Raw genomic sequence first — 72,089 nt, 5'->3', positions numbered from 1 at the left:
TATTAAACATATATAATGTGCTAATGTAGATAGTAAAAGTAGGGGCGTCTGGGTAGCGTAGCAGTCTAGTTCGTTGCCTACTAACACGGGGATCGCCGGTTCGAATCTCCGTGTTACCTCCAGCTGGATTTGGCATCCCTACAGACACAATTGGCCGTGTCTGCGGGTGAGAAGCCGGGTGTGGGTATGTGTCCTGGTCGTTACACTAGCGCCTCCTATGGTTGGTTGGCTTGTCTGTTCGGGGGGGAGGGGGAACTGGGGGGAATAGCATGATCCTCCCACGCCCTACGTCCTCCTGGTGAAACTCCTCACTGTCAGATGAAAAGAAACGGAGGAGACATGGTAGTCTGCAGCCCTCCCTGGATTGACAGAGGGGGTGGAGCAGTGATCAGAATGACTCAGAAGAGTGGGGTAATTGGCCAAATACAATTAGGGAGAAAAAAAGGTGGGGGTCGATCGTAAAAATATCCTTATTTTCAAATAAATCAGTAGCGAATGCACAATTAAATCAGTTTTTCTAAACATTTTATTTTATATCTTGACCTATGAATTCAGTGTCAACACATTTACTGTTTAGATCAAAGGCAACATTTCATGGAAAAGTTTGAAATATTTGATTAGTCACAAAAACCTTTTTATAAATACATTTTTAAACAGTTTTCATAAAGCTTTAATTTTCCTTTTTTTTAGGTTTAACATGTCAAGTGATTGAGTGACAAATTATATAAGGGTTGGACTATTTTTAAAGTGTTAAAAATATACCAAAATTGTACTGTATTACAATAAGACAGCAGCTGCAAGCTCCTTTGTCAGTAACATGAGTATTGTATATCATCAGTAATATCAACTGTACTTAATATACACTTAAGTACTCTCCATGGGGCCATTATAGAGGCAGAATCATCTGCATTTTCATTTATGCCTTTCAAACCAGTAAACACATATATTTGGTCTGCAATGAACTTAAAGCTACCATAGAGAGGAGTTGGGATGAGAAAGGAGTTTTGTGCCAAGCTAGAAGTAATCAAACTGCATAGGCTGATTAATCTCAAATATTTCACATTGTGTTGGCCACACTGGACTAACTCTGTGAGTAAGACTGTTTGTGTGCCCATGCAATTAAGTAAAAGTAAGTAAGTATGCATGCATACAGTGCATCCGGAAAGTATTCACACACCCTCACTTTCCCCACATTTTGTTATGTTATAGCCTTATTCCAAAATGGATTAAATTCCTTTTTCTCTCATCAATCTACACACAACACCCCATAATGACAAAGCGAAAAAGGTTTTGTAGAAATTTTTGCAAATTTATTAAAAATGAAAAATGAAATATTGCATGTACATAAGTATTCACACCCTTTACTCAGTACTTGGTTGAGGCACCCTTGGCAGCGATTACAGCCTCAAGTCTTCTTGGGTATGAAGCTACAAGCTCGGCACACCTATATTTGGGGTATTTCTCCCATTCTTCTCTGCAGATCCTCTCGAGCTCTGTAAGGTTAGATGGGGAGCATCGCTGCACAGCTATTTTCAGGTCTTTCCAGAGATGTTCAATGGGGTTCAAGTCTGGGCTCTGGCTGGGCCACTCAAGGACATTCACAGACTTGCCCCGAAGCCACTCCTTCGTTGTCTTGGCTGTGTGCTTAGGGTCGTTGTCGTGTTGAAAGGTAAACCTTCGCCCCAGTCTGAAGTCCTGAGCGCTCTGGAGCAGGTTTTCATCAAGGATCTCTCTGTACTTTGCTCCATTCATTTTTCCCTCGATCCTGACTAGTCTCCCAGTTCCTGCCGCTGAAGAACATCCCCACAGCATGATGCTGCCACCACCATGCTTCAATGTAGGGATGGTATTAGCAAGGTGATGAGAGGTGCCTGGTTTCCCCCAGACGTGACGTTTGGCATCCGGGCCAAAGAGTTCAATCTTGGTTTCATCAGACCAGAGCATCTTGTTTCTCATGGTCTGAGAGTCCTTTAGGTGCTTTCTGGCAAACTCCAAGCGGGCTGTCATGTGCTTTTTACTGAGCAGAGGCTTCCGTCTGGCCACTCTACCATAAAGGCCTGATTGGTGGAGTGCTGCAGAGATGGTTGTCCTTCTGGAAGGTTCTCCCATCTCCACAGAGGAATGCTGGATCTCTGTCAGAGTGACCATCGGGTTCTTGGTCACCTCCCTGACCAAGGCCCTTCTCCCCCGATTGCTCAGTTTGGCTGGGTGGCCAGCTCTAGGAAGAGTCCTGGTGGATCCAAACTCCTTCCATTTACGAGTGATGGAGACCACTGTGCTCTTCGGGACCTTCAAAACTGTAGAAATTTTTTTGTACCCTTCCCCAGATCTGTGCCTCAATACAATCCTGTCTCGGAGGTCCACAGACAATTCCTTTGACTTCATGGCTTGGTTTCTGCTCTGACATGCACTGTCAACAGTGGGACCTTATATAGACAGGTGTGTGCCTTTCCAAATCACGTCCAATCCATTGAATTTACTACAGGTGGACTCCAATCAAGATGTAGAAACATCTCAAGGATGATCAGTGGAAACAGGATGAACCTGAGCTCAATTTTGAGTGTCATAGCAAAGGGTGTGAATACTTATGTACATGCAATATTCCAGTTTTTTATTTTTAATAAATTTGCAAACATTTCTACAAAACCTTTTTCACTTCGTCATTATGGGGTATTGTATGTAGATTGATGAGAAAAAAAAGGAATTTAATCCATTTTGGAATAAGGCTGTAACATAACAAAATGTAGGGAAAGTGAAGGGGTGTAAATACTTTCCAGATGCACTGTACATACATACATGCACACATGCACGCATGCATGAATGTATGTATGCATATGTTTGAGTTTGCATGTGCCAGAGTGCAAGTCTGACTGTGGGTGGAAAGTTGAGTGAGTTGGTAATAATATTAGTTTGATATGTACTGCACCCATATATTAGCTATTCTCTTTGCAGTAAGACCAGTTAAATAAACTAAAAACACCATAATTGGAATCTTAGCTATTACATTTGACTAAAAAGTTATTGCATGGATGCTATTATTGTTGTTGTTCAACCACCCCCCCCGCCTTTTTTTTTTTTGGCTAACATGATTCATTGATTTAAAAATATAATATCACCAAAAGAGATTTAGAGCTATTCCATCACATTCCTGCGGGCCATGTGATAAAAAGTGAAACATTTCATATTAAAATAACTGCCACTGTCCCTGGCATCAAGGTTATGACATTGTATTATAAGCATTCAGCAGTAAACAGTGGTGTCGTAGTGGGGGGGGGACCTACCAGGGCCCAGAAAGGGGGGGGGCTCAGGGAGCCTGGAATTAAAAGTTTGTTTTGGTTTGCAAATATTTATTTCTACTAATTAGTGTCATAACCTGGCACCCTGTCCTGTGTGTCTCCCTGCCTGCCGCCCAATGAGTGCTGGGATAGGTTGCCGCATCCCCGCGACCCTGACAGCAGGATAAGAGGTTTGGATAATGGATGGATTGATGGATGGGTGGATAGTGTCATAACCAGTTAAAATTGGCTCCATACATCAGTTGAGGGACTTAAAGAAAATAGTGGATTCTTTCTGAGGCCCCTTTCACCCCTCTCTGAGGCCCCTCTCACCTCTTACAAAATATGCAAAATAGTTTAGTTCGCCCCTCACAAGCGTCTCTCAATGCAGCTCATCTAGTCCTGTCATGAGTGACTGCTGATACAAGCACAAGCACAGAGTCATGTCTTTCCCAAAGAAAGCAAAGTCTGGATTCCAGAAAAGAAAAGAATAAAAGGAAAGGGAGAGAAGGCAAAATGAGGGAAACAACTGTTGAATAACTTATTCCAAAAGAAAGGTGAGCTAGGACCTTTTAAAAGAAAGGTGGCTAGGTATCTAGCTAAAGAGGAAATCTATGATAGCTAACTAGTGAAAGAGGAAAGGGGCCCACAGAGATAGCTTATGTATAGGGCCCAGAATTTTGTGCTACATCCCTGGCAGTAAATAAAAATTTTCTATATCACACTGGTAATTACGGCGGCTCTGAAGGACATGGGGAACAGGGGAACATTTTGAGTTTTTTTTTTTTTTGGAGGGGTTAACTTATTTCAAAGACTTACTTTATCATTTGAACAACCAAGTACAGGGGTCGGCAACCTATGGCATGCCCACGGTGACATGTGAGGCCATTAACACGAGCACACAAAACAACTCAATAGAAAAAACATTTTTTAATATACTTTTTTATTTTTTATATAAAATATAGCCTAATATTGAACTAAATGAACAACTCAATTTAAAATTATACTGGAAAAATTAATTAGTCCCAAAATACACCATTGCTTTTGGCAGCAAGAGAGCACACATACTTAACGTGGTCTATCATGCCCCTCCTCCCCCTCCCTCTGATCTGCCCACTAGCGCAGCATGGCAGCAGTAGTGAAAACGTAGGATAACTAGCTAGCTTTCTGTTGTTGCGGAAACCCACTGGATCAAAGCAGTGACCTGCAATGTGGACACACTGCTCGGAGAAAGCAACATTGCGGTGTCAATCCAACCTCTGTCTATGGGAGATATCAAAGCTGCTCAAAACTCAGACCCAGTAATAGGCAGAGTGTCGATCTTGAGGAAATATTACAATTGCCTAAGACACAAAAACAAGCTGAACGAAACAATATCTGTGAGACAGACTCTGAGAGAGTGGCCTCACCTGCACATACATAAATGAAGATGGAATTGTATGGAGAACAACAGTGTCCAGAACCCAGCTGATGATTCCTGAGTCACTCAAACCTTGTATCTATAAGCACTTGCATGAGAGATAGGACACTTAGGAGCTGACAGAATGGTTGCCCTAGCCAGGCAACTTTTTTTCTGGCCCAAGATGAGGGAGGAAATTGGACATCATATAACTAAGGTGTGTCACTGTGTTTAAAAAACAAACAAACAAAAAAAACAAAAAAACCCAGACTAATCAGGACACCTATCCAGAGTATTGAGACTCCTGCGCCATTTGAAATGATCTCCATTGACTACCTGCACCTGGAGAAAAGTAGAGGTGGTGAAGAGTATATACTTGTTGTTGTCGACCACTTCACAAAGTATGCCCAGGCATATGCAACCAAGAAAAAAATCTGGTAAAACAGCACCAAGGAAGATCTTCGAAGATTTTATCAGGCACTTTGGTTTCCCATCAAAGGTACACCATGACCATGGAAAAGAGTTTGAGAACAACCTCTTTCACAAGCTGCAGAACTAAAGTGGGATCAAGCACTCACGTACATCCCGTACCACCCTCAAGCAAATCTAGCAGAACACTTTGATAGAACGCTGCTGAATATGTTGCGGACACTTACATAAACTGAAAAGTAAAACTGGAAAGAACACCTTAATAAAGTGGTCCACGCTTATAATTCAACTGTGCATGAGTCGACGGGTTTTTGCCATTTTTCCTCCTGTTTGGATGTGAGCCAACCCTACCAATTGACCTGAAGAAAGAAGTGAAAGGGAAACAGTCACATGCTGGATTTGTGGAGAAATGGAGAGAAACCATGCAAGAAGCTTACGCCATTAGCAATGAAAAACCTGAAAAAGGCAGCAGCTAGAGGGCAGAGGAACTACAACCAGTGAGTATGGAGCTCTGTCCTCAAGCGTGACGATCACATCCTGATACGGAACCTGACACCGAGAGGGGGACCAGGAAAGTTGTGCAGTTATTGGGAAGACCAGAAATATATGGTTAAAGAAAGAAGGGGGCCAGACAGCCCAGTGTATGTGGTTGAACCACTAGAAGGAAAGGGGAAGACACGTGTGATACACTGGAATCTCCTTCTACCTTCTCTGTATATGTTTGATAAGCCAAAGACCAGTGATCCACATCTGAAAACAAAGAAAAGAAGCAAAAATAAAGACAAAACACCAACAGAACTAATACAGGATACTGGCCTGAATGATACAGACAGTTCTGATGAGAAATACAGTATGTGGATGGAAAGAAAGGCCAGGACCTTGGCTTAATGCAGAAGCAGAGGTATTCCATCCTAGGACAGAAATACAAAGGAAGGAACCTGGACATGCACCTGTATCTGATGAGTAACATGAGGAGGAGCAGGAGCATTGGGGACATAACACAGAGGACTCACAGGAGGAACATTCTGCAGCATCAGGATTTGAAGATGAGCAGATAGAAGCTGGGATGCAGAGGGAGAGACCAGCAAGGGTTGGACGGCCAATATGTATCTACACTTACAACCAACTAGGTCAGCTGACCTACCAAATGAGGAGAACCTGCTGAGTGGACACTGGAGACGTAGTGTTGTGAGGACCTCCAGTGAACAGCAATGATCCTGTTGTCACATCTTCACTTTTGTTTCCTTTCAACCATAATGTGCAGTAGGAATATTTGGTAAAGAACTAAAGTGAAGTAATGAGAGTGACTTGAACTTAGAAACAGTTGTGACTTATTCACCTGTCTTCATCCTTCCATGTGTTCCAGAGGCTACGTTAAATGTATGGTTATTGAAAGAAAAAAATGGTAACACTCTTTTGCTTTATGTCAAGAACAACTGACGATGGCAGAAAAAAAAAGAAAAAGTAGGTTGAACTCAACTCTGATGCTCCTGGCCTTATTCCCCTTCCACCTGGTCTCTAGCACACACAATAGATCTACCTTCCTTCTCTCCATCATATCAGCCAGCTGTCTACCTTTACCAGTCATAGTGCCAACATTCAAAGTTCCGACTCTCACCTCCACACTCCTACCCTTCCTCCTCTCCCGCTGCCTCTGGACATGCCTTCCTCCTCTCATTCTTCTTCATCCACAGTAGCATAGTTTGCACCAGCACACTGCTGGCCAACAGTACCAATGGTGGTCGTTGGTAACCCTGGCTTCGACCAATCCGGTTTGGAAATATGATTTATGATCTGCATATTTGATCTGGCAAATATTTTATGCTGGATGCCCTTCCTGACGCAACCCTCCCATATATCTGGGCTTGGGACCAGCACTAAGAATGCACTGGCTTGTGCATCCTAGTGGTTGGGATAAATTGTGTTCATATCCACATGAAACCGGCTATCATCAATCGCCAGTTTCGGACGATGACTACCACCAGCCAAAGAAGCTTTTTCACCCGCGTCTGCCTGGTTCAAATAAGAGAGTACGTCGCTCAATCAAGATAATCCCTCAAAAAAAAAAATCCTCCTCAATTTCGAATGATGGGATGAATAAGCTGTGCTTAAAGGACCCCGTCAAGCCTGAGTGGTAAACAGCAAATTAACAACACCGAATGATATCAAAACTTGGAAGCTTTTGAATTTAGCTCCTCTGAAGGCTTAAGTAATGTCACTTCTTCATCATGATGTTATTTAGAGTAACAACTCTTGAGTTTTACAGAGAGCTTTTATTTTGAACTGATATATCCTGTGAATAGCTAAATTGAAATACTTCAGAGCACAGCAAAGGTTTGATATTAATAAAACTTTTATGTAGTAATGTTTCAGAGCCCATGTCCACAATTGTTTCTGTAGGTATGTACAAATGCACAGCAGAAAAGATATCTTGAAAACATATGATTAATTAGAAATAACATTGTCTTATATATTATGTTAACAATTAACTTTGATTTAATGACTTTCAGCTTGTATGACATATGTTGACAAATCATGGTGTCTGATACAACTCACCAAATGCTGTGAACCCAAAGGGTACTCCTTTCATGGATTGACTTAAAACCAGCGACTAGAACCACGACTGATTTGGATTTGTATCTTCTCAATAGTTTGCTTAAAATCTGCTCAAAATTTGATTGGAAACATGGCAGATGCCCCTTTGCAATGTTTAAATTGTTGCATTCTCTCTCTTGCTCTCTCTCTCTCTCTCTCTTTTCTCAGACACCTTTTTTTTTTAATACTATTTTTGGCACAGCGCAATGTTCGCATAAGTGCCATTCCCTAAAGTTTCCATAGTGCCATCTGCAATTTTTGGCTTGTACCTTTGACAGAGGAGAGAGTTAATGGTCCTTTGGTGACAGTGTTCTACCTTGTAAATTATTAAATTTGGAGAAAAAAAATGAATATAGACAATGGCACCACTCCCATATACGGTAGTAAAGTTTCACTCTGCTGTAATAAGCAAGTCACAAGATGACTGTGGATCTGTTTTCTACAGGACTGGCATAACTCTCTTCCCCCCCCCCCAAAAAAAAATCCTGATCATGGTGCTGGCTCCACATTCTCTCATCCTCTGTATGATTGCCAAGTAAACATTTGACTTTGCAGTCATCAGTGTCCACATCTGATTTAGTATAAAACTTACTGGAAGCATGGCTAGGTGTGCAGTACTTCCATGTAGGTTTTTATTTGTTTATTTGTCCGAATTGTTTTGCTTCGTTTTGTTTTAAAGACAGTTCTTTTTGATTTAGTTGAATTTATTCAGAATCACTTTTGAAAAAGGAAATACTGACAATGGTTTCATCGTAACTATTGCTTTGTCAGATGCCTCAGAAAACATAATAAAGCTGATACTATAATGGAAACAACAACACACGGGTTAATAATCACAACAAATACATAGCAATGATGAAGTTAAAAAACAAAAAACAAATCTGGGGTGTCCAGGTGGCGTGGTGGTCCATTCCATTGCCAACCAACACGGGGATCGCCGGATCGAATCCCCGTGTTACCCCCGGCTTGGTCTGGCGTCCCTACAGACACAATTTGCCGTGTCTGCAGGTGGGAAACCGGATGTGGGTATGTGTCCTGGTCGCTACACTAGCGCCCCTTCTAGTCGGTCAGGGAGCCTGTTCGGGGGTGGGTGAGCGGGAGGGAGGGGAATAGCTTGATCCTCCCACGCGCTACGTCCCCCTGGCGAAACTCCTCACTGTCAGGTGAAAACAGGCGGCTGGTGACTCCACATGTATGGAGGAGGCATGTGGTAGTCTGCAGCCCTCTCCGGATCGGCAGAGGGGGGTGGAGCAGTGACCGGGACGGCATGGAAGGGTGAGGTAATTGCCTGGATACAATTGGGGATAAAAAAAACGGGGGGGGGACTCATGTCAACAGGAAATGGTCAAGTCTCTTCTCCATCTCAACAGGCATAGTAACCGCATCGCTTGTTTTCCCATCGTCAATGCTGATGGCAAATTTTGACTTAGATCCAAAGTGCATTAGAGATATCACACCTACGGGTCTTTTTTATGTTGTTTTTTATGTGAAACGAAGTTAACACATTCTTTCCTTTTTTCTGTAAGTAGGAATAGTGCGCAGCAGAACTAGATATCAAAAGTGCCAAGTAAAAAAAAAACTGCAGGGTGAAAAAGAAGTATTTGATGGATATAAACTAAGCGCTGGAACAGATGGTCGCTGAGATTTGAATGGTTGGGCCAAACTAAACTGTTGCACATTGGTTGGTTGAGTCGCAGGGTTGTAATCAGTGTTATGTAAACTGAAGACCTAGAGTGCTAACGCTGCTGGGCTGTCTGCCTCCGCTTCATGGCCCTACTTGCCTGTATGCCCAGTATACGGTACTTGTGTGCGTGCGTGTGTGTGTGTGTGCGTGCGTGTGTGTGTGCGTGCGTGCGATTCACTAATATATATATATATATATATATATATATATATATATATATATATATATATATATACAGTGCATCCAGAAAGTATTCCCACCCCTTCACTTTCCCCACATTTTATGTTACAGCCTTATTCCAAAATGGATTAAATTCCTTTTTTTTCTCATCAATCTACACACAATACCCCATAAAGACAAAGTGAAAAAGATTTTGTAGAATTTTTTGCAAATTTATTAAAAATAAAAAACTGAAATATTGCATGTATACATAAGTATTCACACCCTTTGCTATGACATTCAAAATTGATCTCAAGTTCATCCTGTTTCCACTGATCATCCTTCAGAAGTTTCTACATCTTGATTGGAGTCCACCTCTAGTAAATTCAATTGATCGGACATGATTTGGAAAGGCACACACCTGTCTATATAAGGTCCCACTGTTGACAGTGCATGTCAGAGCAGAAACCAAGCCATGAAGTCAAAGGAATTGTCTGTGGACCTCCGAGACAGGATTGTATCGAGGCACAGATCTGGGGAAGGGTACAAAAAAATTTCTACAGTTTTGAAGGTCCCGAAGAGCACAGTGGTCTCCATCATTTGTAAATGGAAGAAGTTTGGATCCACCAGGACTCTTCCTAGAGTTGGCCGCCCAGTCAAACTGAGCAATCGGGGGAGAAGGGCCCTCGTGAGGGAGGTGACCAAGAACCCGATGGTCACTCTGACAGAGCTCCAGCATTCCTCTGTGGAGATGGGAGAACCTTCCAGAAGGACAACCATCTCTGCAGCACTCCACCAATCAGGCCTTTATGGTAGAGTGGCCATACGGAAGCCTCTGCTCAGTAAAAAGCACATGACAGCCCGCTTGGAGTTTGCCAGAAAGCACCTAAAGGACTCTCAGACCATGAGAAACAAGATTCTCTGGTCTGATGAAACCAAGATTGAACTCTTTGGCCTGAATGCCAAACGTCACGTCTGGAGGAAACCATGCACCTCTCATCACCTTGCTAATACCATCCCTACAGTGAAGCATGGTGGTGGCAGCATCATGCTGTGGGGATGTTCTTCAGCGGCAGGAACTGGGAGACTAGTCAGGATCGAGTGAAAGAGAAATGGAGCAAAGTACAGAGAGATCCTTGATGAAAACCTTCTCCAGAGCGCTCAGGACCTCAGACTGGGGTGAAGGTTTACCTTTCAACACGACAACGACCCTAAGCACACAGCCAAGACAACGAAGGAGTGGCTTCGGGACAAGTCTGTGAATGTCCCTGAGTGACCCAGCCAGAGCCCAGATTTGAACCCCATTGAACATCTCTGGAAAGACCTGAAAATAACTGTGCAGCAACGCTCCCCATCTAATCTTACAGAGCTCGAGAGGATCTGCAGAGAAGAATGGAGAAATACCCCAAATATAGGTGTGCCAAGCTTGTAGCTTTGTACTCAAGAAGACTTGAGGCTGTGATCGCTGCCAAGGGTGCCTCAACCAAGTACTGAGTAAAGGCTGTGAATACTTATGTACATGCAATATTTCAGTTTTTTATTTTTAATAAATTTGCAAAAATTTCTACAAAACCTTTTTCGCTTTGTCATTATGAGGTATTGTGTGTAGATTGATGAGAAAAAAAGGGAATTTAATCCATTTTTGAATAAGACTGTAACATAACAAAATGTGGGGAAAGTGAAGAGGTGTGAATACTTTCCGGATGCATTGTATATATATTGGTGAGTGTGGGGTTAATGGACGCAGGGAGAGAGGAGAGAGAGAACGCAAGTGTCTGATCGTACGCGTGTTCCTAAATGGGCTTGCTCGAGTTTGCGTCGTGCAGACGCAAGTATGTGCGTGTGTGGACTAGCGGACGCATGATTGAGTGTTTGATAGAGTGTGAAAGAGCCAGAGAGAGAGAGAGAGAGAGAGAGATTGTTTGCGCGCGCGCGCGCGCGTGTGTGTGTGTGTGTGTGTGTGTGTGTGTGTGTGTGTGTGTGTGTGTGTGTGTGTGTGTGAGATGGACAAAAGGCAGAAGCCGAGAGAGGGAGCAAGAGAGAGATTGTGGGATCACAGCAGTGAAAGACATTGAGAGAGTACCTTCTGACCGTGCTTAGCAACATCCGTTTTCCTGAATCACCCACTCAGACCAGATTGTGTGGGAGCTGAGGTGCGACACAAAAGAGCAAGGAAAGAATCAGAAGAAAAGAAGTAATTCTGTGCCAGAAATAATACAATTTCTGTTTGAAAACAAGAAAAGTAAAACGGTAAAACTTCTCTCCTTGAAGGCATTGCATCTATTAGTGGCCTCCTACACGTTACATATGCACTTCATGTTTGGGTGTAGGAGTAGCATCATAATTGAAGCACGGCATCACCACCGCTAGAGGTCGAGGTTCAAATCCCACTGAGATGCATGCACTCATCAAGCAGTCACATTCACATGTGGCTATATCGGATATGTATAGGAAAAGAAAACACATTGAAAAAGGGAAGGAGAACAGCAGTTCCCCATTGCAATTGATTGGCAGTTGTCTTGTCTGCTAAAAAGATCTGAAAGGCATGAAAATAAGGGTGTCGAGGTTTTGGCTTGCATGCCTGATGAATTTGTTCTTCTTTACTGGGCTAAGATGATTTATTTAGGTTATTTCAGGTGAAAACACTCTGATATCAGCCTTTTTAAAATGAGACTGGGGTTGACTAGTTATGCATCAGTGATTTAAAACGTAGGTACTTAACTGGAACATTTTACTGCATTAGATTTATTCAACAGTAAGACACAGAAAGAGGGCGGGCTGAAAGTAAGAGAGGGAAATGCAGAATAAAATCCCAGAAGATGCAAAAAACACGCAATTGTATGTCGGGGCTTACACACACAGTGATGCACAGAAACACAGACACGTCCAAAACGCACCTCAAGACACAGTTTCACAAGTACACACAAACAGAAGCATGCACAAGTGCCCTCACACAGATGCTCACGCACACACTCAGTCAGACAGGGAAGCATATTGACTGCCTTGCTATCAGTGGTAACTGTACTTAATAGCCACAAGGCAAGGAACCATTGGCCTGACCCTTAACTCTTTATGTCTATAGCAGGGCAGTAAGCCTCTATGCCTTGAGTTAATATGTTGTGTTTTTTAAACATGCACAGTATAGCACTGCACTTCTTTTTGGTTTGTACTCACACAATTGATGGCAGTGCAAACTATAATGAGTATTTGACCATGAAAGGATCAGTTGGTTTCAGAGTTCCATGGGTTGCCGATATTTTCAGCCCTTGCTTTACCTTTACCTCCTTATTTTGCATTGTTTCCCAACTTGTACTGTGTGTGTATGTGTGTGTGTGTGAACATCTATGACAGGGTTCCCCAAATAGTTGTCCCCAAGGGCCACATTATGTCATGCATGCCAAGCCAAGGGCCAAAATGTCTCGTTTTTTTTTCATTGCACCAATGAAGGTTGTTTTATGTGCGCATGTTGTTGTTGCTGCTATTACGATTATTATTATTATTATTGTTGTTGTTGTTGTTATTATTATCACTTTCATGTTTCCTGTTTTACATCCTGTAGAGCCGGGGCCAAACTATGGAGCTGAGGAACTATAGGGCAGAAGTCACTTGATTGACAGTACTCGTCGTAATATGTGGGCTGTTCCAAGTAGGGCGATCTTCTGGACTGCACTGATGCTGATGTTTCCTGAGATACGGTTGGTGAACTTTTCTATTCCCTTCTTCATTAGGCCTAGAGCTCCGATGACCATTGGTGTTGTTTCAGTCTTCATTCCCCACATCCTGTTGATTTCAATCTCCAGGTCTTTGCACTTGGTCAGCTTCTCTGTGACTTTCACTGAGGTGTTTTTTTCGGCTGGTCTTGCCATGTCAATGAGCATACATCTCTTTTGCTTCCTGTCCTTAATAACGATGTCGGGCTTGTTGGCTTTTAACGCTCTGTCAGTGTGGATGGGCATGTCCTAGAGGATGGTGACATCATTGTTTTCAGTGACCATTTTTTAGTTGATGTTCGTACCACTTCTCAGTTGTCTTCATCTTGTAACTCCTGGAGATCTTCCAGTGCAGGTATGCTGCTGCCTTGTTGTGCCTGTATATGCACTCGGTCTTTGCCAGTTCCGGGCAGCCTGAGACATTGTGGTCGATGGTTTCTTCGTGCATCCCACAGATTCTGCATTTTGGGTCTTTTCCATCTTTGATGATGCGATGGTGATAGGATCTGGTTGCCAGGCTCTGGTGTCGTGCAGCGATTATCAAGCCCTCTGTTTCTGCTTTCAGTCCGGTGCTCGTCAGCCACTGGTGTGTCTTTTGTTGGTCCACGTCTGCATCTTTCATTCTTTTTGGGTACTTCCCGTGCATTGCTTTGTCCTCCCAGGTTTTTTGCAGTCGCTGCTAACCATGGTGTTTTGCCTTCTGCTTCACTCATTTGGTGTAGATGGTAGTTGCCTCATTTTCTGTTGGTGGGGTTTCTGGGATACCAGGCTCTTTCTTGAATTGTGCAGCTTCTTTATTGATGGAGTAGATCTGATGTTTTACTATTTGGAGCAGTGGGTCATCTATTTTTGTCAGGTATGTATCCAGCCCGATAGTGGTAGTCTTGAAGGTCAGTTTGAGTTGGACTAGGCCTCGTCCTCCTGAAGCTCTTGGTAGGTACAGCCTGTCGACATCTGCTTTCGGGTGGTGCACCTTCTCCATGGTCAGCATCTTTCTTGTCTTAGTGTCTAGTCTCTTGATGTCGTTCAGTTTCCAATTGATGATGTTGAAGCTGTATGTCAGTACAGGTATCGCTAGGGTGTTGATAGCTTCAATTCTGTTAGCTGCATTGAGTTCGCTCTTCAGTACCATATGCACTCTCCTGTGGTACTCTTTCCGGATCTTCTCCTTCATGGTTGAGTGTTGTATGCCGTCTCCTTTATTCACTCCTAGGTACTGGTATGTGCTGTATTGGTCTAGCTCTTTGATTACGGTGTCAGTGTCATGGTGTACATCTGCAGTCTTGGTAAGTCTTCCTTTCTTGAAAGTGGCTTTGGCACACTTGTCGATTCCGAATTCCATCTTGATGTCATCGCTGAAGGTCTTGATGATGGTGAGTAGACCCTTCTGCTGATTGTGATCCTTGCTAAACATCTTGAGGTCATCAATGTAGAACAGGTGGGTCAGTTTGCCATTCTGTGATTTGTACCATAGCTGCTGTTGTTCAGTAGATAGCTTGAGTGGTGCTAGTGCAAGGCAAAAGAGCAGTGGTGATAGTGAGTCCCCTTGGAAGATTCTGCTTCTGATGTTGATCAGTCTCGATGTCGGTGACCCGTCTGCATGATGGAGGTTCAGGGTGGTCTTCTAGGTCTTCATGCTCTCCGTGATGAATTTGACAGTTGTTGGGCAGACTCTAGATCTTGAGGCTCTTCTCTATCGAGGAGTGTGGCATGCTGTCAGATGCCTTCCTGTAGTCAATCCATGCTGTTGACAAGTTCTTTTTCTTCGATTTGACCTCTTGCAATATGGCTTTATTGATGAGTAGCTGGTCCTTGCATCCATAGCTACCTTTCTTACATCCCTTCTGTTCTGCTGGTAACAAGTTGTTTTTGTCGAGGAAGCTATAGGTCCTCTCTGTAATGATGGAGGTGATGATCTTGTACATTGTTGGTAGGCAGGTGATGGGTCTGTAATTCTTGATGGGTCATGTGGTTCCCCATGTGAGCCATTTGGGACATTTCTTTGGATTCTTGATGATATCATTGTAAGCCCATGCGAGGTCTTCGTGGATGCTAGGCAGGTTCTTGATCCAGAAGTTGACAATTCTGTTAATCCCTGGTGCCTTCCAGTTGTTGGTCTTGTTGATGGCAGCAGTGATCTCAGTGGTGTTGATGTCTGACCATTCTTGGTGCTGTATATATTTGCATTGATCCTCTTGTTGCTGGATCCACGTAGATCCCTCATTGTGTCTTTTGTTGTTCTCCCAGATCTTACTCCAGAACTCCTCGACTTCTTTGATTGTAGGTGATTCGTTGATGTCTATCTTCTTCTTGCTCAGCTCACGATAGAATTTTTTTGGCATCTTCTTTGAAGATCTTGTTTTCCCAAAAGAACTTGCTCCTCTTATTGAATCTCCTCAGTCTCTGTGCCTTTGCTTGAATCTGTTGTTTTAGCAACTCTTTGACTATTTGTATATCATTCTTCTGTTTGATGTTGAGCTTTCATTCCAGTTGTGTCCTTATTCTATCTTTGATGTTGAAGATTTTCTCGACTTCACTCAGGAGTGATAGTTGTCTCCGCAGTTTCCTAATTTCTTTCTCAATTTCCCCCTTCCAAACTGGTTGTTTTCTCTTCTGTTTCTGTTGTTGTCTTGGTCTTTTTCCTACTGTGTCTGCTATGGCTGAAGCTGCCGCATATATGAGCTGGTTGATTTCTGCTATAAATTTATTTCTGATTTTTCCCTTTTTTCTCCCAATTTAGTGGCCAATCGATCCCTATTTTAATTCAAACACCCACCCTCGTACTGCATGCGTTCGCCAACTGCATCTCTCCGGCCGGCAGTCTCGAAGGAAACCGCCTCCCCACTTTCATGACAAGGCGACTCCAGGCCGAACCACTGTTTTTTCTGACACGCACGGAGACGCATTCACGTGACGAATACAAGCCGACTCCGCCCCCCTCCCGAAGACAGCGTTGCCAATGACTGCTGCTTCATTGAGTCCGGCCATAGTCGGATCTGACGAGACCGGGGCGCGAACCCCAGTACCCAGTGGGCAACTGCATCGACACAAAGCCGATGCTTAGACCGCTACACCACCGCGGACTGAGCTGGTTGATTTCTGTTAGGTTCAACGGTCTTGTCATCTCGCCCTTGATGTTTTGGATGGCTTCCTTGGTGAGTCTGATGGCTTCTTTGGAGTGGTGGTCTTTCTTGATCTTTGGGATTATTAGTCATTCTTCGATAGGCATTTCTTTTAGGGTTTCCCATCTCTGCCGGATACTTACCGTCATCTCTGCTTCTTTCTCATTGTATTTTTCCTGGACTGCCTCTACTTGGTGTTGTACTTCTAGGGGGTCCGTGATGGTGGTTTCTGCTTGTTTTTCTTCCTCTTCACCAGTTGCTGCTGTCTCGTCTGGTTTGTTGATATTTCGCTCCTCGATGCTCGTGTTGGAGATGCTCTCTCTGATCTTTTCTCATATGCTTTCGAGTTCCAGGTCTGTTAGTCTTTGGTTTTTAATGATGTCACGCCTGACATTGGAGAGTTTGTTGGTACCCAGATTCAATCTGTCCGTGGGGTGTTTTTCTCGCCAGATGTTGTAGGCAGCTTTGGATGTTGACGTTACTGTTGGTTTTAGTGAAGCAGTGTAGAAGGCTTCTATGACATCTTTATACACTTCCCTAAACCATTTCTGTCTTGCTCTTTTTGTTGGGTTTTTAGTTGTTGTACATAGAAGGCCACTGTGAGGAGTGTCCTCGGTGTGGTGTTCCTCTAGTATTTGGTGGGTAGGGTTTGTTACAGTAGCAGACTTTTCAATCCCAGCCTGGTTCCTCGCTGGGGATCGCGGTCCTTGTTGACCCGCGCGATGACCGATGCAGTATGGTGATTTAGTTAGTCGTAATTGCATCATTGTGTTTAATTGTCAGAGCCCCTTTGGCTGCTTGTATTGCTGGCTTGCCATAATTTCGTTGCCCGGTCCGTGCCACGTGGAGGAGGGGTTGAACTACGGACCTTATTATTATTATTATTATTAAATATCATCATTATTATTATTATTATTATCAACATTGGTATTATTATCATCATCATTATTATTATTATTATTAGTAGTAGTAGTAGTAGTAGTAGTAGTAATAGTAATAATTTAGGCCTGGGATTCTCAAAGCTTGTGTTGAGGGTCACACAAGAAAAACAAATGCACTCTTGAAACAAAAGTCCTAACCAATCATTTCATTATGGACAAATGGACAAAAATAAATTGATGTTCATTTACCAAACAGTGAGAAAAGTGAGAGCGACGGGGTTAGGCAATCCTTCTGATGTCGGACCTGTTTTCTGTTGTGGCAGTCCTGAGGCACTGACCAAGATGTGCATTGAAGAGTCTGTTTCTTTCCTGGTTCTTGATTGAGTTCATTGAAGAAAACGATGACTCACATGTGTATTTGGAGGGGACAATTGTGAGAAGGAGCATTGCAAAAGCTGTCATGTTTTTGAATCAAGCTTGGGGAACCACGTCGATCCAGAAGTCACTCACCCCAACATACTTGTGTTGTGCTTTAAGCAAATCAGATGTTCTCATCTCCAAGACCTCCATCTGAAGAATTGCCTCATCTATGGAAGATACCAGCCTTTTGGTCTCTGCAGTCCATTGACCGTCACCCAAAATGGAGAATGGCTGTCTCAGGAAGAGAAGGCTGTCAACTGAGAGTGTAGGGGAACTTTAAATCATCCCTTGAAGTTTTCTGCCAGGCTTGTCACAAAATCCTTCATCGCTGGATCCTCCCACATTTCATTCTTCTCATAACGCTCCCGCAGACATGGAAAGTGCAACTTTTTCCTATGGAGGTCTCTCTCCAATAGGTTCAGCTTTGACCGGAAAGCTTCAACCGCCTCATACATGTCTGCAACGGTATGGTTCTTGCCTTAATTACAGATTAAAGTGATTTAGATGAGACATGATATCGCGACAAAGTGAGACTTGGGTCCGCATTCTCAGCACAAAGTCAAACATGTTTTCGGTGGGTGTCGGACTCTGTCAATGTTGCCCCTTGTCTCCGATTCTATTTGTGATATTCATGGACAGGATCTCAAGGCGCAGCCAAGGTGAGGAGTGTGTCAATTTTGGGAACCTCAGAATTGCATCTCTGCACTTCGCAGATGATGTGGCTTTGTTGGCTTCATCAGAACGCAACATCCAGCACACACTGGGGCGGTTTGCAGCTGAGTGTGAAATGGCTGGGATGAGAGTCAGCACCTCCATGTCTGAGGCCATGGTTCTCTACCGGAAAATGGTGGATTGCTCCCTCTGGGTTAGGGATAAGTTGTTGCCTCAAGTGAAGGAGTTCAAGTATCTCGGGGTCTTATTCACGAGTGAGGGTAGGATGGAGCAGGAGATTAACAGCGGATTGGTGCAGCATCAGCAGTAATTGCGGATGTTGTACCGGACCGTTGTGATTAAGAAGGAGCTGAGCCGGAAGGCAAAGCTCTCAATTTACCAGTCAATCGTCATTCCAAGCCTCACCTATGGTCATGAGCTTTGGGTAGTGACCGAAAGGGTGAGATCGCGAGTACAAGTGGCTGAAATGAGTTTCCTCCATCTGGGCTCAGCCTTAGAGATAGGGTGAGGAGCTCGGACATCCGGAGGGAGCTCAGAGTAGAGCCGCTGCTCCTTCGCGTCGAAAGAAGCCAGTTGAGGTGGTTCGGGTATCTGATTAGGATGCCTCCTGGGGGCCTTCCTTTGGAGGATTTCTGGGCACGGCAACTAGGAGGAGACCCCGGGGTAGACCCAGAACTTGCTAGAGGGACTACATGTCCATCTGGCCTGGAAATGCCTTGGGATCCCTCAGGAGGAGCTGGAGGGTGTTGCTGGTGAGAGGGACGTCTGGAGTGCCCTACTTAGCTTGCTGCCACCGCGACCTGACCCCAGAGAAGGGGCTGAAGATGAATGAATGAACAAATGATGTCACACAAAAAAAAAACATATGCCATCACCTTATTATCATTTAAAAACCTAATATTCTTGGGCTTTTTGGCTCCGCAGTCTGGATAAAAATGACACAAGCTCATCGCACAGGTTTACACGCCCTTTCCAACGCATGGCCTTTGCTCAGCCAGTGAACGTCATTATGCAGCAAAAGATTATTTTGTTCCACTAACATTTCCTCCAGCAATCCTCTGAAAAGGCGATGTTGCAGACTAGAACTCTCACGAACAAAATTTCCCAGTCTCGTCACAGTATCCATCGCCTCTTTCATTTCCCCAACCAGTTTAGCACACAACACTGATTTGTGAATAATGCAAAGAAATGCTGAGAGTGCTGGATTAACAGCGGCAAGCCGGCTTCCCAAGCCCTTGCGTTGTCCCACCGTTGATGGAGTCCCATCGGTGACAACATATTGCTCACATCCAAGCCATTCTTCTCAAAGAACTGTGTTAATTTATTAAAGATGATTTCCCTAGTTGTGTGCCCAGGCAAACAAAGTAACTCTTCCCGAAAGGTCTTCCCATCAAAACATCTTGTGAACACAAATACTTGATCTTTTTCAGTTCAGTCACAGGACGAGTCTATGGCCAGTGATACAGCTTCTGCTTTTTTTAAATCGGTGAGTAGATTGAAAAAACCTCTGCTAAAAGTTCTACTCTTTTTGTTGCCATGTTAGCCGACAGTGGCACCGGCTTTAATATCTCCACAACTGTTTTATTGTTTTTCTCGTCATGATTTAAAACTTTGCCAACCATATCATTTGCACACGTTTTATCAACTCAGCATCAGTGAATGGCTTCTTAGCTTTAGTTAAATTCTATGAAACATGCAATGATGCAGCTGTTGCACTCTATGATGCCGATGTTGATTTATAGAAATTGAGTGATTGTATTATATTATCATATTTGCTATTTTTTGTTTGCGGTGGTCTGCTTTTGTTGGGTAGTTGGCATTAAAACTGGCAGCATGCATAGTGTTGAAGTGCCGCTTGAGATTATCTACTTTTCAGACAGCCACGGTCTGCATACATATCAACTATTGTCGGTTTAACATTGGCGGGATCTGGTAAAATAAAACAAAACATCAGTCCAGTCAGATTTTAACTGGCAGTTTTCCTTGTTATCTTTCCACTTTTTCACGCAGGCCTTGTTCTCGGTTCAGGACAGTTATTGATTATCTGTAACTTGGCTGGTGAGTGGCTCTGTCTAGTCAAGGACCGTAGCGAGTGCGGAGTACGTCTTATGTCTACTCGTGCCCTACTGTATAGGTCAAGTGTATGGTGTGGGGTGAGGTCAAAATAAAGTAGAGCAGCATGCACTTTATTTCACATGTTGCACACTTTATTTCACATGTTATGGCAGGTGCATTAATGCCAATGGGTCAGCGCAGGCCAGACTTCTGGCTCTTGCGGCCTGGACTTGGCCCGCGGGCCACTTATGGGCGTTCAGGGATCTATGACCTTTTGCATGCACAAACTTTAGTGTGCAGAGAAAGTATATCACAGCATGGTATAATACTATGAATTTATGTGGTTACATGTGCAGTTGATTCTAGGGTTACAATTTAGGATGTGTGTTAAATGTGGTGATCAGCAGGGCGTGAGGGAGCTTGAGTGGTTATGAGTCTTGAGTCTGTGAGTGTTGGTATTATATCTATGTGTGTTTTGTGTGTGTGTGTGTGTGTGTGTGTGTGTGTGTGTGTGTATGTATTTGTGTGTGTTTTTTTATATTTAGTAGATGCTTATATGTATTGGCATGTTAATGTGCATTTTTTAACTATTTGGTCAAGTGTGTGGTTTTGTGTGTGGTTATCTGTGCATGCATATGGTAAGGGTCAAATTGTGATGGCTAGACAACTGGGTCAGAGCATCTCCAAAACGGCAGGTCTTGTGGGGTGTTTCCGGTATGCAGTGGTTAATACCTACCAAACGTGGTCCAAGGAAGGACTGATGTGCACACACGTGTGTGTGTGTGTGCGTGTGTGTGTGTGTCTGTGGACTTTTGCCTGGAAAAGTGAGTCAGAGGGGTTACCATCACATTTCTGATTGCAGAGAACAAGTTCACAGTTAGGGACTCCCCCCCCCCCCACCCACCTATTATCGTCAAAAAGCCTGATTTTGTTCCTCAGGATGACTGACTGCTAAAGTGGTGCCGAGTGGGTGCTACAAGCTACAGCTAATATGGCTGATTACTAACCAAAACTATGCTTCAAACAATGTTAAAGCCCACCTAATATTAAAAACCGCACAAAAGCCAAACAAACATACTCATAAGAAAATAATAATGTACTTTACGTACACACTTTTTTGATAAATTAACTATGGGTGACTGAAGAAATGTGCAGTACATATAGATCTAAAGGAAAACTCCATGACCTATGCGTGTTGAACTGTGTGCTCATGTGTGCATTGTAGCTCATGAGCAAACATATGCACACAAACATACACAAGAATGCAGTCATGTGCAGACATGCACTACATTGCTACATTTACACATTAACATATACACTAACACACACACACACACAAATACACGCATGCACACACACGTATGCAGACTAATGGGCATACTACATCTAATACATCTAATACTTAACTGTTGTGAAATGCAATTATACATTATTGGAACATTTAATGCTTGTATACTTAAAAGTGATACAATAGTGATGTCCCAACCGTGACCTATATAATTTTAAATGTCATTTTACTGGAGATTAGCGCAGTGGTTCTTAACCTTTTCGAGTTGTGACCCCCCAGAATAATCAGGTTTGTTTTCGAGATGACATTGATTTATATTTATGTTTGATTTCTGTTGCATTCAATGCCTGCAATGTTTTGTTTTTTTCATTCTGATTCTGATATGAAGAATGATGATGATGATAATGATGATGATGATGATTATTACTTCTTTTGTGTTTCCTGTTTTACATCCTGTAGAGCCGGGTCCGAACTATGGACCTGAGGCACTATAGGGCAGATGTCACTTGATTGACGGTCGTCGTTGTAATATGTGGGCTGCTCCGAGTAGGGCAATCTTCTGGACTGCATGGATGTTGATGTTGCCTGGTTTACGGTTGGTGAACGTTTCCGTTCCCTTTTTCATGAGTCCTAGAGCTCCGATGACCACTGGTGTTGTTTCGGTATTCATTCCCTGTAGATAACCTTGTAGCGTTATGTTTGTAATGACCTGCATTCCGTACTTACATAGTCGTCATGTGATCATGCAGCCTAGTGGCGGCATTATACAAACAGCTACATGCCTGTACACTGTACCTGAGTTCCCCTGCAATGATTATTAAATGTTAAGCCTAGACGCTAACACTGCCTCCATGCGAGTCATTCTACATGGTGTCAGAAGTGAAACCTGATACTTTCCCGACTCGAAAGGTACATAGTTAGATCCGACGCCTTGTTCGGCGAAGTGAGTTTAGTTAGCGGCACTGGCTAACTAACGTAGCCGTTCCCTCTGCACGTAAGGAACTCCACAAAGACGAAAGAGGAAAGAGCTAGCTAGAAGGACGACAATGGCAGACGGATTTCGGAGACCAGACCCTCTTACCTTCGATGGTAATGTAGCAGAGAATTGGCGCGTATTCGAGCAGGAATATGACATATTCATTGCCGCAGCGCACAGTGACAACCCTGCCAAAACGCAAGCATACATACTGCTAAATTTAGCAGGAGCAGAGGCGATCGAACGTGAACGCTCATTCAGGTATTTACCAGCGGTGCTAGCAGAAGATGGGGTCGTCATAAGGTGGGCAGAGACACGAGAAGACCTGGAATGTTTGAAAAGAAAATTCAGGGAAATTTGCAACCCTTAGACAAACATCACCACGGAGAGGCATTCCTTCAACACGAGAAACCAGAAACCTGGGGAAACAGTGGAAGCATATGTGAGTACACTCAGGATCAAATCTGAAAGCTGTAATTTCGGAGTTCTCCATGAGGAGCTGATCAGAGACCATTTAGTGTGTGGCATTACCAGTGATCGTGTCAGAAAAGCACTACTCAAGGAAAGTGAGCTAACTCTAGCTAAGTCTATTCGTATGTGTCAAATAAGTGAACTAGCTGAGCAGCACAGCAAAACTCTGACCACTCCAATGCATGCCCCAGTCAGAGTGGATGCTGTCCAATATCCAAAAGCCTTTAGAAAAAAGCAGAAGGGAGTCAGATTAACGTCGCAGAATGAAAAAACTTCAACAACAGGGATCACCAACTGCAGAAATTGCGGTGGAAATCACCCACCAAGGGAGTGTCCGGCATACGGGCAGCAGTGCCACAACTGCAATAAATATAACCATTTCAAAAGGTACTGCAGGTCTGCTAGACAAGCCCGTGCATACAAACCTGTCAATCATCTGGTCACAACAGAGGACTCAGACAGCAGCGATGGGTCATTTCGTGTAGATGGACTATCACTAGACACTAGAGAAATCAGCACAATCAACCTGGAGAACATAAAGAACAAAAAGGAGATCTATTGCTCCATCACATGGAATGGCAACCCATTGAAACTAAAAGTAGACACTGGGGCCAAGTGTAATGTCATCTCCTCAGACACTTACAACTTCGTGAAACAGGCAGAGAAAATCGACAAGACACAGACAGTCAAACTAGTTGCATACGGCGGAACCGTGATCCACACAGAAGGCACTGCGCTGCTAAACTGTCAAATGAGGAGGCAGACACACAACTGCAGACTCTTCAATGCAAGCTCTCTGTCGCACTATAAAGCAAGGATGGCCCGACCGAGCAAGCAGTACTGCAGCCCCTGCAAGACCATTCTTTGCATTCCGGGATGAGCTCACCATCGACAACGACATTGTAATGAAAGGAACAAGAGTGGTCATTCCCCAAGCACTACAGTCTGAGTACCTGACCATTCTACACAAAGGACATCCTGGGGCCGAAGCAACAAAATGCAGAGCACGTGATGCTGCATTCTGGCCATCCATGGCAAAGGATGTTGAGAACATGATCCAAGCCTGCAGTATGTGCAACAGTCTAAAAGGACATCAACAGAAAGAGCCACTGCAACCCAACCCAATCCCAGAATTGCCCTGGTCCACCGTCGCCACAGACATCTTTGAGTGGAACAGTCACCACCACCTGGTCTTGGTCGACTCATAATCAGGGTGGTTTGAAATCGATCCACTTAAAAACCTCTCTTCACGAAGTGTGGTCAACAAGCTAAAGTGACACTTCTCAGTCCATGGCGCCCCTGACACTGTCTTTTCAGACAATGGCACCCAGTTCGCCAGTCAGACTTTTCGTGAGTTTGCCACAACCTGGGGTTTCCACCACGCCACTAGCGGTCCTGAATACCCACAAGCAAACGACCTGGCAGAATGGGCAGTTCGAAGCGCAAAGAGGCTGCTTGAAACTTCAAAGAGAGATGGGACAGAGCTACTTCTGAATCTTCTGAACATTCGGAACGTGCCACGAGATACAACCCTGGGCTCTCCCGCTCAGCGTCTCCTATCTAGGAGAACATATGCCACCCTACATGCCAGCCAGCAGCTGTTGGCGCTGTCGTCAAAGGGCATTGTAACGGTCCAGGATCAGCTATCAAAGAAACGGGGAATGGAGAAAGCTCACTATGACAAGTCAAGCAGACCACTGTCTGCACAGGAACCATCCTAAATGGTTCGTCTTCAGACTACAAAGGGACATGACAAGATCGGAGTGATCAAAAGGAAGTGCAACGAACCTAGATCTTACATCGTTGAATCAGAAGGAAAGGAATACAGGAGAAACCGATGGCACATTCTGTGAGTATCCGAACCTCAACATATCCTCGACCAAAATGAACACATTCCATCAGTACTTACCAGAGAGCAAGACAAGGATGGCACTCAAGTGGAACGCATTCCATCAGTACTCACTAGAGAGCCAGACCATGGCACTCAAGCGACCACTGATGAGCCACCACCAGTCGTGGAGCCACCTGGACAATATCAATCCCCCTATATCACAAGATCTAGGAGGATTTCAAAGCCCAACCCAAAATACACTGAATGAAGAGTGCATGGACACAAGAACTGACTGGCCTTGTTGGTTGAAATGTTAAATGGTAAATTCTACCTACCGTCATAAGTATACTTCTGTTGTTGTTGAAATGTTGTTGAAATGTTTAATGTTACATTAAGACAGATTTGCTTCCTTTGCAGATTTACATGTCAGGCATAGTTGGCTTGTTGGCTTTTATCGCTCTGTCAGTGTGGATGGGCATGTCCCAGAGGATGGCGACGTCATTGTTCTCAGTGACCGTTTTTGGCTGATGTTCGTACCACTTCTCAGTCGTCTTGATCTTGTAACTCCAGCCGTTAATAGATGTTAATAATAATAGATAATGAGATGTTTAGTACAGTATTGCTCTCCCAAATAAGTCTTGAAATAGTATACTGAGGGCCGGCGCAGAGCGCACTACCGCCTTTTATGCACAGCAATTAAAGAGACAGTACACCTATTTTTCGCATCAGGTGTGCCATGGGTCTGGACGGTTTCGTGCTTGCTTTCTCCACATCCATCTGGTGACCCCCGGAAATTATCTCACGGCCCCCTTGGGGGTCCTGACCTCTAGGTTGAGAACCAATGGATTCGCGCACTGGGCCATGTTCGGTGCACAAACAGAAAAGAGAGAAGCTCGTCTGGCCTGTCAATAAACCCAGGCAGCGCACCACCCAAAAAAAAAAAGACGCCACCTGCTTTTAAGATTCGACATCACACTTAAAAGTCAGTGATTATTTCACCATAACCCGCACATCCGTCATCCAAATTACCGTCATCCATCTCGCTCCGTTTAGTTCTACACACCCTTCCCCAAATTACCTCAGCTCACTATTCATCTCTATCACCGGCCCGGGGACGGCGCCGTGAGGAGGGGAGACGTCTTTGTTTGAGCGCCATGATTTGAAACGAACTTGATTGATTTTTTTTTTTTTTGGTGGTGGTGGTGGTGGTGGTTGGGAGGGGGGGGGCTGTTTCTTTGCACTACCGAAAAAAAACGGAAGACATGCAGCATGTTCGGCCGCGGTATTATTAAAACGTCAGAGGAGACGTGAGGCGTGTTCGTCATGAATGTCTCGCTAGCGCGCAGGCAAGTCACGCCACAGCGCCGGCGCGCTCCCGTCTTAGCGGGCGGCCGCCCGGCCGGCCAGGGAGAAGACCGTGCCCTGAAATGTATTGCATATGTATTGAAAACGGCATTAAGTTCCTCTGGGGTGCAGCTCTGAACAGCGCCGTGTGGCATTTCGGTGAAATGCCATATGCACCTGCAGCATCCAGTTAAGGACGAGGCATAGACAGACGCACGACCTGCTGTGTTTGGCAGAGCGCGGAAAGAGCAAGGGCGAGGGAGGGAGAGACAGTGAAAATGACTGACAGAGGGAGAGAGAGAGACAGAGACAGAGAGGGAGGGGGAGAGAGAGAGAGCTCAGTGAATATGTAAGACTATGACGTGTCTCATAACTAATCACGCACATGCACTATTTTAACCCGTGCGTAAGGAGGCAACACACACACACACACGGAGTGGATGTTGCAGTGCAGAACAGACCGATGCGACTGTACCTCCAGCGAAATGTCTGCTGTCTGATGAACAGCCCTAATGTTCGGTCAGTAAAGCATCGAATAAACGAGACGTCCCCAATTAAACTGTTCTCATATTCAACAAATGCACGAGACGGTTTGAGTTGAACAAAAATCATAAATCACAGTGATATTGAGAAACTGCCCGTGAATAATAATAATAATAATAATAATAAACCAGAATGCCCCCGTTCTAGGCCACTCCGCGGTCTTTCGCGGTGAAAATGTCCTCTGATTTGTAGTTTCACGTGAAATACGCAGATGACTACAAAAATATACGCTCGGTATCATCAAGCGGTTTTTTTTTTTTTGCAGATGCACACAGCTCAGCGCACTGCTCCTGCTGCTCACAGCTCTGCTCAGTCTGGAGCGGCACGGCTCGGCTCGGCTCGGCCAGCAGAATATCGCCTGTAAACACTGGGAACGGTGCTGTTGTCTCCATGCTAAACGTGGGCTTTTAAGAGACGGTGAGTGTTTCAAAGGCATCGTCTTTTCTGTGCGTGCGTGCGTGTGCGCGCGCGTGTGTAAAAGCTCGTCTCGTCGGTACGAATTTCTTTACATTCGGCGGCGTCTCTTCGTGCGTGTGCGTGCGTGCGAGCCGAGCACCCGTTCTCATGACACATTTCCTCATCGTAAGTACAAACTATTTGTTCTCTTCCTTTCGTTTTAGATGCGGGCAATGAGATGTGCTCCTGACGTGACCGTTGAGACGTTTTTCTTTAGCCTATTTGGGTCGTTATGATATTAAACGCTGTCATATCGCTGGAAATCATCATGTAGTAGTCGGGGAGAAAGAGAGAGAGAGAGAGAGCGCGCAAGAGAGGGGGAGAAAAAAAACAAGGGATTCTGTTGAAAATGTAAGAGGATTTAATTTTGCAGCCGCTGAAAAAAGAGATTAGGGCGACAGCGGTGGAAGTTAAATTGTGCTGCATGTAAAATGGGCGGGTTGGTCTTCAGAGGAGCTCGGTGCCACCTTCCATTCTCAAATATAACGTCGGCTTGCCTTCGAGTCGCGCGCGGTGCCCCCCTTCACGTAGCCAGGACCCCTGCCCGGCTAAAACATAGCCTCCATTACAGGCGGGGGGGTTTAGGATCGTGCTTTGATTTTTTTTCCTCTTTTTTTTCCCGTAGTTTGTCGGAACAATGTTGTTGGCGACAGCCTGAGTTCAACTCGCCGCACCGCCGCCAATGAGCGGCGCGCAGGACCTGCGCATACTCAGCACCATCAGCAGCCGCTTCTCAAAGCCTCCAGCTCAAATTCGTCAGATCTGAGATCACACAGGATTTTCTCTTTTTTTCTCTCTCTCCTTCAGCCCGTCCAGACAAAAACATATTCACAGAAAAGAAAAGGGGGGGAAAAAGTTTAGGAATATAGTGCTGGGGACACTGAATCACCTGGCTCGTCTGCTTGTAAGTGTTTTTCCTTCGTTTATTTTCTTGCCTCTATGTATTTCTGGTGAGCACCAGAGACGGAGAGAGGGGAGTAGCAGCTGAATGGAGAGAGGCAGACTGGTAGAATGGGAGAGTTTTAACCCGGAGAGGAGGGCAGTTGTACGGTGGTGTTTTGTTGTTTTCCTCAATACAAGTTTAAGCGGAGGTGTTATGTGAAACGAGAGACATGCTCGACATAATGTATCCTCTTCGCGTGAGCCGGATAGGCAGACGGGTACCCGGTTCCAGCAGCGCGGCAGGCTGTAGATGGCTGTAGAGGATGTAGACCATCCTCAGCCTCGCACTTACCACTTAATGACTCCGCCACGCGCACGAGCTGGAGCGCCGCGCGTGCTTTCAGACCAGCCTTGTGAAAAAAGGATGCCGGCTGAATGCCTAATTTCTCTCCGGACTCGCAATATTCATATTATGCGGGTGGGGGAATCGCCTCGCCACGGAATAACTTAGAAAGTGTGACTGTGCGGGATACCCCCCCTCCCCTCTCTCTCTCTCTCTCTCTCTCTCTCTCTCTCTCTCTCTCTCTCTCTCTCTCTCTCTCTCGCTCTCTCTCTCCCTCTCTCTCGTTAATCTGCATCATCCCCGCTTTATAAAATCCTTGTCAACTAGCAGCGTTTCTATAAGGGAGTAGTGAATGTCCTTCTACTCCTTTAGGCTATTCCGGTGCACCTTGGAGGAGCAGACGCCGACAGCCGTCCCGCTTTCCGTCATGCACGCTGCGTGTTGTAGGCTTTTGTCGGCGCGGCTGTTGTAACAGCGCTGGTTTAGCCCCTTTTAGCGTGCGATCTAATTGGCCCACTCTGGGAGACGTCGATTCTGTCTACAAAACAAAAAAAAAGGATCGCGATATGGGTAAACAATTGTTTTGCACTGTGCAATAGCACAGCTATACCGTATCGTTATGGTGATGTGGACAGCATTTGCTAATGATCCCGGGGAAATGTTTTGTATTGGTCTTGTTTTTTTCTTTTTGTTTGGATTGAGGGTTTAGTTGGATGGTTGCGGTACCGCCGTGTGCAGGCTGTGAGTGGAGGCGATGGTGTACAGGTGCTACAGGCTTACGTCCGATGCTATGTGGTCGATGATGTCTTCTCTTGCTATTTGATCTGATTCATTATGCAGCTATGGTGTATTGCATCCCACAGTGCATGCATGCATTTTGGGTGTGCGCTTACCAGACATAGTTATCTCCTCTTTTTTTTTTTAAAGCATTAGATAGTCTACGCTTGCTCAGTTCTCCTCCATTTAATTCCGGTCCTCCTCTCAGTCAGGGTGTAGGCTACTCTCCTGTCAGTTTGACAGATAATTCAAAATGAGGCGTGATACGAACGGTTTAACGCCTGCATGTGTATGTGTCAAGCCAGTATGCGATAGCCTAATGCATGCGGCAGCACCATTTGGTTTGATTCATTTGCCATGAGCGAATCTTTGAGAGCTTTGTTGTTAGGTCTAATCCATCATAGCCAACACATCTGTACTAAACCCCAACATACATGTGTAATATGTACTAGAATTTGATGTGATCAACTAGGACGTACTGGTGGGAAGTTGGTTCACATGTTCCATCGCCTCCACCTCTATCACCACCTCACCTCTATGTGTTCCATCATCTAATCATATTGATTGTCTCTCCTCCAGCTGTGAAAGGTCCTCATATTGCAACCATGTGTGGACGGAGCAGGACAGCCTTGCTGTGTCTGTCGGCCTGCTTACTTACCGCCAAGATTGTGCTGGGTGGGAAAAGGTAAGACTAATATGTCTTTAACAAATACTGTACTGCATATGACACAGGCTTGACCATGAAAATAATGATTGTGCGGGGATGAAAAAAAAATCAGTTGGTGCCCCAATTGAATAGGCTGTCTCTAGAAATATGGGCAATCCAAACACCAAAGTAAATCTTCTTTTGCTTGACCATGCAAACCCAGGCTACCTGCTGTCATTTCAAGTGCTTGCCCCCATATAGCTGTCATGTAGTAATGGAGATGTGAGAGCGTAACAAATCCTTTACAGTGCAATATAGGTCTAAATATGGCCTACAGTATATTTCGCCGAGGCACAAGGTGGAAACTCTCTGTCATTGAAGACAGTTATGCGTTCTGTGGTGTAGCTACAGAGGAGTCACCAAAATTAATCTCTCAAGAGCTCACGACAAGGCGCAGAATTAGAATAGATTTCGTTGAGAAGCACAATTATCTTCTCATGCTGTGACCCATCCCTTATCGCCAGGCAGCTAGCAAGCTAGTCCAACAAAGAGGCAGGCAGACAGTCAGGAACAAGTCAGCCAATGAGTTGATTAGCTGGCCAAAGGAGGAAGCTAGTTACACCCCCACTCAGCTGGTCAATAACCTAATCCATACAGGTGTTAATAGGTGATTGAGAGGAGTGGTTTTACATTTGTAATGATTTCCTTTTTTGGACCAGACAGCTATGTTTCTCTGCATATTGCTTGGGTGATGGTGGTCTTGCCACTGGCAGTAATTTGGGGATGCCCAAAGGAAACATTCATGCCATATGATTTTGTAGAGATAACAGGAGTTGCAAACTCAGAGGAGGAGGTGAGAACGTTTTAGAAACCAAAATAGCAATCATCCATGCTATCACTTCACTTAGGTTCAGCAGCCTTGCGGGACACCTGACCAAATTACCTTCTTCAGAACTGTCAGTGTTAAACTGTGTGGCTGCTTTGTGTAACACCCTGTCATTTTGGCACAGATGAGATCTACATGTGTTTTTTTTTCTTCTTTTTTTTTTTCTGGTGGCACATTTCACAATGGCCGCAAGGATGATATGGCCAATGTACAGACACAGTTTTCAATGTCAGCAGTGGGGGTGCTGGATATAACCCCAACAGAGAGACAAACAGAGAGAGGGGGGGGGAAGGTTGGGGTTAGGGAGGTTTGAAGTAGTTAGGAGGTGAGATGTCTGTGAATGTTTTCATTCATCCAGGTCATGGCTATCCAAAAGAGTTGAATCAAGTGCAACTGGACTTGGTATCTATCCGTGAAGACATTTCGCCTCTCATCCGAGAGGCTTCCTCAGTTCGTGCCTTTCTGACTAGATGAAGCTAGTCTGAGGGGGTGAGGGAGAAGGTTTTGGGGGAGTGAGAATATTAAGAGGTAGAAAGGGGGAGACAGAGAGAGAGAGAGAGAGCAAACGAGAGAGAGAGAGGAGAAGTTTGGGGTTAGAGAGGTTTGAAGTAGTTAGGGGGTGAGGGAGAAGGTTTGGGGGGGAGTGAGAATATTAAGAGGTAGAAAGGGGGAGACAGAGAGAGAGAGAGAGATGAAAGAGAGAGGGAGCAAAAGAGAGAGAGGAAGCGGTACAAGGTTGGGGGTAGAGAGAAGTGAGTAAAAGAGAGGGACTGGATGAGAGATGACAGCAATATGACCCACTGTCACGTGACTGCTACGGCACTAATCTCCACATGATTCAAACCGCAGGCAGTCATGTGCAGGACACCTCCAAACATCATTAATCCAACTCCCCTTCCCAGGATTAACATGGATCACAGCTGCACCCAAATATGCATGTAGCACAAGTCGAGCATTCAACATGTGCAAATGGTCACCACGACAATACCTGAGCTAAAATGCAGCATCTGCTGCCAAGGCACTGAGATCAAGTGGACCTCTTGTCCCATGGTGGCTCTTGTGAATCCTGGGGAGATTGGAGCGATCTGGCTCTTCTGCAGGGCTGAATAATTCAGTGGACCTGTCAGAGGTGGTCACTGGAGTTGACTCGAATCGTGATGCATTGAAGTGGTTAGGCTTGCTTTCCTCTCAGTGACAACCACTACACCACCAACACACGGCACTGCATGCAGTACATGATCCAGTTTACATACCCCAGCGGCATGCGCTTGCACGAGTAATGCAGACGGCACGTTTCCGGTTTCACTTGTGGAGCATGACATGCATCACTGTGGGAAATGCATATGGGCTTAATTGATTTGACTGATGAATCAGTATTGTTGCTAGTGATTTTAGTCATGCGGCATACTATTGGTCTGATTTACTGGGTTTGATGCACTGTACTTTGAGCAGCCTGCTTAGAGGAAATTACACATCCAGCCAAAAGTCACTTTACTGAAGAACGGACGCCATAAAGTCCAGAGCAATTATCACATCGAGATTTACTGTATACTCCTTCCACTTGAAGTCAAATGCTAAAGTCCACACACACACACACACACACACACACACACACACACAGACACACACACACACCTTGGGGGATTTCAGAGAGACACAGTAATCAGCACGACACAGCACTGTGCTACTGTATGTTGATAAAGAAAGAAATGGCTTCATGATTTGTTATCCAGAGCAGGGATATAGAGACCCACAGACATAAATACATGGAGTAAGAGGAAGAGGGACTGACACAGAGAAAGAGAGAGCGAGTGCGAGAGCGAGACAGACAGACAGAAAGAGGAGGGACAAGAGAGATGGATAGAGAAAGCTGAGCGAGTGCTGTGAACAGATATGTTGCTGTCCGGATGACCTGTAGATGGTGATGGTGTACAGTGTTTTAAGAGGAAGTGGCCACTGGTTGATAAACATGTGCATTCCCTACTGAAATATCCTCCTTCCCCTCCTCCTTTTCCCAGCCCTGCATGCCCCCTCCTCCCCATTCTCCACTTTGCAAATATTCCCCTCTGCCACGTTCTTTCTAATTAACGGTGAAGTTGAAGGCACTGAGGGGCATCCTTAGTTGTTTGCTGTCGGTGGAGGATATGGAGGATCCAGTATGGATGTTGTAACTCTGGGGGTTGCACACACACTAAACATTAGCATGTCCCATCTACTCAGACTATTTGGAAGATAAGTAGAGGACAAAAGCAAGAGAGCCATTTTGTTCTCTTTAAGCCTCAGACGATCTTTTTTTTTTTTTTTTTGCATACACCATTTGTTTCCTGTGCTGATGTTTAATTGGCTGATCACACCTGAGCAAGACAGATTAATTATTGTTTTTTGGAGAATGGCACATCAATTACCTTCAAATAACACTGTCATGTTGTTATATCAAAATGGCTGATCCCAGCTGCTAGCGTTGAAAAGCTTGTTTCAGTTCTTTGAAAGGTTTTTTTTGGGGGGGTTTTTTGGTGTTGGTGGGGCGGGGGCAGATTTGATTGAATTGCAGATAGTTGGTGGTATTAACCTTACAAATCCATGTGTGATGCAAGAAGCATATCCTGATTTGGACAGCAAAATGTAGCAGCTCACATTTAAAGCTGTGTGATCTGCCTCATTCCCCACTCCCCATCTCACCCTCTCGCTCTCTCTCTCTCTCTCTCTCTCTCTCTCTCTCTCTCTCTCTCTCTCTCTCTCTCTCTCTCTCTCTCTCTCTCTCTCTCTCTCTCTCTCTCTCTTTCTCTCTCTCGCGCTCTCTATTTCTCTCTCTCGCTCTCTATCTGTCTCCACCCCATCTAAGACTATACCCTCACTGATCACCGCTCCCCTTTCACTTGCCAGTGTCTCCAATGTCGCTCACCCTCACTCTCCCCTCTGTTTGTTCATAGGCTCTTTTATCTACCCATCCTCTATCTCCATCATCTCCATCTCTAGTTTTTTTTTCCTTTTCTTTGTCTTCCCTTTGAAGCCCTCTCCGCATTTTTTTTTCTTCTTCCAGACTTCTTTTAGCCTCTTAGTACCCAACCCCACCCCTCTTTTTTCTCTGTCGCAGGTCCCCACTAACTAATCTTGATGACCTCCCCCTCTCCTTGGAGCTGTTCAGCTTGGGAAGCTTGTTTCCAAACACTTGGCAGTGTTTATTTAGCATGCAATCGAACCAGGGAGGGCTGCCATTGGCAGAAAGAAGGGGAGAGGATGGAAAGGAAATGCTTTGGGGCACACAATTATTTATGAGAGAGACTTTCATGTGATTATTCTCATGCACAAAAACAGCTGCATGAATGTGTCCCAGCACACATACATGCATAAGTGCATTGTTTCATGTGGATAAAACAGACACGTGCATGCACCCGAATGCATGTGCATGTGCACACGCGCGCACACAGACACACACACACACACACACACACACACACTCACACTCACACTTTAACAGCCTCCAACCGCTTACAAATCCTGCTGTTGAGACATACGTTTACACACTGTTATTAAAATCCCTATTGCAGATAAAGGGGATATTGGAATATTTATGAGTAGATATGGTGCAAAGTCTATTCACACAATTACTGACTTGGGGTGTTTTCAGCATGGATTGAAGCTTTTGTTCCATACTGTTCAAAAAGCCCAGTCACAGGCCTTTGCTATTTAAAAGACAATATTTATGTATAAATGATACATTATAATGTTTTTTCTCAGTTTGAGAGATTGTGTCTGCATGTGTGTGTCTGCATATGCTCTGCAGCTCTGCAGCTTTGCATGGAGCTTTGCGTCCCACCGATGAAAATACATATCACATTCAGGATATAAAATCTAAAAATTCAGGATTTGCTTTTAGAGGGAGTCTATTTGTTATGGATTGAAATCATTTGCACACACCCACCATGTGTACCCTCCAGTCCAGCAGTGTACACTTATATACACAGTTATTTATATCGCATCAACAAGATTTAAATCCTCCATGTTTACATAACACATTTATAATCAGCATTAACAAATATATATCTTCCCCCCCCCTCTCTCCCTCTCTCTCTCTCTCTCTCTCTCTCTCTCTCTCTCTCTCTCTCTCTCTCTCTCTCTCTCTCTCTCTCTCTCTCTCTCTCTCTCTCTCTCTCTCTCTCTGTCCAGTTGAATAACACGTCAAATAATCATGCAGTTGTAAAATAGCTGACATGACGCAACACATTGTTTTTGTCTCATTGTGCTTTATGAGTCGTCCATTGCATTGAAGAGCAAGTCAAAATCCCTCTAGCTTCAGAGACCTCCTCATCTGGGCTCTTATTTATGACTCTTATGTGTGTGGGGATTAGACAGGTTATTTTGACTGTGTTTGTGAGTGCGATTTTGACTTTGGGCTTTCTTCCTCCTTGATTTTCCAGTTCTGGGCAGAACGGTATGACAGACGAACAGAAAGATAACACCACCGTGTTCACCAAGATCTTAGATAGCCTTTTGGATGGCTACGACAATCGTCTCAGACCAGGACTGGGAGGTAAGTGAGCCCAGTTCACTGGTTATTTGATTACTGAGGTCTTTATGCATGCTCAATAATCCAGGTAAGAAAATCAAAGAAGGTCGAATCAGTTCATCTGGATACGTTTATTGACAGATACGTTTCATCACCCAACTAAGTGACATCTTCAGTCTAAACTGACTGCAGGTATCCCCACCCCTTATAAACAATACAGTGCAATACAGTGCCTCACGACCGAAACCAACGACCAGTTTCACATGCAAATATAGATGTGACCATTGATCATAGGTACTATTCACAGAAGATTAGGGACTGTTGCAATCACAGCATTGTAAAATGGTGACAGGTGTATAAAAGCCAAAACCAATGACCAGTTTCATGATCAGATATGGGTGTGCCCATTAACTAGAGTTTCGATGGCCATTGCAAACTATTCCCCAACCCTATGTGAACAGTACACATGGCCATTGAAACTCTAGTTAATGGGCACACCCGTATCTGATCATGAAACTGGTTGTTGGTTTCAGTCATTATACATCTGTCGCCATCTTACTATGCTGTGATTGCAACAATCCCTAATCCTCTGTGAATAGTACACACGGTCAAGGTCACACCCATATTTGCATATGAAACTGGTCATTGGGTTTGGTCGTGAGGCACCGTATTGCACTGTATTGTTTATAAGGGTGGGAATACCTGCAGTCAGTTTAGACTGCAGATGTCACTTAGTTGGGTGATGAAACGTATCTGTCAATAAACGTATCCACATAAACTCATTCAACCGTCTTTGATTGATAACTGAGGGTTTATTTTGTCGTACATGGTGACAATGCATCAGCACCAACAGCTTCTAACAAACGTACCTAAATTAGCCCTGAAAACTTCCAAAGTGTCCACTTTTAGTCTCTCTTTTCCACTGACACGATGCTCCTTTTGAATCATCTTGAGATGAATTTACCCTTAGTATCAGATTGGAAGAGAGAAGATTAATGTTTCACCTGCCCCAACAGCTAAGACAACAGACACTCTCATTAGAGCCAGCCTTTGTTATATAATACTGTAAATGTCACTTTATTGTGTGGTCTCCTGCTTCACCCTATTACCAACTGTCCATAATTGGAAAGAGAAAACACAGGCAAGGTGAGAGAGAGAGAGAGAGAGAGAGAGAGAGAGAGAGAGAGAGAGAGAGAGAGAGAGAGAGAGAGAGAGAGAGAGAGAGAGGGAGGAAGGGAGGGAGAGGGATACATAGAGAGAGACGGAGAGGGATACATAGAGAGAGAGAGAGCGACTAAGAGGCAGGGAGAGATAGTCTGAGTGTTGGTGTGTGAAGGACATTGAGGATCTCTCAGTGCAATGCAGCAAGCGTACAAACTGACGAGGGAATGGCACCAGCGCTCTATAGAGTTTCAGCGGCTGGGGGGGATAGAAATTACAGATTATGATGGGAGTCATTCATAAATCATGCTGACAGATTTCAGCTTCTGAATCCACAAAGAGCACCTAACCCCCCACATCCACAAAAATTCCCAGTGGATCCATTTTGGAGGCACTAGAATTATTGGGCCAAGATGGCTCATTTTATGTCAGGGCAGATTATTGTGAATATTTTATCATGAGACTGAACCACTGTCTAGGTAACGGACCTCACACCGAAAGCAATACCTGAAGAAATGATTTTCGACATCTGATTTTTTTTTTAAATTTCTGCTGTGAGCTTATGCTTGCGTGCATGTTAACTTGCCAGTTTGTCTGAGCGGTCTGAGCATGTCTTTGTGTTAAAAATTACATCAAATAGGTTTAACAGACTGGGGGCTTTAGCCAGGTGGTCTTGAATTAACAGGTAGTTGGAGGCTAATGGGAGGTGCTGATGGACACTCACTCTCCCAATTTCCTGCTTCAACAGAGCGTGTAACTGAAGTCAAGACTGACATTTTCGTGACCAGTATTGGGCCGGTCTCAGACCATGACATGGTAAGCTTTTCCTTGCCTCTTTTTAAATGTCATTGCAAACCCCGCCACCACCATCACCACCAACACTACCACCACCACCACCACCCAACCCGTCGCCCACTCTCACCTTTCCACCTGACACCTGTATCTCATCTGTCAGGGAGCTGTTGTCTCTAAATGGCAAGATGTTTATTAATTTGATCATTCATCCGATTAACTTTTTATGGCTAAATAAAATGTCAAGTGCATGGAATGTATTTATTAAAGCTCTTAGTCAATTCCCAGATAAATGCCAACCCAGACTCCAGGCTGTAAATGCGATCATGTGGCTTTTAATGTGCATGTCAATATTTGTTGCATAATGTGACCTCAGATTTGTGGATTGGTTTGCTATGCCACCAATGACCTATAGGATCCTCCATCGACAAAAGTTTTGTCTTCATAAAAGTGTCACTGTGTAAAATAGCTGATGAGATGTGCTACATTTTCAGCCTTAATTTTCAGGCTTTCAGACAATGGTTATGTAGAGCTGTCATAGGTGGGCTTCAACTACTTTATTGAAATCAGTCAAATTCAGATAGTGAAAATTGATCTCATTTCCACTTCCTGATCTTTTTTTTTTCCCAGTAGCTTCAAAAGAGACCAGAGACAAAAGCTAATAAGTATTGTGAAAAATATGGAGAGCCAAGAAGAAACGATGAGGATTTTTAAAAGTCTGGCCCTCAGATTCAGTATCAGGTCTTTCTTTCCCAAGTTGTGATGATGTATGATGTGAAGCTGATCCTCTACTAGGAGTCCCATTATCATTATCAAATGCCAAATAGATCCCGGCGCTTTTGACGAAGTCTCCCAACCATTGAGTAGATGTTTGATGCAGATTCAGTGATATTTCCCCAGTTTGTGGTCAACGTGACAAAAGAAATTCAGGCGGGGCGTCTGGGTAGCATGGCAGTCAATTCTGTTACCTACCAACACGTTGATTGGCAGTTTGAATCCCCGTGTTACCTCCGGCTTGGTTGGGCATCCCTACAGACACATTTGGCCATGTTTGCGGGTGGGAATCCATATGTGGATGTGTCCTGGTTACTGAACTAGCACCTCCTCTCATCAGTTGGGGCACCTGGTCGGGGGGGGAGGGTGAATCGGGGGGAATGGCGTGATCCTCCCATGCGCTATGTCCCCCTGGTTAAACTCCTCACTGTCAGGTGAAAAGAAGCGGCTGGCGACTCCACATGTATCGGAGGAGGCATGTGGTAGTCTGCAGCCCTCCCTGGATCGCCAGAGGGGGTGGAACAGCAACCGGGATGGCTCGGAAGAGTGGGGTAATTGGCCGGATACAATTAGGTAGAAAAAGGGGGGGGGAGGATAAAAAAAAAATGAAACAACAAAAAAAATAATCTCAGGGAGCATTTATTGGGAGCAATGGGATGACTGAGCTTCCTTCTGTGTTGTTTAAATATACTGCATTATTAAAAGGCAAAAAGCAGATAAGTTGAAGTCCATGCCTTATTATTATGATCTACCACTACTTTCAGCTGCTCCCGTTAGGGGTCGCCACAGTGGATCATCGGTTTCAATCTCTTCCTGTCCTCTGCATCTTCCTCTGTCACACCAGCCACCTGCATGTCATCCATGTATATGAATATGTTAATGAAACATCATTAAATGACAAATTGGGTAATTCATCAAGTACCATCTGGGGGAAAAAAAAGACATATTAAAAAAATGAGATCTAAATCACTAACTCCTAGGACATTGGAAACTTACGCATCTCCCAAACATGTTTCTGCCACTCTAACGCCATGTGAAGAATAGCAAAAAACAAAGGGGAAGATTAAAATAAATAAATAAATATCTTGGTTTATTCTCATGAAATCTGTGTGCTGTACTTGACATAATCTCAGTTAATTGTGTCAGATGCCTGAGTTCAAAGTAACGGCCAGGCTGGGAGGAAGAGACGTTGTGTTTCAGCTCATACTAATTATCTCACACGGAAAGAGGACTGATATGATGTGTGTGTGTGTATGTGTGTGGGGGGGGCACACTGTAATCTCACTAGCTCTCTTTACTCTGTCAGGCAGCGGTGTGGAACCATTAAAACCTGCCCACAGCCCCAGTCATTAGCAAGCTTCAAAATGAAGCATCTTGCTAATGTTGTGTCCAAGGCCCCTTTTGTTGTGTCCCACATAAATCACATTATTAAACACCAAAGTCTTCCCAAAGTTGAATGGTTACAATGGTCATTCCTCTCACATTCCTCCCCAGTGTATTACCAAATAAGCTGATACGGGATGGTTCAACAGCGGTATTCCATTCATTAACATACCCAGTTGCTTATTTACAGTATAACTGTTTCATTTTATGACAAAAAAGGGAGCAGCAGTGGCCCATACAACTGTTCAGTACCACTCCAGATATATTTACAACCTCCGGTGGTGGAGTTATACTCTTTCAGATAAAAATCAGGCTTGCACATCCACATAGAGCAGATAAGCCCTATGTTTTGTCAAGGTTTTTAACATAAGCCTACAGTACGCAACTGAGAAAAAAGTCTAGCGGCTACCATTAGGAAGTGAAAATGATGTGTAGTGAAAAAACAACAACAAAAACAAAATAATGAAGCATAGAAAAAGGGCCAACAAGCATATTCAGGGAGTGCAAATTATCAAAATTGAGCAGTTCCTCCCAATACAATGACATCATTGTTGTACATTGTGTAATAAAATACAGGGTGAAAAAAAGGAAACCCCACACCCATAACGAAACATTCTGCCCAGTCCTTTCTAGAACATTTCAAACATTCCTCTTCATTTTTATGAGGTCACTTTTCACAAAAAGTTATGTATCTCAAAAAAAAAAAAAATCAAAATGTCAACACCAAAATGGGTCATTCCCCTGCCCTAAGGCCCACCTGCTTACAACATTATGTAAGAATCCATCCGCATGTTCTTTGTAATATTTTGCTGACAGACAAACAGACAAGGGCAAAAACTTAACCTCCTCCTTGGGGGGTAAGCAGTAGGGTTGGGGAGCATCCTACCCGAGGTTCCTCCAACAGGCACATAAGGATAAAGAGAAAACAGCTGGACGGAGGTGTTTGACATCTGGGTGTGCTCATCCTCTCTGTCCTTGCCTCTTAACTCTCGCTCTGCCTCTTTCTCTCTCCCTCTCACTCTCTGTATCTGTTCTCTCACCTCACCTCCTCTTCACCCAATAGGAATACACCATAGATGTGTTCTTCAGACAGAGCTGGAAGGATGAGAGGCTAAAATTCAAAGGCCCCATGGCTGTGCTGCGTCTCAATAACCTGATGGCCAGCAAAATCTGGACCCCGGACACTTTCTTCCACAATGGCAAAAAGTCTGTTGCCCACAACATGACCATGCCCAACAAGCTGCTCCGAATTACAGAGGAAGGCACACTGCTCTACACCATGAGGTAGGACAAAACTCCAAATATGTCTCTGTGGTGCTTTCTTTTTTCTTTTTCCTTTATTCATTGTCTATACCTGCTTGCTTGAAGAGTAGCGGTGGCTAAACATGATGTTGGCAGGGTTCAGGAATCAGTAATCAGGAACACTTTATTTGTCATTTCTTTTCATGTATTTGTGTAGATGAAATTAAATGATATATCATTTCCCCCAGCCCACAGCAATGCAACACTAAGGCAAAAACACATATCTAAAAACGTCAAGAACTACAAGAACACATATATCCAAACTAACACATATATTCAAACTAAAAAAAAAAAAAATCACTCTCCAAGAGAACCAGCCAGGATGACTGTCAGAACTGCCGGTCTACATGGGCTAGCAGTTAGCTTAGCCTGCGCCACTCCCGTGTGCTGTCAGATCACCCTCTTCGGGCGCAACTCCGGGTAGGGCCGTGGTCCTTGGGCCCACCGGACGCAGCAGACCAAGGTCCCCCAGCTGATCCGACACTAGCTCTCCCAGCCAGACACCCCCAACACACCTCCCCACACTCCACACGCCGACTGTAAAAACACAGCCTAGCGTTGATCTAGATTGCTCTAGGTTCAATAGAAATCAGAGAGACATGCTGGACGTGTTGCTGTCCCACCCAGTTCATTCACTGCTATGGATAATTTAGACTCTCCAGTTGTCCTGCAATGTGTTTGAACTGCACCATCCCAAAATAATCTTTCTTTTCTACATAAATAATTGAAAAAAAAAAAACACTTGGCCTGTGTCTTTTCGCTATCCAAATGGTTTTTATTTGATGGAAAAGAAGGGCGGCAATGTGCTTGTGATGTATGGCATCTAAGGTACTTATATAGATATGTCCTATAAACGTATATTACTTGTTCATTACAAAAACAACCAAATTCCTCATCCATAGTGAAAAGGCTCACTGCTGATTTATAAATATTAAGACCAGAAAGTCATATTTCAATGCAACTTATTAAAAGTTTCAAGGGAAATGATGAAAAATTTACAAAGGTGAAAAATGTGAAGAGAAAAAAAAAAGTTAAACACCAATAAACACTCATCTTCAAGTTATCTTCACCATTTTTATCCCTAGTACTGTTGTTTTTTCTGTCAAAGTACCCCCATCTACCCACCCAGAAAGGCAGAATTGGTTTTCCCCCCTGATGATATATCACATTGGGGCTGATATGTGTCAGCTGGGAGTGCTAAGATAAGGTATACCATCAGATGAGCCGAGAGATGACCACGCGAGGCCTCTCAGTAGGGTTGAGTTGATACGGAAAAGGGAGGGGGGTAAAATAGCACCCTTTAGGCGTAGCGATGGAAAAAAAAAACTCAGATGTCTGTGCATTGTTAATACACGCTACAGCACATCTCTAATCCGTGAGCACAGAGGCCAGCGTTGTAAAGCATTCTTCTAGCATGTTTATAGTTGTGGGAGGGGCTGGGGGTGGAGCCCATATCGCCGTCCCAGATGAGCGAGATGATGGATGGACGGGGGATTAGTGTGTCACAGGAAATGGCCTGGCATGCTGTTTTTCACCAAGCTGTCAAGACACACAAGCGTGCGACACATGACTCTGTCTGTTTGCAGCAGAGTGGCTGCAATTAAATAGTCCTGGGATGCCAAGGGATGGGGGGACATATTTTGTGACATGTTCCATGTGTCTCACTTTCCTGTTTTGCCATTCTTGCACCAGTGCATTGCCTATGTCTCTGCTCTCTCTCGCCCCCTCTAGACTCACAGTGCGAGCAGAATGTCCTATGCACCTGGAAGACTTTCCTATGGACGCCCATGCCTGTCCGCTAAAGTTTGGCAGCTGTAAGTGGCCCCCTTTAACTCAGCCATACAAGGTTTTGACCTAGTATGTAGGTCTTGTTTTCTATTTGTCTTTCCATGTCTTTTTCCTCACTCGTGCATCACACATCTCTCTTTCACTCATACAGAGCACACACACACACACACACACGCGCACGCACGCACGCACGCACACACACACACACACACACACACACACATTTTTCTGACACACTGTCACTATCGAAATGAAAGCATGACCCCAGTACCAGTTCCTGATAGGGGCTGACAGCCTGGTAGCAGCTGTTTCCCCTGGAGACCTGTCCTCTGAGGTACCCCACCCTCTGCTTCACCCCACCCACCACTGTGCCCCGCCAGGCCCTCCGAGACCCTGCCAGGCATGCGGTGCACAGACCTATGTTTATGCAGGGCAGCTCTTTCTGTCATACTTCCAGCGTATCACGCCAGCTGCTCACCACTGCCAGTTAGCCTGACCCCGAATCATCCTTTAGAAAATGGCTAAAGAGAGGGGGAGATTGGTGAGGGATGTAAGGAGAAAATAAGGGAGACAGAGAAAGAGCGAGAGAAACAGAGAGAGAGAGAGAGAGAGAGAGAGAGAGAGAGAGAGAGAGAGAGAGAATAAGAGTAAGTTTGGAAAGAAAAAGGGAGAGAAAAAAGGGGCGACACAGAGAACAAGACCCAAGTCCAAGGGGAAATAGGGAACGTGGACTAGAGTGAGATACAGATGGTTGAGCGAGATACCGTGACTGTGAAATTTGGTGTTCTGTTGAGAGAGCGTCGCAGTGCGAGTACGAGGACAGAAGAGTCCCCCCCCCCCTTTTTACACTGAACTCAGTCCGTAAATATTTCAGTGATGAGCTCCCATCCTTATGCTGCAGTCTGCAGTCTGCTCATCCACTCGCTGCAGTGCTCCAGCCTCACTGCAGTTTTGACAGGTTTTGGGGGGGGCTGGAGGGAAGGAAAGTGTGACTTGCCTTATCCGAGGTCACGCTGTCCTGTCGGATTGTTGTGTGTTTATTTTTAATGTTGATGTCTGAGATGAGTTGGAGGGAAAAAAATGCAGCAAAATAACACGAGGCAGAGTTGAGAGGGAACCTGATGGAATTATCTGAAATAGATGAGCTGGCGGGGCGATTGACGTAGCAAGGAGAGAAGTCGTGAGATGAGATGGGCAGAGGTGAGTGGAGATAAGAAGAGATGGGATCATGGGAAGAAGATGAGTTTAGACAGGATGAATCTCGTGAACATATGAGATGAGGTGATATAAGATGATATGGGATGGGGGGAGGGGAGAAGAGAAAAGAAAACAGAGATAAGGTAAGATGAGTTGAGATTGTGGTGAGTTTGGATGAGGAGAATACATAAGAGAAGAGCCTCTTTTCTTTCCCTGTATCCTATAAGGTGGTACATGATGACAGACAGCTACATGCAAACTTGGAAACTCTTCGAACTTGTCCATATGTCTCTGTCAGATGCCTACACTCGTGCAGAGGTGGTGTATGTGTGGACCAGAGGTGCTGCCCAGTCAGTGGTGGTGGCTGAGGACGGGTCCAGATTGAACCAGTATGATCTGATGGGACAGAGTGTGGATTCTGGTGTAGTGCAATCCAGCACAGGTATGTTCACTTCAGTGGCCCAAATGTATGGAGTAACACCTATTTCAGACTTTTTTTTTTTAGTTTTTTTAAGCGAAAATATCAATATGATAATAGATCTAATTGTGATTTTAATGAGTTTGTGCTGATGGTACAATGACCAGCAGCCCATTATGAACTCTAGATCCCAACATTCACACAGCATCACTGCAATGACTCAAGTTGGTTAAATAGAGTCAAGATAAAAAAAACAAAAAACAAAAAAACAGAGAAAGCAAAGTCAGTTACAGTCACCCACTTCTCACCAGAAATCCATCAACACCACTCACTATTCGTCACTGTACCAACAAATAGGCTGTCACGGCTAATTTTGACAGCTGTGTCGGAGCTCTTCCACAGCCTCGACCACATCAGTTTGTGGCGTTACAAATGAGAGACCATGTCCCAGATTTCATTATTTCCCTACTGGCTATTATAGCTTCTTCTTTTTTCTTTCTTTTCCTCCTCTTAGACCATTGATACTGGCATAAATTACTGACAGCATAAAATGGGTGACCCCTTTGCAGTGACTCTAGCTTGAGGCAAGAAAGTAATGCTTGAGATGGCACTTACCCTATCCCACTCCACATTTTGCTTTTATTGACAACATGCTCCCGAGGGTCAGGCCCAACCTAGTTCAATCCCATAATGCTAATTATATACTGAAATTGATTTATCATGAGAAATTAAAATACTTTTCCGTTTACGGTTGTTAACTAAGTGGCCATTGATCCCTTCAAGTGTGTCTCCATCAGATATAAAAATGGGCTATTTGACACAACCCAAACAATTTCTCTTGCTGTTGTAGGGGCATTTCCTCTCTATAACTGATCCCATCTCACTGCAAGCTGCTCTGAATGCATCAACAAATTGGGTTAAGTCCGGTTATTGAGTTAGTTGATAAGTCATCCTGCGATAAAACTGCCCGCTGGATCTTTAAACCCTTTGCGAAACCACTTTACACTATGAGCAAATGACAGCACATCTGAAGAATGCCACATAAGGCACTGCTGGGTACATGACCAGTAGAGGGCTTTGACCAACAGATTGTCATATATTTGTATTGCATTTCCTAATATGGAATAGTTCTTGTTTTTAATACAAAATTTCATATAGTTAGTCATCTCTGTGCAACTTTCCAGCAGGTACCCCTACAAATGTTGATAGATGAGGCATATGTTTCCATTTATTCTCTCATTGACATTTTCACTCATCTTTGAGTCAGCACTATTGTATACTTTTTGAACCTGCCCTGTGTATGGTGAACCACAGGGGAGTATGTCGTCATGACGACCCACTTCCACCTGAAGAGGAAGATCGGTTACTTTGTGATCCAGACGTACCTGCCCTGCATCATGACGGTCATCCTGTCCCAGGTGTCCTTCTGGCTCAACAGAGAGTCCGTCCCTGCCAGGACTGTCTTTGGTGAGTCCTCTGCTCTCTCTCCTCTTTCCTCATCATTTGCATCCCAGGGCAGCCTGATGTTTCAGAAAGCTCCTCTGTGGCTGGAAAGGTTTGGTTCTGGAACCCGCCAAGGAAAACCTGAACTGTAACTGGCTTAGATATCAAAAATTATTTGATTTTATATAAATATATATATGTGTGTGTGTGTGTGTGTGTTGTGATGTTGTGAGAATAACACTTTATTAGCAGCTACATACTCTTTTTTTGTGTCTCTCCAATGCTGTTGAAATTTTGCAGAAAAGTATCTTCCAGTGACAACACTGGATGACAATTTGTGAATCAATGTATTTACATGGCCTTTGGTGGTATTCAATATAACAGCTGTATGTAATGTTGTTCACATTTTCTCATACAGTATATGAGCTTATTTTGATCTAGCCCACTGAAGGTAGCCTCAACTCCAGAAGTAAGGGCAGTGGTCTCCAAATTCACTGATTGTCATCTGCACAGTTTCCATGGCATATCGGACACCCACAAGACAAGACTGCTCAGTACTACAACATATATAAATACAGATAATGTTAAAAAAAAATCATGACTGTTTCCCTTTTGCCCCCAATTTCTACAGTGAAGCTGCTTAATACTAAATAATAAAGTAAAGTAAATATGTACCGGGGCAAGCTCCTGCAGGAATTCAGTTGCAAGCCAGTGACTGGGTAGGCCCTGGAAAACTCCCCAGTCAAGCTAAACAGCTGATTTTGATTTAAAAAAAAAAACTACCACAAATAGCTTTCGGACTGTGTGGAAGTCACTGTCAAAACCTCTCAGCCCACCTACACACAGCTGTCACTGGCCAAGTCGCCGACGCTGCTCATCTCTTTCTTTTTGAAGATGTATTATAAGGACCTGTTGATGCACTCAGTGCAGTGCCTATCTGCCCCAAATTGACCAATAAATTTGAAATGTTTCAAATGCCAGGGAAGCATGAAATTTGAGTCTGTGTAGCTTCAGCTGTGTGAAAGTTGTCTACTCCCTACACCCTGACACACACACGCACATACACACACACACACACAGGCAAACAATGCTTTGTGTTGATAGTATATCGACCTTATTATTTAATATGCTGGGCTCTGTGCTGCACCAATGAGAGTGCTCTATAGTTCTTTGATCAGCTGGCTGCAGCGGACGTCCAAGCACGGGGCCGCTGTGAATACACATTTATTTGCTTTGAATGTGTACATGTTGGTCTACCAGTATGATTGTGTGTGTGTGTGTGTGTGTGTGTGTGTGTGTTTGCATGCATGTGTTTATATGCATGCCTGTGTAAGTGAGTGAGTGTGTGTGTGTGTGTGTGTGAGTGAGTGTCCGTGCATTTGTGTTATTTATATGCGTGGCCTTTTTTGCATGGCGTGTAGTGCCATTTCCTCACATACCCCGGTCAGTGTGGACGAGTGCACATTTTCCCGAGTGTGAGTGAGCGCTTCTGTATGTACATGCATGCATGTATGTGTGTATGTGAGCTCAAAGCAGCAACAGGTGTGTGTATGTGTGTATCTCTGCCTGTCACAATGAGGTCTTACATAACAACGCCCAAAAGAATGCTCTTGCTAGACTGCAGCATGCTCAGTAGCAGCAAAGCACAGCGATAGACCCAATGTCCTTGAGTTACCCCTCTCTCTCTCTCTCTCTCTCTCTCTCTCTCTCTCTCTCTCTCTCTCTCTCTCTCTCTCTCTCTCTCTCTCGCTCTCTGTCTCTCTCTCTCTTTCTTACTGTGGACTTCAGTGTCTCCCTTGGCCCAGTGCTTAAAGAGCTTTCCCAGAAACATAATATCAGCCAGAGTGTCTAACTATGGCACCAGATTTTCTCCAGCTCGGCATTTCTCTGCACATTTTCATACCCTCCCTCTGTGATATCGCTGTTGTTATTGGGGTTTTTTTTTTCTTGTGTGTGCGTGTGTGTGTGTGTGTGTGTGTGTGTGTGTGTGTGTGTGTGTGTGTGTGTGTGTGTGTGTGTGTGTGTGTGTGTGTGTGTGTGTGCGCGCGCGCGCGTGTGAAACCTTGCGGGCTACCTGCAGTGTTTGTCACGTGTTGAGAAAAAACGAGGGTGGCCTAGATTAGATTCAAACAACTATCTAGGACGTTAGCATCCCCTATGCTATCAGAAATGGTTCTCCTCCATCACTTCACATGCATGCCAGTGCATGCAAAAACATCATGCCTAAATGAAGACACACACACACACACACATGTTAATTAGGGTCTACAAATGCACAGCGTCGCGGCACATCTGGAACACAAGGTGGGTCATCTCGTCATTATTATGCATCATTTGAGACACGGGTGGGCAAGCCTTTTCACCAAAGAGGTTGCAAAGTCAATATGGCAATGAATGAATGATTAAAATGTACACAGATGACGATGATCATGTTTTACTGCCAGTCCTCTGGATATTGACCAAGTCAGAGCTTTATGGGGGGGTGACAAGACATTGTTAAGATCTAGTGCCTGTTCTGTCAAGGTGGAAGCGCATGCTAGGCTGTCTCTATTGCGTGCTGTTCTTTTAATGCAGTGCGTATGTGCCCCTTTGGCTCATATGTATGTACGGCACATGATCATACTGCAGGCATGTTTTTTTTCCCGGGCTGAAAATGAGGCAGAAACGCTACTTTACATAATTGCCATCATGTGTACACGTGTGCACCATGTCCCCTCGTGTGCCTCATACACCACTGTCTGAACACGATGGTAAGAAGATTTCCTATCATTTCACAAAAACACCTGACTTCCCTCCACCTCCCATGTCCACGTCTGCGTTCATTACCTTCAGGCCGCATAAATGTAGTGCAACTTGTCAGTGATGTGAAACGGACTAAGCCCAAATCTTTGCAAACTCTTTTCTTTCTTTTTTTTGTGAAAATTTTATTTTCCGATTTTCTAGTTTTTTGAAACAGGTATATAGGATACACGAAAATAATAATAATAATAATTAAAAAAAACATGTAGAAATCCCCCTCCCCCCAAGGCTTAAGAAGAAAAACAAAAAGAAAAAGACTATGCAGGGCCGTCTTATTCCAATGCCACATAACTAGGTTTTTGAAGACAATATGACGATATACACACACACACACATATATATATATGTATATATATATATATATGTATAAATATTGTAGTTACAACCAGGTAAAAAGTACATTCAGTGGAAGGGAAAACCTTCAATAAATTCTATGAAAAGACTCCAGGTCAGAGTTTTTGTGGGTTTTACACGTTTTATATCGGCACTTTTCTAAAGGTAGAAAGCACCTCCCTTAACCACTGCAAACTCTTTTTTTATTTTTTGTTTCATTTTTTTAAGAAATCAGTCATTTTACAAGCCACATCTGCAAAGTTGAACACATTACACCGATAGGATTTGACTTGGGGTAACTTTTCTTTTTCCCCCTCCTTTTCTATTTTCTATTTTTAATATTGGATGTACTTGGGTGAGAAAGAAAACAAGATTGACCTGTCCCAACACAGCCGTGAGTTCTCAGGGGGACATCTGGTCCTGCGCTACATGCATGCAGCTGCTGCAGGGGAAATGACTTTGAGCTCTTCTTCAGCAGCACCGTCCTTCCTGGCTGCGTTGTGCTAATTACAACATGGCGTCACACAGGAGCGATGCCGCCATAGTGTTTTTACATGCAGACGCTGGCCAGAGCTTTGTCGAGGAGGTACATGATTGGATCGAGGGGCTCACTTTGGAATTCTGTGTGTAGGAAAAACCCTGTATTGTGGTTATGTATTTGCTTCATTGTCTGGAGCACAAACAACACTCAAGCCCCGGCTAAGTCACAGAGGAAGCCTTCTCAAGAATGTTGGCAGCTTAACTTCTGACACTTAAAGGGCAAATTGACGTTTTCAAAGGTTAATTCGCACCGTTTTGAGTGCATGCTGACAAGCAGGCACGCCACTCGAGACTATGCAAATACAGAGCACCCGTCCACACAGTGAACCGCTGCACGTTCCAGCTGGGCCAGAGTCAGCTTGTGCGGCACATGATATTGCTCACCACGAGCCGCCTGCCGCTGAAGATACTGCTGTGCACAGGCACACACACGTGCATTAGCTCGCATGCTGTTGTTATTGTTTTGTGTGCGTTTACATGTGATATCACCCCACCCCCCGCTGGGGACTCTTATGATGGTTTGAGACAACATCATCTTGTGAGACAGCCAAATTGTTAAATACAAAATGAGGGTGTTGTGATGTCTGCCAGAGACAATCTACACATCTAAAAATGAATACATATATATACATATATGTAACACATTTAAAGTAATGCAGTTCCCTAACAAGCCAAACATTAATACCCACATGGGCCCAATCTGCAGTAGAGATTACATTAACGTAAACAAAGATATGATTTAAAAAAATAAATAAAAAAAGGGGCGTCCGGGTAGCATAGCGGTCTATTCTGTTGCCTACCAACACGGGGATCGTCAGTTTGAATCCCTGTGTTACCTCCGCCTTGGTCAGGCGTCCCTACAGACACAATTGGCCATGTCTGCAGGTGGGAAGCCAGATGCGGGTATGTGTCCTGGTCGCTGCACTAGCGCCTCCTCTGGTCGATCAGGGCACCTGTTCGGGGAGGGGGAACTGGGGGGAATAGCATGATCCTCCCACGCGCTACGTCCCCCTGGCGAAACTCCTCACTGTCAGGTGAAAATAAGCGGCTGTCGACACCACATGTAACGGGGGGGACTGGGGTAATTGGCAAAGTACAATTCGAGAGAAAAAGGGAAAATTAAAAATAACGGTTATTATTTTTATATCTGAAGGCACAGTCTAGGTGCAAAATCCTTTACCCGGGCTTGCCGTGTGGGTGAATATGCAGTTGAAAATCACAGTAGTCAGTGGATTTCACTCATTCATCAATGCGCTGATGAAAGATGCTGATTAGTGTACAGCCAGAGTTGTGTAGTAGAAAACTGTTTGCAATGTATTTATTTGGGAAACACATGGGTAAACAAAGGAAACTGCCGCTGATGGCGTTGGTACGGTGCTGCCTCATATCTCCACGGTCCGTCTCGACTTGTCTCCCCCCGTGCTATCGGAGACTAGGGTGCTCAAACGATAAGCTCTCCTTCATCTCCCCTGAACAAATGATTGGCTGGGAATTTATTGACTCTCCCTAGGTGCTGTTTAATGCATCTGCTCATGCCCTGTGTGTGTGTGTGTGCGCGCGCGCGCATTTTTGCATGTGTGTGTGTGAGAAAACGTATTTTAATCTGCTGTATATTGTATCACATATGTCATGATTTTGTTATTCACAGCTGACAATATTGCTGCCAGGGATAGGTGTGTGTATGTGTGTGTGTGTGTGTGTGTGCGCCAGTGAGAGGGTACAGATCTCTCAGGTGTGTAGATGTTGTTAGCATAGTCATATCAAGCGCCCACTGTTCACAAGTTCAAACCATTTCTCCTTTCATATACAAACCTGTGGAAAGCAGTGAAATTGAGGGAAATATAGTTCATTGTCTGCCTCTGGCTGAGAGGAACCAGGACCAGATGAGGCTTTAGTTATTGGTAAAGGCATGAATAAATCATTAGCCTAAAGGGTGAAACAGCACAGCGAATATGTTGATGGACAGTCAACAAGGAGAGCGGTACTCGTGGGGACGGTAGCTGTCCCTGCCAGGTTTTGACATGCAGTTTACAAGTCGCTCGGCGGTCGTGCCTTTTTAAAAACCCACCGTCTAAAACATAACAGCAGTGTTGCGCCATCACTATGAATGTCCAAGCCTGTTTACTATGAGACGATGTTATGGTGGTTGACGCATTTGAATATTCTCGGTAACAGATTATTGTGTATGATTGTGGGTTTGCTTTGAATCTGTTTTTGTCATTTATGTTTTCAATCTTGAAATCTTTCTTCCCATTATAATTTTGTTTTAACTATATATATATATACACATATATATACACACACACACACACACACACACACACATATATACACACACACACACACATATATACACACACACACACACACACATATACACACACACACACACACACACAAATATATATATATATATATATACATTTGTATATGGGGCGGCACGTTGGCGCAGTGGTTAGCGCGGTCGCCTCACAGCAAGAAGGTCCTGGGCTTGAGCCCCGAGGTAGTCCAACCTTGGGGGTCGTCCCGGGTCGTCCTGTGTGAAGTTTGCATGTTCTCCCCGTGTCTGTGTGGGTTTCCTGCGGGGGCTCCGGTTTCCTCCCACAGTCCAAAGACATGTAGCTCAAGTGTATCAGCCATACTAAATTATCGCTAGCAATTAATGTGTGTGTGTGTGTGTGTGTGTGTGTGTGTGTGTGTGTGTGTGTGTGTGTGTGTGTGTGTGTGTGTGGCCCTGTATGATAGTCTGGCGGCCTGTCCAGGGTGTCTCCCTGCCTGCCGCCCAATGACTGCTGGGATACCACAACTTGAGAGCAGGATAAGCGGTTCGGAAAATGGATGGATATTTGTAATTATATATTTGTTTGATACAATATGGGGTATGGTGGGGGATGGTGAGGGGTGGTGGGTTGGTTGCAGTCATTGCAACTAACCCACCACCAGTGAAGACCCATACACGGCAAATGCCAATCACCAGTCAAGACCCGTTATGTGATGATGGCTGATGCGATGACAACACAGTGCATGTGTGCTATCCTCCTATAACGGGTCCTATCCAGTGAAACCATACCTGCCAGTCAAATTAAGATATGCATGCAGTCTGTCCACATGTACACTGACATATGTTGGCGTAGCCTCTTTGAAAACCTTAAGGTTTTGCTGCTGCTATGTGTGCAGTGTTATTTTGTGGTGTGATTGGTGCTCAGACATCAGGTTTTGAAGGCCCAGTCTTTTAGTCTGATGTTTCTAACAGTGCTGCTGGAGATCTTTTTTTTTTTTTTTTTTAATACTTAATTAACTTCACTGAGGATCCTGCTAAGATGCAACCTACAGATTCATATTATTTTTTTGTTTCTTTGACGTGGATGGCTTTTGTATTCGAACTGCGAAGCTTGCCTTGCCTGAGGCGGTAGTGTTGGCGTTCCTGCCTCGCTTTGGTCCACCTCGTTTTGTCATCCATCACGGAAAATATTCAATGTTGTTTTCCCCCAATTTGCTTGCCTGAGCCAACATCCTCTACATCTTGACATTTTTCATCTTACGTCTCCCTTGCGTCTCTGTGGGAATGTGGAAGTGTGTGTGTGTGCGTGTGAGTCGTACAACAGAAGGAAAAACCTTGTTAAAAGATATGTATCGTATAAATCAAACGTCAGCGCGTGTGCACACAGAGCTAAATCGAGTGGAAGAGGCTCCCAAGAATTGAGTTACACCACAATTAATCTACTTAGAACTTTCCAGATCAGTGGATTTGTTCATTAACAGGCTTCAAACTAACTCTCCCGGGTCTATTAGCTCAACATGTCAGATGGAGTCATTTAGAACCAGATCTAGACGTATGTCCTAATAAATCAACTTGCTTGTCTTCTAAATGGTTCCTAAATAGGACCATCACATAACCGATACAATAGAGAAGAGGGTTTCTCCATTGGGTCAGGGGACACACGCGCGCACACACACACACACACACACACACACACACACACACACACACACGTGTCTGTAAACAGAAAACACTCCCCGGCTCAAAATCACGCACACAAACCACCTTTGTGACCCCCAAGTGAAGTTCTTAGTCACTTTTAACACTGAAACTGTTTATTTCAGTGGAATTAAGAAATTGGAGGAGGAGGAAGAGTAGTTTCCATGACAACTGAGCTTGTCTTTGCCGCAAGGAAAGAAGAAAAAAAAAAGGAACAAGATTCCAGGTTTCGACCAGAAGAATACATATTTGAATACCTGCGTGAATACCCCGATGTCTTGTCTTCAACTACCCCTCCCCCACCCCCACTATACACACAAACACCGCTAAGTTGATAAACAAACTAAGAAACACCCAGACTGACATCACATGGCTTTTTCCCCACACACAGCTGTCAACCCCCCCCCCTCCTACCTGTCTCCCCAGATGTACTCGTAAGTCTCCTTCCCACACATTGCTTTGTCTGTTTCGTCGTTCCTCTCTGCTGCCACCAACATTTTGAATTACTGCCTATTCATCTTCCTCCACCCCACCCCAGCCACACCCCTTCCATATTTACTCTCTGCACAGTTCTTCTTGGCATGGAAGCTGTGGTGGAGAAGCGTTCTCTCTCCCGGGCTCCGTCTCTTGTCGAGCTCCTTCGGGGGGGGCGGGGGTTTGGGGGGATATGGTGGAGTCCAAGTGGCGACCATGGCTCCGCATCGCGCTAATCTGATGAAATGGCATAGAGACTCTCATCTCCCACCTCTTGCTACATGGAAGAATGGCACCGCTCTTAAGCGAAGTCGGGGTGGAGCTGCAGAGCTAATCCCTCATTGGTATACACCGTTACTTTCGAAAATGGGAAATAACCCACCGCCATTATAGTTCAACCCATACAAGTGCGTGCAGAAATAGGCTCAGAGTTGCCCACACACATGAGAAATAACGGCGGAACGAACAACAAATCTGACCTACTTATCCGTAAACCCGTTCTGAAGCATATAAAATGCTTGCTTAATTATAGCCCCCCAAATTTTATCACCACACGTGCCGTGCACCTCAATTGCGGGTCCAGTACACCCATCCGAGGTGGCTTTTTAAGGCTTTTTATTGGGCTTTGAATAACGAGTGCATTACAATCATCTATTATGCCTGGTGTAGCAGCAGCGCCTCAACACTGCCAAAGCATGTGGGGGGAAAAAGAGTGGGAGGATGAAAAGACCATGATTCATCACATGACACGTCACCGGGACAGAGAAAGAAGACTGAGAATTCATTATTTTCGATGGCGAACGATAACAGTTTTGGGGACAGGCATAATCGTTCCCCTGCTAGTTGCTTTCGGAATTTGAAGACTTACCAGGCTCGTATTCCCATTTTAGGATAAAAACGGTTTTTGTTTTTCTTTTGTTTTTCTTTTTTTTTTCAATTCAATGTTTGGATTATTATTTTTTGTTTTGTTTTTTGTTTTTATTTCCTGTGGATCAAAGGGTTTTGTTTTTGTCTGTAATAAGGGAAAGATCAGGAGAACAAAGTCGATGTCAGGAAGCTACTGAACATAAAGGATTCATTTCCAAAAAGACCATTCCCGAAAGGTTTTTTTTGTTTCTTTTGTTTTCTGAAGTCTGAGGGAAAAATTCAGTAAGAGGATTTCAAAATGTGGGTGGAAAAAAAAGAAAAAAGGGGTAAAAACGCCTTTTTTCCTCCCTACTATAAAATGAATTAAACAGAATTTGTGTGATCATCAAACACTGAGAACTGGGTTGAAGAAGGTCTTCATCATACTGTAACAAAGGGTCTGGAAGTACTTAGGGAGCACCCAATGACCACCCAACGCCCCCCCCCACACACACACACACACAAAAACACGGACACATGCCCTGGACTGATCTTATCTGGAACAGCTTTATTCCTCACATTACCTTAGTAGAGAAAGCAGTCGATGCTGCTGTGTCTACATAGGGCACTTGGTCCACTAAAGCAGCATGGTCACCATCGTTATGTTAGCATAAAACAGGTGAGACGGTTATGTTTTATTTTATTCAAAATAAAGAGGTTTTAATCCAAAAATTGAACAACACAGTCCCATCTCCATGCCTTCCTTGATCAACTGACGATACTTTTGGGAGGTACACTTTGTTTAGCCAAAGCCTAACACCGCTGCTGCCAAATTGGCTCTGTGCATAACTGCAGTCCACTGACTTCCGGGTTCTACTGCAGCGGTCATACCAGTTTCCTGTTTGTTGGCGTGTGCTGTTGACAATGGCATATTCTTGTTGATGCCTGCAAGATTTACCATGAATAAACGTCAACGACTTGCACAGAATTGTCGACAAAGTTTCACCAGCACCTACCAGCAAACGGGTGAAAAGTTTCAAGTTGTACATATCAAGTTATGTCCACAATTATGAGGATGAGTGTATGAACGGATGGACGGACAGAATTGTGGACGTAACTTATGTACAACTTGAAACTTTTCGCCTGTTTGCTGGTAGGTGCGGGTGAAAGTTTGTCGACAATTCTGTGCAAGTCATTGACGTTTATCCATGGTAAATCTTGCAGGCATCACGAAGAATATGCCATTGTCAGTAGCACACACCAACAAACAGGAAACTGGTATGACCGCTGCAGTAGAAACCGGAAGTCAGTGGACTGCAGTTATGCACAAAGTCCATTGCCCATATACATAAAAAGACCCAACCCTAACCCATAAATAAGCACTGTTTTGAAACAACGTTATCCATGTATCTAAAACATGCCTAAAGCAGTCCACAGCCATCCCTGAACCCAGGGGGCTAACAGTATAGCTGTTGCCATCTTACAATGCTGTGATTGCAACGATTCCCCAATCTTCTGTAGTTGACTGGTTAGCGCAGTCACCCATGGTGTGGAGAACCCAGGTTCGATTCCCGCCTGTCCCCTTCCTTCGGAAAGTGCATCCTCGCGCTTCAGCCTACCAGCTCCCTCATGCCTCTGAGTGCATATGCATCCCACCGCTGCCACCAATGTAGCACGAATTCAGAGGGCAGCCAGGAATCGAACCTGGTTTCCCCGCACCATGGACGACTGCATTAACCAGTCAACTAAAGTGTCTGACCCGTTAGCCTAGCGAGTCTACACATCCGTGGTCATTACACTGTTACAATAGTACACATGGCCATTGAAACTCTAGTTAATGGTTACAACAATTTGCATATGAAACCAGTCGTTGGTTTCGGTTGTTATGCCACTGTATTGTTTATAAGGTTGGGGGGGGGGGTACCTGCAGTCAGTTGAGACTGAAGAGGTCACTTAGATGAGTGATGAAACATTTTTCCCAATAAACATTGTGTCCAGATGAACTGATTCCACTTTCTGAGATAAGTACAGTGCATACTGGATGTGTGTATGCATGCACATCCTTCTCTGTATGTAGCAAATATTTAGGACTGTCCTTAGTATCTCATTTAAATTTAAGGAACAAGCCAGTTGTTGGGACTGTTGTTGTAGCCACGACAAAAGTTGGTGGGTGTTTGCCACCGGGTTCAGTGTTGGTGTTTGGTGTGTAAACATCTGCAGCAGCTTGCGAGGATGAGCAATGCACCGTTGGATATGCTCTGACCCAGTTCCTGTCTGTCTTCATACAGCTCCTAACCTCTGCTTTAACTAATGAGAAGCCGACGTGCCACAAAGCTTATATCAGCTACAGCTCCTATTCCAAGTGTACAAAATATTATGAACACTTGCTTCTACCCTGATATTGATTAGCTAGAATCCAAGTAAGACTTATGGCCATGTTTTGATTTCCAATAGTAAATATACTGCTGTTATAACAGAATAGGATTGGTGGAGCAGTGTGCTGCTACGGGTTTGTCTAACTTCAGCTGCACAGGGGCCACCTCCAAATGAACTCTGAAATGACATTAAAGCATTGAAAGCTGACATTATGATGAATTATGAAGGAGTAGAGATGAAACTGAAATGTATTTTTAACAGTTTAAGATCCCTGTGTCAGGGATTTGATTCCTCCTCGGGCCACCAATACACTGACAATGGTGCAGTATGATACTATATAATGCCAGCAAATGGCCTATGGTATGGATTTTCTTTCCTTCAGCCCCATGTAACTTTTTCTTTCTCAGTTACTTTAAGTATTGATATCTGGATCAAACGTCTGTATAAATTTTGGTTATTTTTTTTCTTCTATTAACGTGCCAGTAGCGTACCAAAATGTAAGCACTGTAGAAATCTCTACCTTTCAAACTCTATTTTAATCACAATCTAGGATTATAAATCAGCTGATTCTAGACCGTTTTATGAAAAGGAGCAGCATGCCATGTCACATTTAGGGAAAAAAGAGACAACATCTTACTAGGAAGTCACTTTAAACTTCCTGTGTCATCTGTGAGAATGTGTTACTGACACCGGGCTGCAACAATATTGTCAATATTGAACTGGTCTACTGTGCAAAAAAAGGTTGGGATCCCTGCTCTAAAGGCCATAATCACTCAGCCCATATGGAGTAGATAGAGTTGGTGAATCTGGGAAACATTGCCGGATGTTGGCAGTCAGAGGTGGCTAATCAAACTTTAATGTCCCTACATGCTAACATTATGATAGCTCATGCTTAGCCCATTTAAACAAATGCAGCCCATGACAAATTGACCTGGCACCATTTCACATGTACCGTTACATTTTACTTACTGTTAAAAGGACCTGTGCCATAGTGCAACAACCCTTTCTTTGGCCAACTTTACCAAACTGTGGTTTACCCTTGAGTTTTACCAGAACAAACCTCAGTAAGCACACAACAAAATCAAGTCTATTTTTAATGCAAATAGCAAATAACTTTGACCAAAACACTCATTCCTTTGTGCCTCATAGTCAATATTCATAATTAATCCGATGATATAGCAAGTCTGATGATATAGCAAGTCTGTGTGGTCCGTAATTGCATAATGTGTAATTGCAGAAATGGCGGCACGGTGTTGCAGTGGTTAGTGCTGTCACCTCACAGCAAGAAGGTCCTGGGTTTGAAACCCCGGGGTTGTCCAACCTTGGGGTCATCAAAAAATCCTTGGGGGTCATCCTCTGTGTGGCGTTTGCATGTTCTCCCCATGTGTGCGGTGGGTTTTCTCCGGGTGCTCTGGTTTCCCCCACCATCAATAAAACATGCATGTTAGGGTTAATACTTGCGTCTGTGTCCCTAACCAAGGCATGGCAAGACGAACAGGAGTTGGTCCCTGGGCACTGCATGGCGGCTGCCCACTGTTCCTAGCTACACACCTAGGATGGGTTAAATGCAGAGCGTAATTTCCCCACAGGGATCAATAAAGTATCTCAAAATCAAAATAATTTAAAAAAAAAATCCTAATAATCCAAAATCTGTCATAGTCTTGAAATCTGTAATAAACGTTTGCTATAATGCTCTCTTTTTGTTTTTCTCTGCATAGGAGTGACCACTGTCCTCACCATGACCACACTCAGTATCAGTGCCAGGAACTCTCTCCCTAAAGTGGCATACGCCACAGCCATGGATTGGTTCATTGCCGTCTGCTATGCCTTTGTCTTCTCTGCCCTTATTGAGTTTGCCACAGTCAATTACTTCACTAAGAGGGGCTACGCGTGGGACGGAAAAAGTGTGGTGCCAGAGAAGGTATTTGGACCCTTATTAGTATGTGTATTGTGTTTTGGCCTATATGATGTATCCTTGCTATCACTCATATTAATGAAAATACTCACAATAAGACACCGAGTAAATGTGATTACAACAGTAATCAGCATTCTATTCCCTCAAATATGATAAATCAGGTGAAATATTAAAAAACAAAAACTTTGCCACATTTTAAGTTGCACACACTGCAGTGTTGGATTATCAGCGGTACTCCGCTTAATGATACTCCAGCTTGGTAGCTATTTATTTATTTATCTGTTTAACTTCTCGAGGCACATACACAAGGACAGTTAGCACTTCCTGGTCGAGGGAGCCGGTCCTGGCAAGGGATGTTCATTTTGTTGTCACCGGCTCATCTCACAGAAAATGAGATTCATGAGACATGACAAGAACATTAATAGTTTAGTGTTCCTCTTGAGCTTTCCTCTCCACTTCTCTGGAGTACATCTCCTCTCTGAACTGCTCCTTTGTAGTCTCCAGCTGTTCTTTAAAAAAATATGTTAAACAGACATTGACATCAAATTGTACGCCACTGAATTTACTAATGCAATAGGCAATTTTCTTTCACAGTTGCAGAGTGGATATTTTACTTTTTGGCATTTTTTTTTTCAATGTTTCAAAGTTACTGTTAAAAACAGTTTTCAGCGTGTCGTTTTTTTGCACCGTGATAGTTGATAGGAAACAATTTCTTATCCTGCTTCTAATCCCAGGGGTGGTTTTCACTTTACGCTAAGGAAAAGTTAAAGACATCTGCTTAAAGTTGCATTCTGTATGATTCCCATGTGACGACATAATTGCTTCATACCGATAAATCTTGCTATGAGCTTTCACACCAGACAGCTGATACAGACAGATGTCTGTTTTGTATCCTCTAAAATAATCAGTTCTGGCCTAAATCTTCCCACCATTATTGAGAATCAGTCAAAAATAAGCCAAGTTAAACTCAGTTTTTAATACATGCAAAGTTGTGTTGCTGTTAAGCCCACTGAGGCAAATTTGTAATTTGTGATATTGGGCTATACAAATAAAATTGACTTGACTTGACTTAAATGATGAAAAATAATTTCATTGATACGGGATTATGATCTCAATATCAATATCTTTATTCTAATCTTGCTCTGCTGTTGTTAAAACAAAAAAACAAAAAACAAATTAAAATAAAATGGAAATACCTTTTCTTTATAAATTTGTTCCCATCTCAGTAAACTCATCTTCTCCAAGAAATCGAACCATTGAGAGAACCACAATAATAATTGTGAAATAATATTATTGAAATAAAATGAAACATTAATTTCAATCAGGTGTGACATAGTGAATTAATTAAAGATAATTATTTATTATAAGAAATGATTTAGCGTAAATTAAGAAATGTTGAGAAAGTCTTTGGTGCTTAGACTGAACAGGGAGATTTTAATGGAGGGGTATCAGCCCTAAGCAGCAGCATGATAAATCCCCCATGGAGTCCAGACACTGGTGGTGGTGGTGGCTGATGACTTCTGCTGAGACTGATAAGGATGGTCAAGAGATGAAACTGGTAAATCTGAGAGGACTAGGAGGGGATGGGCAGGTGGAGGGGCGCGCATGACAGCAGCATGAATGCACTAAAGGCGGCAAGAGAAATATATGCAGCAAGATGATTGGCTAACCATGCAGGTGTGTTGTTGTGCTACAGGCAGATGAGAACAGGTGATGTGAACAGCTGATAGCTCAATTAACAGCCCCAGACCATGACAGCAACAGAAAATATGAGTGAGCATGTGTGAGAGATGAGAATGGCTAAAATAAGAACGGATAAAATAAGAGATATAATTACAGGCCTATTCATGCAAAATATGGTCATCCTGACTGAACTTTAACTAAAGCTCAATTTAACTTCCTCCTGTGGTGCAAGTAAGAAGCTAGCTAATTGTTTCCTTTCAACAAAAAAAACCAAAATATATTTACATGAATTGTTCCAGAACAGAGTGCAGAAGACATTGCTTTAATTATAATGTTACATGAGAATGCATTTTTAGCTATAATCAAATTGAAATTTGGCTCACTTAAAGGCTTAACAAGTCACAGTACAGGTGCTTTATATCATTGATGAAAAGCATGTAAATGATAATAGAATGACTGAAATGATACCTGTATGGCTTTTGTGGTCACTGCATAAGCAAAGGGGAGGGAGTTTATGGGTAAACGTGTGAGAAAGTGAATTCGTCCATCACATCCTCAGAAAACACAAAGATACAGAATGCAACTTTTAATTCAACATGACATTTTCGCTGTTACACCACAGTGTGTCACAGTCTTAGCTTTGCTTCAACCCAAAATCTCAACTCTTTATTCTTGTTACTTTTTTCCCAATCATGTGAAAAAAAAATGCCAATGCTATTAATAAAAACAGCAGAAGAAAAAGAAGGAATCCCTCCTGAAGAAGAACAACACCACAGCCTACCCGGCCGCCACTGCTACAGCCTTCGCCCCCAACATTGCCAGGGACCCTGGATTGGCCACCATTGCCAAAAGCGCCCCTCCACCCCCAACTGAGCCCAAGGAGGAGCCCAAACCCAAGCCTCCAGAGGCCAAGAAGACCTTCAACAGTGTGAGCAAGATAGACAGGATTGCCAGAATAGCCTTCCCTCTGCTCTTTGGGACCTTTAACCTGGTCTACTGGGCGACCTACTTGAATAAAAAGCCCAAATTGCAGGGGGTCAACCCCCACTAATCCACATCCCCTCCCTTTCAACCCAAACACATATTTGCATATCTATCTATTTATTTATTTACCCCCCCCCCAAAAAGTGTTTATTTTCAGACAAAACTGGTGTCCATGCTGGTTTCAAGTCCCAGTTGCTGCATTGCTTCTGTGTTCACCTAAGATCTAAAGGTTTTTGATAGAAAATAAAACACAAAAAAACGGTGAGAAATGTTATGGAGTGATAAGAGTCTAGATGACAGTGACTTTTGATGGGGTGTTGATGTGGTTGGGGATATTGCTGCCAAGAAAAATAAGCTCTATATAAATATATCTACCCAAGACAATGCTATGCTACAACTGCACATAGCCCAAAACTTTTAGGAGATTGTTTATTCGTTTTCTGATTTTTATCTTTTATTTTTTTTGTTCTTCTGTTGATGTGAATTATTTAAAATGTTGACACTGTAAAGGGTACTTGTGTATTTGCATGGGCAGGGCATATATTTATTTATTTTATTTTTTAAAAATACACGTCAACATTGACTAATGGGCTGATGCTACCCTCAGTCTCTGTCAGATATTGTTCCATTCGCTGTAGATGTTGATGTTTTAATGTTAGTTATTTCATTCTTAAAAACAAAACAAAAAAAAGATGAAATAAGTGAGGGTTTCTGCGATAGCAATAAAACATGTCTCAGTGAAATCACTGTTTATTTATTTAGGGTTCAAAGAAAATATTTAACAGATTTGTTTATTTCTGTGCTGAGCATTGAGGAAACGATTCGTTTACTTACACAATATTGTAAATATTATTTAGTGATAGAGATGTTGATATTGTTTAAGCTTTGCAAAGTGTAACTAATGGGTATGATTATCCGACTTTTATTTATTTATTTATCTTGTAATTTCTACAAAAAGAGTATTTATTGGTCTATCTTGTGCCCAGGTGACTGTTTATTTTATTTTATTTTGTTTTTTTCTTTGCAGGCTATCGTTTCACTGATTGTTCGTCAAAGCTGCTTTCACCACTGACATCTTAGCGCAAGATGAATTTGAGTAACATCATAACTGTTTGCTATTCTTTTTAACACAAAGGGCAACAAGAGCAACAGCCACGGTGTAAACCGGGTTTGGGTAGTGGTGAGTAAGAATGTAAAACTCATCCTAAATGTTACATTTGGTATTTAGATTTAAAACACTGCTATTCTCACACAACTAAAGTACTACATTTTTTGTTTGTTTTTGTTTTTTTCTACTTTTTAGTGCATTTGAAATGCACCTGATTCTCAATGGTGAGCCTCGCATGGTAACTAGTACACTATTAACCTAGCGAAGTCCAGTTAGCATTATTACTGTAGGCGTGGATGGAGAGAGAGGAGAAGGTGTATTTTACAATTCCAGTGTCGAAGCTGTGAAAGGTCCACTGCTCTGTTGACTGGTGGCCTGTCAAGGTTTCCCATTGTTTTCATTTCCACCGTATCCCCTGACCTTGTTTGCCACAGTCGCCATCTCCCCCTTTGGTTGAAATTTAAGACTTAACACTCAGAAAGTACCAGCTACACTGCCTTCAGTATCACATGCCCGTTTGGACTCTTTTGTTGCTGCTTGTTGGTGAGTGACAGCGAGAGACAGGGACAGAGACAGAGAGAGACAAACCGAGCGAGGGAGCGTTAAGATGAGGTGGCACTATAAGCTTATTTTAGCCGGCGCTGTGTTTTGCACAGAGGACATGTCTTGTGGTTCTATCATAGTGACGAAGATGAATATCTATATTTTTGTAGCATGTCAATCCCGCTTCATAGAAAACCAACAGAAACTAAAAACAAATATGAAAGATGTAACTTCCTTTATTTTATTTTTTTTCCCTCTTACTTTGCTCACTGTTCTTAGGTAAACTTAGGTAAATTCTTCTCTGGTGTGACACGTTAAGGTTTTCAAGCAGTCCATCTTAAATTGTGTTAATGTAGCAATATTAATTAGCAAGGGCTTTTCTGAATACCTGAACCTGACACATGCATTCTGGGGGGCGATATCCATTGTAGCTTTACATTGACCCCAAGTACTTGTAATTCCATCTGTATGCTGTACATTGCAAACCAGGGTTTTTTTTCCTTTTTGGGGGGGGGGGTTAACAGGCACTGCAAATTCTGTGTCAAATCTACTATCGGGTTCTGAAGCCACCTGCACCCACTCCAACTTCTTTTCAGAAAATCTCTCTGATTCTTGTCCAAGAGTGGGGTGCATTGTGTGGCATCATGGGACTCCGGGTGTGCTTTTTAAATAAGTTTTACAGAACGCTGCATAGGGCAAACAGCATATAGCAGGACCCCGCACACATCTTTATATGTTTGTGCACTGAGGTGAAGAGGTCAAGTCATCCCCAGAGGGAGGAGGAGAGAGAAAGCATGTGGTCACTGCTGTTGTTATAATTCATGTCCTTATTATGACCGATAGTGAAACCGGTCCCCTAATGGCAGAGGTCTGCTGTTAACAGCCACTCAACCCACAGCTAGAGAGACAAGGACCTGCAGAGTTCAGGGTGAAGAGTTGTATAAATATAAATATATAGATATTTCAATTCTAAACTATTGAATGGATGTTTATTATCATGATGAGAAAAAAATATACATATGTAAAATACATGATGCATACAGTATTTGACTCTTTACTAAGGAAAATATTAGCTCATATGATGATGAATATTGTTTGTATTATCAAGTTATTGTTATGCATTTTGCACATTTAGAAGTACAATATCATTACATTTACGTAGTCAGCTTTGTGCTATGCAAGGACAGCTTTGAACCACATCATCTACCTTTTCTCCCGTACCATTGTGTTTCAGATTTACAAGCTATTATGTAAAAAAAAAAAAAAAGCTGAAAAGAAAAGACAAAAAAGCCTTGTTTTTTTTTTTTATTATTGGCTGTGCATCCAGTAGCTTTTTTAAAACCATTGTTATGCTGGATGATTTAAAAGAAAACAGTTTATTAACTCTTTATGTTGTTGCTTTTTTGGGTTTGCTGTTTGTTTGTTGATAGAGAAATTGCTTTATAAGTTAATTGCACTTTTTTTAAAGTCATAAAATAAAGTAATTGAGTTGAAAACCTGAAGCAACAGTATAACAAGATCACAATACATTATCATTATTATGATTATTATTTTCATTATTATTATTATTATTATTATTATTATTACTTTCATTTGTCCCCTAGTTTACACTGCAACATGGAGGCAGATTAAAATGTTATGAAAAGATTGCCAAGTGCATCCTTACCTTAACAGCTTTTGCTTTTCAGACTTGGGAGAACAAAAACAATGAGAATTTGAGAGTTTAAGTAATCACAGAAAAGCATTTGAAAGTCAGTTTAATGTATTTTTTGCGTGACTGACAGCATACTTAACACTTCAGGAGTCTCCCTAACAGTGCAGACTTGAGTTATCTAGAGCTCCATGCAGGTTTAAACACATGGCAGCGGTTGATCATTTATATTATTTGTCTCAGTCTGGTTTGAGCTCTTTGCAATAGGCAGTGCTGCAGAAGCACTTGGCACACGGTGCAATCATCAGCTTCCAACTCGTACATCCACACCTTTGCGTATGCAGAAGATACTACTTGTATATACAGGCATTTGTAGGCATATTGCACAGAAGTTTATTTCATTATGTCCAATGCAAGGTCCGTTTCAGTTCTCAGCAGCACTTGCTTCTCAACATTGGGTCTTTGGTAATTCCTTGGTACCTACCGGAGTTTTTTCTTGTATTTTTATCAAGCAAAATATGCTTTGATTTTGACTGAAATGTAAAAACAAAACAAATTTTCTAAAGCACAAATGTGAATTAGAGTTAGGCTAATAAAACAAAGTTATATTACTATAGACAAACAGACACCCATGCACACATGCACCTACACACAGACACACAGACACACAGACACACATAACACATGCGTGTACATGGTTGAAAACATATGTATGAACATACCCCACATACAGTCAAGCAGAAATGTGTCGGTGGCATAGTGTCTGGATAGAGGGATGTATAAAGGTTCTGCTGGAGTTGGACGAAATGGTGAACCTTCTGTAAATGTTTTCTTTTCTTTCTTTTGGTTATGATATGGCCCTGTAGAACTGAATTCTCTGCATAAATCTTTAAATAAAAAGAAAAGAAATCGATGTTTTGTCTTCATCTGTTTCCCTGGATTCATGAATTGCAACTTCATGGAGTTCTTCACGTCTCCTTTGAAAAGATGCATTCAGTAAAGAAGTGAAAACCACAGAAAGGGTTTAAAGTGGTCAGCAGAATGGGATATTGAGGAATATTTTAAACTCACCATAGCTGTATCTACTTGAACATATCACATGTGGAGATTTTGTCTTTATAACATAGGTAATGATTCAAATCGTGCCATACTGAATTCAGGTTTAAAATATACAAGTGAATTATGGTCCGTAGCTAAATATGTGTCTATGGGTCCATCCCATAAATAGATTTAAGGATCCCTGCTCTATCTGACGATATGGGACTTTGTGAGAGGTTGAGCTGCTCTTCCTATTTCACAATATTTACTTTTCAGTACAGTGGTGTGTCTATTCCCCTCCTGTGTTGAATACAACATGCTGCGTATCTTCATCATACATGTATTACACACTGTGTAGACACTGCATGTACTGAAAATTGAACGCCCCAAGTTAACCAGATTGATCTCCCTTTTTTTCCTTGAAAATGATCCGGACTATTATTATTTTTGATTTGTCTCATTTTCAAAATAAAATGAAATAGAGCACTTATTTGGTTATACAATCAGTAAGACTGGGCATAGTGTGAGGTAGCGGAGTCTTCCTCTGTATTATTTGATTCAGCACCAAATTTGCAAAATGTGACCCACGTTAAGTCAAGTCAGTCAAGTTTACTTATATAGCACATTTAAAACAACCACAGTTGAACCAAAGTGCTGCACAAGCTTAAAATACAATATAAAATAAGTGACACATTCATATGAATGTGTCACTTATTTTATTTAAGCACAATACAAGCACACACTCACCCTGCCATCAGGAAAATTCACCCTCTTTCAGGTATAAATCCAACACTATGAGCAATTAAATCAGTGGTCTTTCTTTTTAGGCAAACCACCTTTTGCATATGGCGGTGTTGCCCACCTCTAAGCCCCCCCCCCCCTTTAAAGGGATAGAAAATGAAACGAAATACATTTATGGGTTGGTGGCTGGTGCTATATACTGAAAGACCGTAAGGAACGTTTCAAGCATATTTGATTCATTTGTGAGCGTCGCATATGTTTTTATGGCCACGAGAAGGCGCCATGCAGTGTGATGGAAGAGCGAAGTGTGACGTCACATAGGCTCAAAGCAGAGAGACCTCCACCGGAGTCTTCTTCAGCACAGAGCGTGCAAAACGCATAAACTGAAATCGACTTCCGCAGGCAAGATGGTGGAAAGTGACTCGGAGGGCAGCGAGTACGAATTAGACCAGCGGTGGCTAACCATGTGCCATGGAGAGCCATGTTTATGCAGGTTTTCATTCCAACCCGACTCCACACCAGGGGCCTCATGTATCAATCGTTACTATGGGCAAATTTGTGCGTACACACCCATGGAATTTTTTTAGCCATTAAGGTTGTCTGACAGGTAGCTACAAAGCGCGATGTTTATTTGTAATTCCTTCCTCCTAACAATAGTGTAACGTGCATGGATAAGAAGACACGCTGGCCGTTGGCTCACGGGTCTGACCCTTTAGTCGAGCGGTTAGCGATGCCTCCTGCGGTGCGGGCGATACGGGTTCGCTTCCCGGCCGCGGCAGTTCCTGTGGTTGCGTTGTACCCCGAATTCGCTACAATATTGTCTACCTCTTGCAACGAACAGTCACCCAGGCCTGCAAATTAATCAGTGTTAGCCAATCGGCGTCTAAATTCAGGGGTTACTACCCAGGTTCAACGCCAGTCTATGAAGCAAACTTTGGGGCTAAAAATCCCATGGGTGTACAAACGTACAAATTTGCCCATGGTAACAATTGATACATGAGGCCCCAGGTGATTTCACTGATACATTCTTCCTCTTTGGTTGAAGGGTTGCTAATCAGTGAAATCACATGGTGTGGAGTCCGGCTGGAAAGAAAACATGCATACACATGGCTCTCCGTGTGTCATGGTCATCCACCCCCGAATTAGACTAATGGCGTTGTGTTGCCTTTAAGGCAGGGGTTTTCAAAGTGTAGGAAAGTGAGCCTCCCCTCAGAGAACATAAAAACAGCTGCGCCCCCCTCCCAATTATTGTTGCTATTATTACTATTATTGTTGTTGCTATAATGTAGGTTTACTCAGGTATAAAAACGGGTTTCAACAATAAATTATATATCTTTGAAGATGATCTTTTATTTTTTTAAACATCTTTTTCAAACATTTTTAAACATCTTTATCTTTATGTTTTAAACATCATTTTAAACATTTTTTAAACGTTTTAAACATCTTTTTAAACATTTTAAACATCTTTTTCAAATGTTTTAGGTAATGTTACTAAAAATCGATCGATTTTGCTCCAAGCATTGCTGAAGTTAACTAAATTTAGCTAGATGTTTACGGTTACTTTTTCTTCACGTTTTTTTTCTCACGCTGCGCTTCCCCTGAAGCTCTCTGGCGCCTCCCCTGGGAGGCGCGCCTCACACTTTGAAAACCCCTGCTCTAAGGTATAATGATGGGTGGACTTTTATTTTGACAACACTTTTATTTTGATAAGCGTTAGCCATCGTTTCCTGTTAGTCATGTTCAGGAAGCCGGCTGAATTTGTCTGACGTTTGCGATAGTTTAGCTACAACGCCGAGGAAAGACGAAACAAGCCACACTCTAAACGCCACAGAGGCAATGTCGTGAGTAAATAATTTAATAGTTATACTTATAAGAATCCTCTGCGTGGTTAAAGCTGCTATGAGGGGGTTTGGGATTTTCGTTGACTGTGCGCGACGCTGTGGACAGAAGCGGTCGTTTTTCGTAGGAGAAATGACTCCGTTGTCATAAAGCTCCACATCCGTCCTCCGCTAGCTCACGCATCTCTTGAAGAAAAGAGTGAGAGTGTAGAGTAGTTTTAGGATTACAGGTGTAACCGTTTATTTTCTTGCCTGGTGCGGGATTCGACACGGTTGTACTGCACCACAAGGCGACGTCACTAACCGCTCGACTAATGGGTCAGACCCGTTAGCTAGGGACTAACGTGTCTTGTTAGTAGTTTACACAGGTGTTTTGCAAGATGCATCTGTAATAGTCGCTCTGTATCTATGCTGTGCGCCGTACATTTTCTCGGACGTCGTGGGGAAATCCCCACCAAAGACGAGCGTTTGGAGTCTTCTCGCAGCATCGAATCATGTCGCTGATGGTCTCATTTGCTTATGTCGGTCACACAGAAGCGTCACAATTAAACTCATTGCAGCGGCTTGACAAAGATTTCGATGGTGATATTCACGAAAACGTCCATGATGTTTAGAAACTTGAGTTTTGGAGCTAAACATCTTAAATTGGATTAGATCGTTAGTTTATTTTAAAATAGATCTTCCTAGCTGTTTCTTCCTGTGTTTATTTTTCCTTTAAAGGACACCCGTATATTACACGTGGGTCAAGTGGGCACAGGTGTCCCACATCTCCTGACTGGGCCGCTGCTGCCTCCCACACTGCTCAGTCCCCCACGACACGCAGTACACGTTAAACTACCACAACGTGTTAAAACAGCTAGTCACATGCATTTAGCATGTACTAGCGGACTAACACATGCTAACACGAGGAATAGTTATTTCCAGCGTATGCCACCCTTTATCCACCTTCAAAATCCACACATTCACTCTCACTTTGCAGCTGTACCAAATCTCGTCTTCATCTCTTCCGCTGTCTCTTCTCTCAGTTCATTGACTTCCTCAGCTCTTTTGTTCTTTCCCCTTAGAAGAATGTGTTCAGATGTAGGTCCTCTTCCCCTTTATCACCGCCCTAATGAATACATTGCTCTTCCTTTGCTTTGAAGTGGAAGTTAATTGGCTGGGACCTCACACAATGGCAAAGTTGATAAGACTGGTGTTCTGTGCGTCTCCATAGTGACATCTGTCTTTCGTTTCTCATCCATTTTTGCCTCTCAGCCGCTCGGCCTCTCCATGCGGCTGCTCTCCATCCGCCCACCTCCTCCGCTCCCTCCCTCCCCTCCATGAAATTTCAGGTGCAGGGGAACGTGCGTGCCTTCCTTAAAAGCATGCGAGCCACCCGGCCCCGAGACTGTTATGTAATACATAGGCTTCTGGCTGCCACAGTGGATAGAGGAACGGCTTTCTCTTCTTCACTCAGTTTCTTTCTTCATCGCCCCCTCACTCATTTTTCTCTTGGCATTTATTCTCATTTCTTCCCCCTTTCATCCTTTCATCTTTGCATATCGCTTCATCTCTCACCTTCTTACTTTCACTGTGTTTTGTGTCTCTCGCTCTCTCCCTCTCTATTGTTCACTGTCTCTGTTTCCCTCTCTTTATTTCTCATGCAAGATCCCAATTTCATTCTTCTCCTGTACACTTCTACTTGGGGCTAAGGGAGGCTCCAAATCAACCAAAGGAGGATGAGGAGTCGCTCTGACTGTCACATCCAAGCAGCCTAGTGGCACATTCAATCCCCTGGGCTCTCCATTCTCACTCTAGGGCCACGTCAAGGGCTCACATCCCCTGTGATTTCTATTAGTTCTCTGCCTCCTTGCTCATTTTTATGTCGCTCCTATTCAGCATCTCTCTCTCTCTCTCTCTCTCTCTCTCTCTCTCTCTCTCTCTCTCTCTCTCTCTCTCTCTCTCTCTCTCTCTCTCTCTCTCTCTCTCTCTCTCTCTCCTCTTCCCATTTACCCATTTGAAGACGCCACAGATTACTTGGCTAGGTATTGGGAGCTGCGATTTGTTTTTACTTTCAATTCAAATGAATAAATGAATACGTAAACAGCAAGGACAATGTGATTGGAGAGTAAGATAAATTACATTGTGTCCGCTGAAAGTAACGGCTTTGGTTAAAAGGTTTTGTGCATTATCATTCATTCATTATCATTATATGTAAAAGAAATTGTTAATATGTAAATAAATAGAAGCCACCTATAGCTGAATCCATATGCCAGGGCAGATTATTATTATTATTATTATTATTATTATTATTATTTCTACTTCAGGACAGTTTCAATAAAATGTAAATATGTCATTAATTTTGCTCATCTGGGTTTTAAAGGACAATAAGCCCTATTGCAGTGGGCTGCCCTTCCCTTTGGCAGTTTAGTCCATCGTTAAGATGTTCCTGAATATTGGATACGATAAACCTCAAAGGGCCCAGTCATATGAAGTCGTAATATAACGAATTTGAATGGTTTCACCTGGGGCTGGAAATTCACAACTCGTGGCTAAATATGTACGAATTCAGCCGGTCATTCAACTGATAAAATATAACTGAATTGTCTTTCTTTACATTCAGTTGTTTTAGCCAGCTCGTTAGCAATTTAATTGGCTAACTGCATTTTAACCGAACGCGATTTCGACCTTGCTTGTGCAGGTTTGACCGCTTGCCTGAAAAATCTTCTTTTTTCAGCTTGCCCCCCGTTTCTCAGGGGTCGCCACAGCGGATTTGATAGCTTCCATCGGTACCCTGTGAGGGCACAGCATCGATGGCGGTCTTGTCAATCCGCATAATGATTTGACAACATTTTACGTCGGATGCACAAGCAAAAGCGCACGTGCGACTTACTTGAAGCGCGCGTGCGCGTTATAACGCGTGCTTTATAAAATAATTGTTCATGTCACCTCTCGGACTCTGTAGTGTTTTGTTCCACGTCAAAATAAGAACATATGCGTACACTTACGCTACTAACAAGTCTGCGAGACCCATTAGTTAGACGGTTCAATTATAATGATGGGAATTCCAGCTCTTTTTAGTGAGCCAGATCATTTGGCTCAGCTCACCAATATGAATCAAATGATGTATGATAAATGGTGTAAAAATGTAAAACAATTCTAGCGAATTTGGGAGGCAGCCCGGAACCGTTGTCACAGCCGGGACGCGAACCCGAATCTCCCACACCGCGAGCGACGACGTTAACCAGGCGACTAAAGGGTCCAACCCATTAGCCAAGGGCTAATGCGCCTACTTATCCTTGCACGTTACACAATATTACACGCGTGTATTGAATGTTTCATTTGTATTGAACTCTGTTTGTGTCGGCCCTGTGGTGGCCTGGCGGCCTATCCAGAGTGTCTCCCAATGACTACTGGGATAGGCTCCAGCATCCCCGCGACCCTGAGTGCAGGATAAGCGCTTTGGATGATGGATAGATGAACTATGGTTTTGTATGGTGGCGACCGGCGCAACATGCATGTCTCACCATGCTCGGCTCTTAATATTGTAGCGAATTCGGGGGGCAATCCGAGATACCGTCGCCACAGCCGGGACGCGAACCCGTATCTCCTGCACCGCAAGCGACAACGTTAACCTGTCGACTAAAGGGTCC

At 43.5% G+C, this 72,089-nt stretch overlaps 1 protein-coding gene across 2 annotated transcripts; it reads left to right on the top strand.

Annotated features, from left to right (window-relative positions):
• The first annotated feature begins 29,917 nt into the window (after nucleotides 1-29,917).
• Nucleotides 29,918-61,605, top strand: gabra1 (gamma-aminobutyric acid type A receptor subunit alpha1). Of its 2 annotated transcripts, XM_056284604.1 has the most exons (9): nucleotides 29,918-29,997; nucleotides 35,263-35,375; nucleotides 37,261-37,328; nucleotides 40,525-40,745; nucleotides 42,495-42,577; nucleotides 44,047-44,190; nucleotides 45,481-45,633; nucleotides 58,675-58,877; nucleotides 61,285-61,605. In XM_056284604.1, the coding sequence occupies exons 1-9, from the start codon at nucleotides 29,918-29,920 to the stop codon at nucleotides 61,603-61,605; spliced, it is 1,386 nt and encodes a 461-aa protein (XP_056140579.1). The 2 variants fall into 2 exon arrangements, with proteins under 2 accessions (XP_056140579.1, XP_056140580.1); XM_056284605.1 differs by lacking the exon at nucleotides 29,918-29,997 and having other exon boundaries at nucleotides 35,291-35,375; nucleotides 61,288-61,605.
• The last annotated feature ends 10,484 nt before the right edge of the window (nucleotides 61,606-72,089 follow it).

This window comes from Lampris incognitus, chromosome 8, assembly GCF_029633865.1.
Source record: "Lampris incognitus isolate fLamInc1 chromosome 8, fLamInc1.hap2, whole genome shotgun sequence".
NCBI classification, from domain to species: domain Eukaryota; kingdom Metazoa; phylum Chordata; class Actinopteri; order Lampriformes; family Lampridae; genus Lampris; species Lampris incognitus.
This window is presented reverse-complemented; position numbering and strand designations above follow the sequence as displayed.

Excerpts from the sequence above, each read along its gene's own strand:
- gabra1 (XM_056284604.1), top strand. The coding sequence starts at position 29,918 with ATGTGTGGACGGAGCAGGACAGCCTTGCTGTGTCTGTCGGCCTGCTTA. Across the intron at positions 35,376-37,260 it reads TCTCAGACCAGGACTGGGAG|AGCGTGTAACTGAAGTCAAG; the intron begins GTAAGTGAGCCC and ends CTGCTTCAACAG. Across the intron at positions 42,578-44,046 it reads TCCGCTAAAGTTTGGCAGCT|ATGCCTACACTCGTGCAGAG; the intron begins GTAAGTGGCCCC and ends TGTCTCTGTCAG.